Source organism: Pan troglodytes, chromosome 6 (genome assembly GCF_028858775.2).
Source record: "Pan troglodytes isolate AG18354 chromosome 6, NHGRI_mPanTro3-v2.0_pri, whole genome shotgun sequence".
Lineage (NCBI taxonomy): Eukaryota > Metazoa > Chordata > Mammalia > Primates > Hominidae > Pan > Pan troglodytes.
This window is the reverse complement of record NC_072404.2, coordinates 139,462,056-139,534,144: the sequence shown is the minus strand read 5'-3', so window position 1 is coordinate 139,534,144 and position 72,089 is coordinate 139,462,056.

Sequence of the window (72,089 nt, the reverse complement as noted above, 5' to 3'; positions counted from 1 at the left end):
TTGCATAGGAAGGATTGTGAATAATTGTGGCCACGGAGAGGACTTTTTACTGGCCCCTCCCTCTATCCATGCCCTTTGTCATGGAACTTTGAAGTTCTTCCCACTGATGGTAGAGTGTATTCCTTTCCCCTTTTGACCTTGAACTAACCCATCTTACTTGCTTTATCCCATGAGATATCAACACACTGAACAGAGATGATTGTTATAACTCACTGAGTTTGGGGGTGATTTGTTATGCAGTACTATAGCAACAATAACTTTCCAGTACACAGACTAAACAAGAAAAATCTTATGATCATTTCAGTGAATGAAGAAATGGTATTTTATTTAATTCAATATTTATTCATGATAAAAGCTCTAAGCAATTAACAGTATAAGGGTTTTTTCTTATTCTGATAAAGGAGGAAAAACCTACGGCAATTATCATACTTAATTGTGAAATATTGAAGGCTTTCTTTCTAACATAAGAAATGAGATGGCCGGGCATAGTGGCTCATGCCTATAATCCCAGCACTTTGGGAGGCTGAGGCAGGTGGATCACCTGAGATCAGGAGTTCACGACCAGCATGGCCAATATGGCAAAACCCTGTCTCCACTAAAAATACAAAAATTATCTAGGCATGGTTGCAGGTGCCTGTAATCCCAGTTACTCAGGAGGCTGAGGCAGGAGAATTGCTTGAACCTGGGAAGCAGAGGTTGTAGTGAGCCAAGACTGCACCACTGCACTCCAGCCTGGATGACAAGAGCGAGACTCCGTCTCAAAAAAAAAAAAAAAAAAAAAAAAAGAATGAAAGAAAAGAAATGAGACAAAGATATCTTTCTACCACACTCCTTATTCAAATTGTACAGGAGGCCCTAGTAATGCGGCAGAAAAAAAGAAAAGAAAGAATGAAGATAGGGGAGAAAAAAACTGTCATCATTCACACACACACACACACACACACACACACACACAAATTATGTATGTAAAAAATATGGAAGAATGGAAGAAGGGCTGGATGCAGTGACTCATGCCTGTAATCCCATCAGTATGGGATGCTGAGGTGAAAGGACCAATTGAGGCCAGGAGTTCAAGACCAACCTGGATAACATACCAAGACACTGTCGTGAACAGAGAAAAGAAGAAATAACGAAAGAGAAAGAAAAGAAAGAAAAAGAAGGAAGGAAGGAAGGAAGGAAGGAAGGAAGGAAGGATGGAAGGGAAAGAAAGAAAGAGGAAAGAAGAAAGAAAGAGAGAGAGAGAAAGAAAAAAAGAAAGAGAAAGAAAAAGAAAGAAAGAAAGAAGGGAAAAAAGTTAGCTGAGCATGGTGGCATATGTTTGTAGTTTCAGCTACTTGGGATGCTAAGGTGGAAGGACCAACTCAGGAGTTCAAAGTTAAAGTGAGCTATGATTGCAGAGGAAGACCCTGTCTCAAAAAGAAGAAAAATCAAAAAAAGTTAATTTAAGTAAATTATTAGAATTACACTGTTGGAGGCAGAGAAGATGGCGTAATAGAAAGTTCCATGGATCAGCCCCCCACAAAGACACCAAGTTAACAACTATCTACACAGAAAAACAACACCTTCATAAGAACCAAAAATCAGATGAGCACTCATAGTACCTGGTTTTAATTTTATATCACTAAAAAGACACTGAAGAGATAGAAAAAACAGTCCTGAATCAGGGACGCCACGATGTGTGGACAGCATATCCTGGTGCTAAGGGAGGAGAACACAGCAACTGTAAGGCATTGAACTCAGCTGAGTTTGGTCAGGAGAACAAGACTTCCTCTTGAGGAGAGGAGAGGGAACAGTGGGATGGCTTTGTCATGCATCTTGGAAGCCACAGCAGGATAGGGAAATTGTCCGAGTCATGAGGCCCCTGTTCTAGACCCCTGCCTCCCAGATGACATTTCTAGACACACCCTGGACCAGAAGGAAACCTACTGCCTCGAAGGAAAGGACCCAGTTTTGCCAACATTCATCACCTGCTAACTAAAAAGCCCTTGGGCCCTGAATAACCAGGAGTGACAGCCAGGTGCTATATCAAGGGCCTTGGTAAATCACTGAGACTTGCTGGCTTCAGGTGAGATTCAGCACATTACCAGCTATGGTGGCTACAGGGCAAAACTTCTGCCTGAGAAAAGCAGAGGGAAAAGTAAAAAGGACTTTGCCTTGCATCTTAGGTACCAATGCCACCACAGGCAGATAGAGCACCAAGCAGGCTCTTGGAGTCCCTGATTCCAGTACCTGATACTTGAACAGCATTTCTGGACCTTTTCTGGGCCACAGAGGAGCCCGCTGCCCTGAAGGGTGAGTCCCAAACCAGGCAGCATTCACCACAAGCTGACTTAAGAGACCCTGGGCCTTAAGGAAACATTGATGGTAGTCTGGCAGCACTCCTCATGGCCAGGGGTGATGGTGGCTACAGGGTGAGGCTCCTCTGCCTTTGGAAAAGGGAAGAGAAGGACTGCGCCTTGTGGTTTGAGTGCTAGCTCAGTTGCAATACAATAGAACATCAGGTAGACTTCTAAGATTTTTGACTCTAGTTCCTGACTCCCAGACAGCACTTCTGGACCACCTGGGGCCTGGGGAGTCTTACCACCCTGAAGGGGAAAACACGGGTCTGGCAGGCTTTGCCACCTGCTGATTGTAGAGCCCCAGAGCCTTCAGTGAACATACGCAGTAGCCAGGGAGTGGTTACAGCAAGCCTTGGGCAAGATCCAATGCTGGGCTGGCTTCAGGTTTCACCCAGCACAGTTATAGTGCTGGTGGCCACAGGGGTGCTTGTGTCACTCAACCCCTAGCTTTAGGTGACTCAAAACAGAGAGAGAGACTGTATGTTCTGGAGAAAGTAAGGGAAGAGAACAAGAGTCTCTGCCTGGTAATCCAGAAAATTTCCCAGATCTTGTCCAAGACCATCAAGGCAGTACCTCTATGAGTCCGCAAGAATTACATTATTGGTCTTGGGGTTTCCCCTAAAGAAGAAACAGCTTAGACCACAACACACAAGTCCTTTCATATATCTGAAAAGCCTTCCCAAGAAGGATGGCTGCAGATAAGCCCAGACACTGAAGACTAAAATAAACATCTAACTCTTCAATGTCCAGACACTGAAGATCATCTGCTAGCATCTACACTACCTGGAAAACATGACCTCACCAAATGAACTAAGAAAGACACCAAGGACTAATCCTGGAGAAGTAGAGACATGTGACATTTCAGACAGATAATTCAAAATAGCTGTGTTGAAGAAACTCAAAGAAATTCAAGTAACACAGAGAAGGAATTCAGAATTTTATCAGATAAATTTAACAAAGAGACTGAAATAATTAAAAAGAATCAAACAGAAATTCTGGAGCTGAATAATGCAATTGGTATACTGAAGAATGCATCAGAGTCCTTTAATAGAAGTTAATGAATCAAGCAGAAGAATAATTAGTGTGCATGAGGACGGGCTATTTGAAAACACTATCAGAGGAAACAAAAGAAAAAAAAACTAAAAAAAATGAAGAATGCCTACAGGATCTAGAAAATAGCCTCAAGGGGGCAAATCTAAGAGTTATTGGCCTTCAGAAGGAGATAGAGAAAGAGATAGGGATGGAAAGTTTATTTAAAGGGTAATAAAAGAGAACTTCCCAAAACTAAAGAAAGATATCAATATCCAAGCACATGAAGGTTATAGACCACCAAGCAGATTTAACCCAAAGAAGACTGTCTCAAGACACTTAATAATCAAACTCCCAGAGGTCAAGGATAAGCAAAGGATCCTAAAAGCAGCAAGACAAAAGAAACAAATAACATACAATAGAGCTCCAATGTATCTGGAAGCAGACTTTTCAGTGGAAACCTTACAGGACAGGAGAGAGTGGCATGACATATTTAAGATACTGAAGGAAAAAAATAAAATAAAATAGTATATCTGGCAAAAATATCCTTCAAACATGAAAGGGAAATAAAGACTTTCCCAGATAAAAGCTGAGGGATTTCATCAATACCAAACCCATCCTACAAGAAATACTGAAGGAAGTAATTCAATCAGAAATAAAATGACATTAATGAGCAAAAAATAATCACCTGAAGGTACAAAACTTACTGGTAACAGTAAGTACACAGAAAAACATGGAATATTATAATACTGCAACTGTGGTGTATAAACTACTCTTATCCTAAGTAGAAAGACTACATGATGAACAAATTAAAAATAATAACTATAGTTTTTCAAGACATAGTACAATAAGATATAAATAGAAAACAAAAAATTAAAAAGCAGAAGGAGGAAGTTAGGGTGAGTTTTTGTTATTTTTTTATTGTTTGTTTATGAAAACAGTGTTGTTATCAGGTTAAAATGATGGGCTGTAAGATAGTATTTGCAAGCCTCATGGTAACTTCAAAACAAAAAAAACACACTGAATACACAAAAATTTTTTTTAAAAAAAAGAAACTAAATTAAATCACCAGAAAAAAATCACCTTCACTAGAGGAAGAGATGAAAGAAAGGAAGAAGGAAGAAAAGATTATAAAGCAACCAGAAAACAAATAATAAAATGCAGGAGTAAATTCTTACCTATGAATTATAACATTGAATGTAAATGGACTAAACTCCCCAATCAAAAGACTTAGACTGGCTGAATGGGTGAAAAAAATGAGAACCCTTGATCTGTTGCCTACAAGAAATGCACTTCACCTATAAAGACACACATAGACTGAAAATAAAGAGATGGAAAAAGACATTCCATACAAATGTAAACCAAAAAAAAGCAAAATCACAGTACTTATATCAGACAAAATAGATTTTAAGACAAAAACTATAAAAAGAGACAAAGTAGGTCACTATATAATGATAAAGGGGCAAATTCAGCTAGAGGAAATAACAATTTTAAATATACATGCCACCAACACTGGAGCACCCAGATGTATAAAGCAAATATTATTAGGGCTAAAGAGAGAGATAAGTCCCAATACAATAATAGCTGGAGACATCAACACCCCACTTTCAGCATTAGGCAGATCTCCTAGACAGAAAATCAACAAAGAAACATTAGACCTATTCTGCACTATAGACCAAATGGATCTAATAGATATTTACAGAACATTTCACCCAAGAGCTGCAGAATACACATTCTTTTCCTCAGCACAGGATCATTCTCAAGGATAGAATATATCTTAGGTCACAAAACACGTCTTAATATATTTTAAAAAATAAAGTTACATCAAGCATCTTCTTTGACCGCAATGGAAAAAAACTAGAAGTTAATAACAAGAGGAATTTTGGAAACTATACAAATATATGGAAATAAACAATATGCTCCTGAATGACCAGTGGCCAATGAAGAAATTAAGGATGAAATTGAAAAATTTATTGAAACAACTAACAATGGAAACACAACGTACCAAACCTAGGGGATACAATAAAAGCAGGGCTAAGAGAGACGTTTATAGCTCTAAATGTCTATATTAAAAAAGAGAAAAAACTTCAAATAAGCAGTCTAACAATGCATCTTAAAGAACTGGAAAAGCAAGAGCAAACTAAACCCAAAATTAGTAGAAGAAAAGAAATAATAAAAATCAGAGCAGAAATAAATAAAATTTAAAAATACATGAAACAAAAAGTTGTCTTTATGAAAAGTTAAACAAAATTGACAAACCTTTAGTCACACTTAGAAAAAGAGAAGATCCAAATAAATAAAATCAAAAATGAAATAGAAGACATTACAACTGATACTGCAGAAATTCAAAGGATTATTAGTGGCCATTATGAGCAACTATATGTCAATAAATTGGAAAATCTAAAATAAATGGACAAATTCTTAAATACATATAACTTACCAAGATTGAACCATGAAAAATTCAAAATCTGAACAGACCAATATCAAGTAACAAGATCAAAGCCCTATTCCACCGAACATTTAAACAACTAATACTAATTCTACTCAAAGTATTCTAAAAAATATAGGAGAAGGAAATACTTCCAAACTCATTCTAAGAGGTCAGTATTACCCTGATACCAAAACCAGACAAAGAAACATCAAAAAAAGAAAACTGCAGGCCAAAATCTCTGATGAATGTTAATGCAAAAATCATCAACAAAATACTAGCAAACCAAATTCAAGAATACGTTAGAAAGATCATTCATCATGACCAAGTGGGATTTATCCCTGGGATGTAAAGATGGTTCAACATATGCAAATCAATCAATGTGATACATCATATCAACAGAATGAAGGATAAAAACCATATGAGCATTTCAATTGATATTGAAAATGCATTTGATAAAGTTTAACATCCCTCTATGATAAAATCCCTTAAAAACCTGGGTATAGAAGGAACATACCTCAACATAATAAAAGCTGTATACAACAGACCCACAGCTAGTATCACACCAAATAGGGAAAAACTGAAAGACTTTCCTCTAAGATCTAGAATATGACAAGGATACCCACTGTCACCACTGTTATTCAACATAGTACTAGATGACCTAGCTAGAGTAATCAGACAAGAGAAAGATATAAAGAGCATCCAAATTAGAAAGGAAGAAGTCAAATAAATTATTCTTGTTTGCAGATGATATGATCTTATATTTGGAAAAACCTAAAGACTCCACAAGAAAACTATTAGAACAGATAAACAAATTAATTAAAGTTGCAGGATACAAAATCAACATACAAAAATCAGTAGCATTTCTATATGCCAATAATAAACAATGTGAGAAAACAATAAAAAGTAACCCAATCTGTAATAGCCACACATAAAATTAAATACCTAAGAATTAAATTAAGCAAAGAAGTGAATGATTTCTTATAATGAAAACTTTAAAACACTTATGAAAGAAATTGAAGAGGACATCAAAAAATGGAAAAATACTCCATGTTCATGGATTGGAATAATCAATATTGTTAAAATGTCCATACTACCAAAAATAATCTACAGATTCAATGCAATCTCTATCAAAATACTGATGACATTCTTCACAGAATTATAAAAAACAATCCTAAAATTCATATGGAACCACAAACTACCCAGAATACCCACAGCAAACCTCAGCAAAAACAAAACAAAACAAAACAAAAAAAACTGGAAGAATCACATTATCTGACATTAAATTTTGCTGCAGAGCTATGGTAATCAAAACAGCATGGTACTGCCATGAAAACAGACACATTGACCAATGGAACAGAATAGAGATCCCAGAAACAAATCTACACACCTACAGTGAACTCATTTTTGACAAAGTTGCCAAGAACATATAATGGAGAAAACACAGTCTCTTCGGTAGATGGTGCTGAGAAAACTGTATATCCACATGCAGAAAAATGAAACTAGACCCCTATCTCTCATCATTTACAAGAATCAAGTCAAAATGGATTAAAGACTTAAATCTAAGACCTCCAGCTATGACACTCAAACAACTCTGTAGGAAAAAATTTAAAAATCCAATCAAAAGATGGGCAAAAGATTTGGATAAACATTTCTCAAAAGAACACATACAAATGGCAAACAGGTATATGAAAATATGCTCAACATCACTCATCATTGGAGAAATGCAAATCAAAATTACAATGAGATATTATCTCACCCCATTTAAAATAGCTTTTATTCAAAAGACAGGCAATAACAAGTGCTAGCGAGGATGTGGAGAAAAGGGAACCCTTCCTCATACACTGTTGGTAGGAGTGTAAATTAGTACAACCACTATGGAGAACAGTTTGTAGGCTCTTCAAAAAGTAAAAATTGAGCTACCATATGATCCAGCAATCCCACTGCTGGGTATATACTGAAAAGAGAGGAAATCAGTATATCAAAGAGATATCTACACTTCTATGTTTGTTGCAGCACTGTTTAAAATAGCTAAGATTCAGAAGTAACCTAAGTGTCCCTCAACAGATGAATGGATAAAGAACATGTGGTACATATACACAATGGAGTACTATTCAGCCACACCCAACAAAAAAGAATACGACCGAGTCATTTGCAACAACATAGACATGGAAATCATTATGTTAAGTCAAATAAGCCAGATACAGAAAGACAGACATCTCATGTTCTCCTTTATTGGTGGGATCTAAAAATCAAAATGATTGAACTCATGGACTAGAGAGTAAAAAGATAGTTACCAGAGGCTAGGAAGGGTGGCAGAGTGCTGGTGGAAAGGTGGAGATGGTTAATAGGTACAAAAAAATAGAAATAATTAATAAGACATAAATTTGTATTTGATAGCACAACAGGGTGACTCTAGTCAATAACTTAACTGTACATTCTGAAATAACTTACAGTATAATTGGATTGTTTGCAACTCAATGGATAAATGCGTGATGGTATGGATACCCCATTCTTTATGATGTTCTTATTTGACATTTCATGCCTGTATCAAAACATCTCATGTAATAAATAAATATATACACATACTATATGCCCACAAAAATTAAAAATTAAAAAATTACTAGAGTTAAAATCAATTTTTTTCTCTGTAGCAGCCACAAACAAAATACATTATTTGTGCAATTAAAAGATACCAAATAAAACTCAATTTCAGGATTTATTTATTCAACAAATATAGCATGTTGTAAGATACTTATCAGTAACAATGATGCTCATTTTAAAAAATGTCCTCATACAAGCACTAAGATACTTCTTGGGTTGTGATTTCTTTAACCACTAAAACTTAGGCAATGCCTGCTTAATGGTGAGGTTTTTGTTATGTTTTGTTAAATTTTGGATTTAGATTTTTTAATTGCCAGGCCAGGCTTCTTCCAAATATAACAGATCTCTCAAGCTTGAGGCATCTGATAGAAAATTATGAAGATGTTGACACTATTTCCTTACCCCTACTCACCATAAATAGTTTTGAATTGGTCATTATTAATGATTGATAGCATTCAAAAATCAACATGATGTTCAGCCTTATCATAAAGAAGGTCTTATAGAATAGAACGTGTATTTGTTCTCTTTCTTCTATAAAGTTTTTGTATCAAGATTTTGCTTCTAAAAAGAAAAAGCCTTTTTATGTCTTCCAGTTGTTGCTGGGTCAATGTAAGTCTTTATAAGCCTTCTACACACTGTAAAGAGAGGGATAGAAAGTGCTGGAGCATAGATGCTAAGACAGAAGGAGAAAGAGGGAATGAACATTTCTAGTTTACTGTTCACCTGCTTCTCAGGACTAATAACAAATGAAACTATGCTTTTACTTTCTTTGTCTTGAATAAGTGACTGGAATATAAGAGGTCCGCAAAGATATTAAATACGTCTTTTACTTAGGTACTACCTTATATGGCATTTAATATAATGCTTACTAAATATTTAGATTTCTACCTACCTAATACAATTGGTACATCAGTCCTTCATAATTTTCATTATTTTTATCTCTGGTTGTTTTCTGCTTTAGACCCAGTCTTTAAATTCTTATTTCTAATAGGTTGTTATAAGAAAAAAGTGAATACCCACCTGTAATATTAGCGCTTCTTTAACTATTGTCTTTTAAGAAAACTTCTTTCAAAGATAGGAGAATATTGTTCCTACATGATCTTACATTACAAAGAAAAAAAAATTGGTCTTTAAGAGTGTTCTGGCATGAGCTGGCCCAAAACATTATCAGTTCGATGCTTTTAGTGTTTTGTCCACAGATATCTTTCACATATGAGTAGGTGGCTAAGGAAGGGAGAGTTGAACAGACTCTCTTGTGAGCAAGAGCAATGTACATTTGTGGTTGCAGCATCCCAGGATTTGTTGAAATGATAAGTCAGATCAATAATGGGGTTTTACATTTATGAAGATTTGGAGGCAAAAACAGTACTTGTGTGTAGCTTTAGTTTTAGTTCGTATTTTTTATTTCCATTTCAAAAGAGACTGACCATCCTTAAAAAGCAATAGAGATGAAAGTGTCACATTGATGATTAGCAGCACTACATTCAAACTTCTAGTGTGTATAGGTGTAAACAATTGCAGTCTTTGTTAATTAAACACAAATGAGAATATGGGAAACAAATGGCTTGCTGAAAGTCACATAGATGAAATTATCTGATTTTAATAGCATTTGGACAACCAAAGAGCTCTCCTCCCTATACCCTACCCTCAGAAAATAAATCCACATCTTTTAAAAATCAAGAAAAAAAATTACAGGGCATTGAAAGGAGCAGCAGAGACTGTATGCTTCCAATTATCTGTCTCATTATGAAGGACTTTTTCCTCATATTATTTTGCACCATCTTTGAGTGAACTGACCTGAAAAACAGTATCACCTTTCTCTGGGAAAGTATGACTCTGAATCCCAAGTTGGAGAAAAAGAAATGTGTACAAGCCATCATTATTTAAGCACACCTTCAGTTTCAGACCTGACTAAAAACGTGAATAGCAGGAAAATACAAGAGTCTATTGTTTGTGCCCATCTGAAATCAGGAAGTGATGAATCCCACTGGAGAGAGCTTGTTTCTACTTGGTTCCAAATCCAGTTTTCAGATGAAAGCGCCTTGAAGAGGTAGGGTGAAGCTTTGCTTTGTGAAGCAAATGGTCGGCTTACCTCCAATGCTTCAACCAGCAAGCCTTGTTCTTTCTGTTCTGTTCTGAACCAGATTCAATAGCAAAAGAATGTTTGTTGTTTGAGGACTGGATGCTATGAAGGAGCTTTGGAAAACAAATAGTCTCAGGGGCATGCTCTTGCATACCAATGTCTCCGGAACTCATCTGGCTTTCACAGATAAGGTTGTATATATCCTAAAATAGTTGAATATGTTTCTCTTTTGCTATAGCACTTGCATTTTAAGAAAGCAGGATAACTAAACATTTTAAGAACCTAATTATGATTTTAAAAAAATAAAGTTGAAAATGTAACTCTGCGTTTAAAAAAAACGAGTAAATTTTCTTTTTTCTCTATTTTGAAAACAGCCTAAAAACAAAACAGATTGAGTTACATGGGGAGGAGAGTGGAAAGTGTGAAAGAGACACAAAATCCAGAGAATTAGGTTGTACCTAAATGAAAGAAATATTAAACTATGCAATGAAAAAAATAGAACATTTTCACATTATTTTTCCTTACGTCCCTCTCGCATGTCAAAATGAGTACTGATATGTCAGGGTTTCCTGCGAGTATGAGTAATTTATCAGGACAAGAAGGACCACTGGGGAAATGAGGACCCAGAGTTTTCTAAAGCCTATTATCATACAAAATAACCTCACAATTATATATTTGTGTTTTTCCCATTCTGAACTCTAACTTTGACAGAAACTCTCTCCTTGACCAAGACAAGTTCATTTAACTTTTTTTTTTCACCAGTCCTCATCCCTGTTCCCCTTCCTTCACCTGCTGAGCTCAGCTTCAGCAAAGAATCCTGATAAAATAGTTTGTCGATTATCTCCCCTACCATTGATATTTCAGGCAAGCTCTTTCCTCTACCTTGATGCCTAATTAAGTTCCTCTCCTCGTCCACCCTTTATACTTAACCAAGCTCCTATTAGTAATTTTCCATTCACTCTCTCACTCTACCCATTGGGTATAAATCCTTGCATGTCCGTATTGTATTCAGAGCTGAGTTCAATCTTTGTCCCCTATTGCAATAGTCTTAAGTTTTGATGCAATAGTCTTAAAGTCTTCTCTGCCATTTTTAACAAATGTCCAGTGTGGGTTTGTTGTTGCTGTTGTTTGTTTGTTTGTTTTTTCACAGCATCTGACACAGGATAGTATGTTGGGAATCTGGAATAATTTCACTGGGTTCAGACCCAACTATAGCATTTGCATCAGATAAGCTATTTAACCTCACCAAGTTTTAATTTTCTTATCCATAAAATGGGAATAATGATAAAGTCTGCATCATACCATTGTTGACAGGAATAAATGAGAGAATCCTTGTAAAGTTCCCATCTAACCCAGAGTTGGCTCTTGCTTCTTCAGAATGAAACTGGAACAGAGCGCATTAACCTTCTCTTTTAATGTCCACATAACTGTTTGACAAGCCAAACTATCTTCAGAAGATACTGGACATTATTAACCTTTCCCTTATATTACATTACATTAGATTATTAACCTTACAAGTGCTTTTTTTCCTGAGAAAAGAAGTATAGATTACCAACAGCCAGAGGACCAAACACATCAGCTGCTGATGCCATTGTTCTACCATGTGACATTGAATTGAAAGTCACCAAAATATCAAACGCCACTCCAGTAGTAACAAGCTCTCAATCTTGCTTTCCAGAAATTCCTTTGAATTCTTAACAGTACAAAGTCTTACGTTTATTTTTTTAATTATATTTTTGCAGTATCCTTTCCTGCTATTTTCCCTAGCTTCCAACTTTAGGCCTTCTGCATTTTAGGAGGTTTTACTCTGCTACCTCTCTTTTGACTGTGATTTGTTTTAAGTAAGGACAAAGATAGAGATAAAGATAAAATTACATCTCTTGTGCTCAGTTGCTTTTTTTTTTGTTATAGAGAATATAAGTTCCTATGCAAATTCTAGGGGAGATCTCCTTAAAAATATTTACAACTGCTTAAATATGACAAGGTAATATATGATGCATCTCTATATGGGAATGTTTTGATGCATTATGTATCCCCTATTTTCTACTAATTCATTTTTCTTTTTCACTTCATTGACTTCATTATTTTTCCTTATAAGTTTCTGGCACATATTGGACTGCTTATTATAGCAGATTTTTTCAAATATTAGGCCTAAGCTCAGAAACATTTATCATTTAGAACCTGCCTAGTGAAAAATAAAACAGAGCATTAATTGAAATTTCACCAGTTTAGAAATGTATGGCAATTCTGACCTCGTATTTGTGTGTGGGGAGGACGGGTGGGGGGGTTCCAAGTAAAAAAGATTGAAATAATTAATTTTTCTCTACATCTTCAGGGACTTGCTCATGAAACAGGAGAAGTTAGGCTAAAATAATTTGCTTGCCTACAAGACCCAAGAATTTCTCATCTTCAGTTATTGGATCCTGACTTCTAGAATACTAAAATGTTTTTGTGCTTGTGTTATTATTCAGTATTACAAATACAAATATTTAGTTTGCTCATCTCAAATTTCTTTTTGTAGGCAATTATAATTTAGTAAGCAATGCATACCAAGCTTGAAGATTTAAAATATTTTGCAGCTGAAGCTTTGCATGAAGTACACACTCCCTTTCCCTTCCTTTTCTTAAAATCTTAAGGTACAATTTTTGAACTGTTTTTCAGTTTGGCTTCATAGTCTAGGCAGATATTTCACAGTGTTATATGGGAACTTCAACCTTTTCCCATATTGTTTTGTGAGTCTATTCATTTTCAGGGTACTAACTTACCTGATGAATAGCAGAATCATAGGCTAGTCAAGCCATGAAGGACACTAGAGAGCATTTCATGCAGTTCCATAGTTTTTAAAATGGAGAAAACAAAGACAAAAGGTACAAGTCACACAGTTTGTTAATACTGAGTCCAAGTTACAAGATTTCCATCATTTTTGTGCCATCTCTTTATTTCTTAGATCTCTGCTCACAACCCAGAGACAGAACAAAATTGAAAGTAGGTGGAAATATAGGAGAAAAAGTTCTACCTCACTTGCTCATTCCCCAACCATCACAATTTTCTCCTCTTACTCATTCACATTTGAATCTCTAAAAAGCTTAAGTCTATTTTTCTTTGAGTTGTGGGAAACTAAAAACCTGAGTAAAAAAATCAGTATATCACATCAAATTCTGCGACTATTTTTTCATAAATTCAGATAAAAGCATAGTGACAATAATGCTTAATAAGTGAACCTGAGTGCATTCTTTTCACTCTTCATTTCTTTGCTTGTATAACTGCTCTTTCACACTTTATGCTGTTATTTGGTGCATTAAAGAGTTAATATCTTTTATTGTTCCCTTGATCACAGCTCTATTATAAAAGAAAAATAATTGCAAACTGAGTCAATTAGTGCTACATCACTACTCTCTGTAATGCTCAAATTCTCAAAGATACTATAATAGTCACACTATTCCCTATTCTCTGACTTAGCCTAACAAACTATAAGAATATGGAAATTAGGAGATTTCACAGGAGAAATACTAGTAGAGACTGGACAATTTGTAAAGAAACTGCTTAGTGAAGTGTTAGAGAACAGATATCTGAGTCTGATGCACATATTATTTGTATTTATTTATTTAGTCCTTCCGGCAAAAAGACATACTGTGCACCCAATATACACCAGTCATCGTGCAAAAGCACTGTAAATGCAAGCCTGAATAAAGTATGACTGCTATCAAGATGTAAAAAGCAATTCTCTAATGTTCATTGTCAGTAGGAGGCAAATTCCAGAGTTAATGTCGCAGCATAAAACCACTTCTAAAAAGAAGGCACACTTTCTAAAGAGTAGTGAAACGATCAAATATGACTTCAGTATCCCTATTCTAGGTCTTTCTTTATTATCAACCTTCTTAAGTGGCTCTCAGTTCAACTCCACTCTTGTGGAATTCACAAAGAAAACTAGCTGTAACCAGATAACTCACACAAAGGTATTAGTCTTGATAAGTTAAATTTTACCAGAATATTTCCAACTTCTAAACATTTCAACTAAAGGGAAGCTTGGAGATGGATGCTTAACTCAAATGATCAGTTGCTGTTGGGAAACCTTCAGTAAGGGGGATTTTCAGAGTCTAGAGTTCTCAACAACTTCATCTGTATATAAATTGCTTTGCCTGCAAATGTTTAAAAAAGGATAATTCCAGTTTGCCAACTGCATTAACCATGTTTTCTATTAAATAGTTTCTGTATCTTATGTGTTGACATCTGGGGCCTTGAGACCAAGGCTTGCAAATTCCTAGAGATAGCAAAGAAGTATCCCTGGAGTATGCCTTTGATACGTGAACTAATCTCAAGCCCAAACCCCTGTCATGAGTACCAACCCTCACCCTAATTGCCCAAGGTTGAGGCCTCAGACAACCATGCTATACTCCAAAGCCTACTAAAATTATTTAAACAAGGCAATGCTAACTTGGATTCCTTAGCCTATCTCTCCTATTCTTTCCTGTGAACCTTACTAAAGCCTTTTTTGCCGTTTCCCTCACTGTGCCTATGACCAGCCTTGGTGTTCTCTCCTGTGGGTCTGCTTGGTGCAGTCTACCTCTCTCCTCTTGGGAACTGTGAGTAATAAACTATTAGGTTGGTGCAAAGGTAACTGCAGTTTTCACCGTTGGCAGTACTGCAATTACCTTTGCACCATCCTAACATCTTTTCTTTTTTTTTTTTTTTTTTGAGATGGAGTCTTGTTCTGTCACCCAGGCTGGAGTGCAGTGGCAAGATCTCAGCTCACTGCAACCTCCACCTCCCAGGTTCAAGCGATTCTCCTGCCTCAGCCTCCTGAGTAGCTGGGATTACAGGTACGTGCCCACCACACCCAGCAAATTTTTGTATTTTTAGTCGTGACACCATTTCGCCATGTTGGCTAGGCTGGTCTCAAACTCCTGACCTCAAGTGATCTGCCCACCTTAGCCTCCCAAAATGCTGGGATTATAGGTGTGAACCACCACGCCCAGCCCCTAATATCTTTTCAGTGGCAAATATCTCCTGTTGGTCTCATTGTATCTGAATAAAACCAAAATCCTGGGTGCATTGAAGTTGACACTTCAATCTGCATCAAGCCTTGGAGTCAGATTTAATTGCGAAGCTGAACAAACAGCAAGTCTACATTGTAGTAATTCACAGCATCTCCTGAGAGTCTTGTGTGCATCAAATATTAAGGATACAAGTAAACAAGTGGGGACAGCTCTTGTGATGGATTTTACAGTTCTTCTAGGGATAAAGAACACACATACACACTCATAAATAACCTTTACAGGCCAATTCTAACATGTGTACCATGAATTTAATAAATATAGAAAGCACACATTTCCAAATCTTACTAATGAATGAAAAAAAGAAGGTTAATTGAGGTGTTATCGGTACATTTCATTGTTTGGACCAAATTAATTAGTTGTTTCACTGGTAATAATTTACAATTGTTAAATTTACTGAGCATGGAAAAAATAGTACCTTAATCAAGCTATGTGTTTCTTGGTCAAGTCAAAGCCTGGTTATTTCCTAACTATATATGACATAATGTGTCATATTTAATGAGTTTTTCTTTATGCCATGTCATAATAGGTTACTTACAAATTAATCATACCCTTAACAAATAACTTCAAGTTATGCTTCTCTTCAACAGAGTAGACAAGGAAGGGAAGAGACACTGGAAATCTTCCAGAACAAGCAAGTTGGCTATAAGAATAAAAGGGTGGGATTCAGACTGGAAAAATATAAACATGCAGGAGGGATTGAGGACTAGGCAGAAGGAGGAAATATTCAGTATTTTCTTTCACTGAGAAATCTTCTGGGCCAGCCTCTTCAGAATTGAGTAAAAACAGAACCTCAATTTGTTTCCAAACATGGGACTGAAGTCCTCATAATTTGAATGGAAAAGATTTATCACATTCCTGAAGATGAACATACAATAATGTCACTATATAAATTTCCCCAAAACTTATGTATTCATTTAATATAATTTTAATAAAAACGTTAGTAGCATATTCTTTTGGATAAATTGAACCAAAAAAATTATAAAATTTGTTTAACAGATTAAATATATAAGAATAGTGTAGATAATTCTGAAGGTAAGTAATAAGGGGGTGCTGTCCTATTGAACAAAAATAATTAAAAGTGTGCAATTTTGTTGTCAAAATAGTCAGATAAATAAATCAGAACACAAAATCGTGGAACAAATATGAAAGAATATACAATTTTTATATTTGGTTAATGTGGCCATGCAAATTTGGAGATGAATTATTTAAAGATAGTTTTGGAACAAGTTGCTAATGATTGCAAAAGAAAAATGAAGTTAGGCATCTAATTTATACCACATAAGAAAATAAACTATATAGATTAAAATTTTAATGAAAAAAGCCAGACAATAAAAGCATTAGAAATCATGCTTAATTGAAATAGAGAGAAAAAATAAAGCAAGTGTAATAAAATGTTAACATTCAAGGAGGCTGGGAATTCTTCATATTATTTTGTAACTTTTTGTAAGTCAAAATTGTTCCAACATAGAAAGTTTAAAATGTATTAGGAGAAAATATACATAGATCTTGACAACCTTAAATTGAAGAAGGCCTATCCTTACAAAAGAGAAGATAATTTAAAAATTTTACTATACAAATTTTAACATTTGAGTCAAAAATATGCATAAACATACTAATATTTTTAATAAAATGATAAATGACAAAAGGTGGAAACACTGGCAACATAAATGACATAAAAAAGGTCAATGTTATTATTTCATGAAGAGTTCTCACAATCAAAAGAAAAAATTCTGTATTCCAATAGAAAGTATGTGGAGCATATATAGTAAATAGATTTGCAAAAGAAAATATTAAAGACCCAATAAATGTGTGTTAAAATAAAATTTACTCAGGAATAAAGAAGCCAAAAGAAAAAGATGCCTAAAGGATTTCCAAAATTTAAAATGTTTTTACATAAATGACAATGTTATATATTGGCCTGAAAATGCAGAAAAATGACTACCCTCATAAACTGATAATGAGAGTACAGAGTATGTACCAAAAAACTCTTAAGATGGTTTATCCAGTAACAAAAATGAGTTCAAAAGCATTCTAAGTGAAAAATGAACAAAAATATTTTAGGTGATGTATATTATTACAATAATTATTATTTGCACTTTACAGATGAGGAAATAACTCACAGAGAGTTACTTGAGTAACATGCTCAAGGTCACACAGGAGGACACTGACCCCAGGAATCAGTGGTTTTTACTACCACACCCATTCTGGCACCAGTGATTTTAATTCTAAGCATTTAAAAATCTTAAAACTATTTTTATGAAATATACATAAATAAATACAATAATATCTAATCGTGATAAGAGTTACAAAGAAAAAATAGGCTAATGAGATCAAGAGTAATACAAGATTTATAAATCCTTGTTTAATCTTATGAAAAAAGTACTCTCAGTAACTTGATTTGAGAAGTCAAAAGAACTGGATATGGAGATATTAAGTAATTTATCCACGGTTATAGAGAGTCAGGATTAGAATAACACAGTAAACAGTAAAAATGTTTACTAAATAATTTAGAAAAAATAACTATAAAGTAAAATGTATAATATAACCTCTGAAGAAAAAATTGTGAAAATATACTTGCATGTGTATTTATACACATATATTCATTTTTATGTACTAATCATATATGTATATGTGTGTATCATAGTACCAAAGCAGCACTAGTAACATTCACAAAGGACCTACATATAAATGAATAATCATTATATTTTACATCTTATTTAATGTAATTTCTTAACAGTGTATAGTACTCTTTTTTTTCTTTTTTCTTTTTTTTTCTTTCTTTTTTTTTGAGATGGAGTTTCACTCTTGTTGCCCAGGCTGGAGTGCAATGGCACAATCTCGGCTCACTGCAACCTCTACCTCTCAGGTTCAAGTGATTCTCCTGCCTCAGCCTCCCAAGTAGCTGAGATTACAGGTGCCCACGACCACATCTGGCTAATTTTTGTATTTTTAGTAGAGATGGGGTTTCCCCATGTTGACCAGGCTGGTCTTGAACTCCTGACATCAGGTGATCCACCCACCTCAGCCTCCCAAGGTGCTGAGATTACAGATGTGAACCACCATGCCCAGACAGCACTCTTGATTATTACTTCTTTTTGTCCCCTTAGGAAAAAATTATTTAATTAGAGGTGCTGTGGTCTGAATGTTTGTGTGCCCCCAAATTCAGATGTTAAAACCTAATCATCAGTGTGATGGTCTTAGGTGGTGGCAGCTTTAGAAGGGGATTAGGTCATGAGGGCAGAGCACTTGTGATTGGGATAAGTGCCCTTAGTTCTTGTGAACGTCATAAAATGTATTTACACAAACCTAGATGAGATAACCTACTGTGTACCTAGGTTATAGGGTATAGCCTATTGCTCCAAGGCTACAAACCTGTACAGCACATTATTATGCTGAATAAAAGACCTCAGAGAGCTTTCTCACTACTGTGGCCATGGGAAGACACAGTGAGAATATGGCTGTTTATGAATCAAAAAGGAGGGCCTCACGAGACACCAAATTAGCTGGCATCTTGATGCTGGACTTTCTAGCTTCCAGAGCTGTGAGAAATATCTATGGTATTTTGTTATAGTACCCTAAAAAGGCTAAAAAAATGGATCTAGATTTTTTAATCTGTTATGTTTTTATTGAATGTTTATAATTTTTTCTCAAATATTTAAAATAAGGAGAAATATAAAAAATAAAGAAACTCACATTTAGAAATAAAACATTTTCTATATATTTGATGTGTCCTGGGCACTCCTCCCTAATATAATACAAATTCTCCTCAACCATGACCAACAGAGAGAACCACTATCCTGAATTTGGTATTTAATATACTATTTCTTCACGTTTCTTTTTTTTTTTTTTTTTGAGACAGAGTCTCACTCTGTCGCCCAGGCTGGAGTGCAGTGGCACAATCTTGACTCACTGCAAGCTCCACCTCCCAGGTTCACACCATTCTCCTGCCTCAGCCTCCCAAGTAGCTGGGACTACAGTCACCCACCACCACGGCCAGCTAAGTTTTGTATTTTTTTAGTAGAGACAGGGTTTCACCGTGTTAGCCAGGATGGTCTCGATCTCCTGACCTCATGATCTGCCCACCTCAGCTTCCCAAAGTGCTGGGATTACAGGAGTGAGCCACTGCACCCGGCCCACATTTGTTTTTTTCAACTGACTTTTTTCTCATCTTTATTGAGGTGTAATTGGCAATATAAATATTATACAATTACAGTGTACAATGTGATGTTTTGGTACATGTATACATTATAAAATGATTCTCACAATTCACTAGCATCCATCCCCTCACAGTTAACATTTTTTTTATAACGAGAACTTTAAGATCTACTGTCTTAGCAAATTTCAAGTATACAAATGCAGTATGATTAACTATAGTCACATTGCTGTATATTATTAGATTTCCAGAACTCATTCATCTTGCAAAACTGAACTGTATACCCTTTAACCAACATACTTCCATTTCCCCCCAGCCCCTGCTTTCCACTGTTCTACTCTCTGCTTCAAAGAATTTGTCTTTTCAAAAAATTCCACATATAAGTAAGATAATGCAATACAGTCATGCATCACTTAACAACAGAGATACAGTCTGAAAAACATATCATCATGAAATTTTGTTCTTGTGACCATCATAGAATGTACTTACACAAACCTAGATGGGATAACCTACTCCATACCTAGGCTATAAGGTATAGATGTGCTCCTAGGCTTCAAACATGTACAGCAGGTTATTGTACTAAATACTGTAGGTAATTGTAACACAATGGTAAGTATTTGTGCATCTAAAATAAAACTTAGCTTTTGTAGCTTTTTTACATTATAAACTTTTTTTTTTAGCTTTTAGATTTTTTTGGAATAACAACTAGCTTAAAACACAAACACATTACTATACAGCTTAAATGTTAAGCAGCTTAATAAAACAACTGTATTAAAATATTTTTTCTTCACATCCTTATTCTATAAGGTTTTCTTCTGTTTTTAAATTGAAATTTCTTTGTTTTTACTTTCTAAACTTTTTTATTAAAAACTAAGAAAAATATATACCATAACCTAGGCCTACACAGGGTCAGGATCATCAGTATCACTGATGATACTCCACATCTTGTTTCACTGGAATGTCTTCAGGGACAATAACAACCACAGAGTTGTCACCTCCTATGATTACAATGCCTTCTCCTGGAATACCTGCTGGAAAACCTGCTGAGGTTTAAGAGTTAACTTTTTTTAATAAGTAAAAGTACAGTCTAAAATAACAATATAAAGTATAGTACAGTCATTATAGAAATCCATAACATAGTAGTTTATTATCATTATCAAGTATTAGGTACTGTACATAACTGTTCATGCTATACTTTTATATGACTGGCAATGCAGTGGGTTTGTTTACAACAGCATTACCATAAATATGAGTAATGCATTGTGTTATGAAATTACAATGACTATAATGTCTCTAGGCAATAGGAATTTTTCAGCTCCACTGTAATCTTTTGGGAGCTGTATTAGTTCATTTTTATACTGCTATAAAGAACTGTCTGAGACTGCATAATTTTAAAGGAAAGAGGCTTAATTGACTCAAAGTTCCAAAGTTTCCAAAGTTGGAAATTATGCCTAGGGTGGCCTCAGGAAACTAACAATCATGGCAGAAGGAGAAGGGGAAGCAAGGCACCTTCTTCACAAGGCAGCAGGAGGGAGAAATGCTAAGTGAAGGGAGAAAGAGCCCTTTATAAAACCATCAGATGTCATGAGAACTCACTCACTATCATGGGAACAGCATGGGGGAAACCGCCACAAAGCCTACAATATCATCGTGCCCATGGCCCCTCATAGATCTTATGTCCCTTTCACATTTCAAAACCAATCATGCCTTCCCAACAGTCCCCCAAAGTTTTAATTCATTCCAGCATTAACCCAAAAGTCCAAGTCCAAAGTCTCATCTGAGACAAGGCAAGTTCCTTCCATCTATGAGCCTGTAAAACCAAAAGCAAGTTTGTTACTTTTTCGTTACAGTGGGGGTACAGGCAGTGGGTAAATACACCCATTCCATATGGGGGAAACTGGCCAAAATGAAGGGCTTGAGTCAAGTCTGAAATCCAGTGGAGCAGTCAAATCTTAAAGTTCTTAAATGATCTCCTTTAACTCCATGTCTCACATCCAGGTAATGCTGATGCAAGAGGTTGGCTCCCACGGCCTTGCACAGCTCCACCCCTGTGGCTTTGCAGAGTACAGCCCCCATCCCAGCTGCTTTCATAGGCAGGCAATGAGTGTCTGTGGTTTTTCCAGGCATATGGTGCAAGCCGTCTGTTGATCTACCATTCTGGGGTCTGGAGGAGAGTGGCCCTCTTCTCACAGCTCCACTAGGCAGTGCCATTGGAGCCACTGTGTGGGGGCTCCAGCTCCCCATTTCCCTTCTGCACTGCCCTAGCAGAGGTTCTCCATGAGGGGGTCCACCCCTGAACAAACTTCTGCCTGGACATCCAGACATTTCCATACATCTTCTGAAATCTAGGTGGAGGTTCCCAAACCTCAATTCTTTACTTCTCTGCACTCACAGGTTGAACACCACATGGAAGCTGTCAAGGCTTGGGGCTTACACCCTCTGAAGCAAAGACCTAAGCTATACGTTGGGCCCTTTTTGCCATGGCTGGGACACAAGAACACCAAGTTCTGAGACTTCACAAAGCAGCAAGTCTCAGGGCCCAGCCCATGAAACCACTTTTTCCTTCTAGGCCTCTGGGTCTGCGATAGAAGGGTCTTCCCTGAAGACCTCTGAAGTGCCCTGGAGACATTTTCCCTATTGTCTTGGCTTAACATTTGGTTCCTTGTTACTTATGCAAATTTCTGAAGCTGGCTTGAATTTCTCCTCAGAAAATGGGTTTTTCTATTGCATCATCAGGCTGCAAATTTTCTGAACTTTTATTCTCTGCTTCCCTTTTAAACATAGTTCCAATTCCAAACCATCCCTTTGCAAATGTCTAAAACTGAATGTTTTTAAGAGCACCCACATCATCTCTTGAACCCTTTGCTGCTTAGAAGTTTCTTCTACCAGATACCCTAAATTATCTCTCTCATGTTCCAGGTTCCACAGATCTCTAGGGCAGGGGCAAAATTCCACCAGTTACTTTGTTAAAGCATAGCAAGAATCACCTTTATTCCATTTCCCAATGAGTCCCTCATCTTCATCTGAGACCACCTCAGCCTGGACTTCGTTGTCCATATCATATCAGCATTTTTGTCAAAGCCATTCAACAAGTCTCTAGGCAGTTCCATACTTTCCCACATCTTCCTGTCTTCTGAGCCCTCCAAGCTGTTCCAACATTTGCCTTTTACCAAGTTCCAAAGTCACTTCAACATTTTCAGGTATCTTCATAGCAGCATCCCATTCTCTGCAGTACCAATTTACTTTATTAGCTCATTTTCATTCTGCTATAAAGAACTGCCTGAGACTGGATAATTTAAAAAAGAAAGAGGTTTAGTTGACTCACAGTTCAGCATGGCTGGGGAGGCCTCAGGCAACTTACAATCATTGTAGAAGGTGAAGGGAAAGCAAGGCACCTTCTTCTCAAGTTGACAGGAAGAAGAAGGGCTGAGTGAAGGGGGAAAGAGCTCTTTATAAAACCATCAGATCTCATGAGAACTCACTCACTATCATAAGAACAGCATGGGGAAACCATCTCCATGATTCAATTACCTCCACCTAGTCTCTCCCTTGACACATAGGGATTATGGGGATTATGAGGATTACAACTCAAGCTGAGATTTGGGTAGGAACACAAAGCCTAATCATATCAGGATCACTGCCCTATATGCAGTCCATTATTGACTGAAACATTGTCATGTGGCACATGATTGTACCAAATATTATTTTTCCATAACCCTTTCAGGGACACTTAGGTTGATTCCATATCTTGGCTATCATGAATAATGTTGCAATGAACATGGGAGTGGAATATCTCTTCAGCATGTTGCTTTCAATTCCATTCAATATTTACCCAAGAGTGGGGTTGCTGGATTATATGGTAGTTATATTTAATTTTTTTTAAGAAACCTCCATAATATTTTCTATACTGGCTGTACTAATTTAAATTCCCACCAACAATGTATAAGGGTTCATTTTTTTCCACATTCCTGCCAACACTTTTATTTTTTGTCATTTTGATAATAGCCATTCCAGCAGTGTGAAGTCCTATCTCATTGTAGTTTTGATTTGCATTTCCCTTATGATTGATATTAAACATATTTTATATGCATGTTGGCCAGCTGTGTCTTCTTTTGAGAAATGTCTATTCGAATGCAGTGCCATTTTTTAATGAAGTCATTTGTTTTCTTGTTATTGTTTGCATTCCATGTATATTTTGGATATGAACCCCTTATTGGATATATGATTTGAAAATATTTTCTCCTATCCTGTAAGTTGTCTCTTTCCTCTGCTGATTGCTTCTTTTGCTATGCAGCAACTTCTTAATTTGATGCAATACCCTTTGTCTGTTTTTGTTTTTGTTGCCTATAATTTAGGGGTCTTATCCAAAAAATCATTGCCCAGGTCAATTTCAAAAGACATTTTCCTTATTTTTTTCCTAATAATTTTACAAGTTCCTGTCTTATGAAGTCTTTAATAGATTTTGAGCTAATTTTTATACATGGAGTGAGATAAGGATCCAGTTTCATTCTTCTGCATGTGGATATCCAGTTTTCCCAACACCATTTACTGAGAGACCATCCTTTAACTGCTGTGTGTTCTTGACGCTTTTGTCAAAGGTCAATTGACCATAAATGCATAGTCTGTACCTGTCTTTATACTTTTATTTTGCACGTATGAATCACTAGGAAGCATGGTATTGTCCACATATTTTCAAATCTTACATAAATGGTGTTATAGTTTACATAGTCTCTTCTATTGTTTTGTTGTTGTTCAACACTGTTCATGTGTGATTTATCAACATTAATATGTCATTGTGTTTCATTTATTCTCAGTGTATCCCTACAAAATTCATGTATTCATTCTTCTCTTGGCAGATATTTGTTACTTTTTAAAATATTAAAAATAGTGCTGGTAGAGCAAGTAGTTATGCAGACATGAGCAGGGCAGGAGAGGTGCCTCCCTGAGAAATGTAAGGTGACCATCAGGTGATGGTCAGGTGGTTGTTAAACTGTCACTCTAAAATAATTATTGGGGCAGGCACTGCGGCTCACATCTGTAATCCCAGCACTTTAGGAGGCCGAGGCGGGTGGATCACTTGAGGTCAGGAGTTCAAGACCAACCTGGCCAACATTGTAAAACCCCATCTCTATTAAAAATACAAAAAAAAATTAGCTGGGCATGGTGATGGGCACCTGTTGTCAGCTACTTGGGAGGTTGAGGCATGAGAATTGCTTGAACCCAGGAGGCAGAGGTTGCAGTGAGCCAAGATTGTGCCACTGCATTCCAGTCTGGGTGACAGAGCAAGACTCCATCTCAAATTAATTAATTAATTAATTAATAATTGGTGGCAGCTAGCACCAAGGCAAAGTAGTCTTTCAATAGATAGAAAATACCTGAAGCTGGTGATTAGCTATTTCCTGATAAGATCTCAGGAGTTGGGCAGGTGGGTTCAAGCATGCACACTAAAAGGCAAAATGGTGGCGTTTAACTGGTCTATAACCTTCCTCTAGGAACACTTGACCGGTAAAGGGAAAACTTCAGTGAGCAGATGCACAACTTCAGTAAACACACTGCACATGTGGCCCCTCCCAAGTTCTGGCAGGCCACTGTGCATGCAGACAGCCCATTCCAAGGGAAGAATCGGGGAAGAAGAAACAAAAACCCTGGAATCATGCCAATGTATAAAACTGCAAGTCAAGAGTCCCTTGGCTCTCTCAAGTTGCCCACCTGGGCCTCTTCCAAGTGTACTTCTGTTTGTTCATGCTCTAAAACATTTTAATAAACTTTCACTTCTACCCCAAAACTTGCCTCAGTCTCTCACTCTGCCTTCTGCCCCTTGGCCAAATTCTTTCCTCTGAAGAGACAAAAATCAAGCTTACTGCATTCTCACCAGCATCCATTATTGTGTCTCTTTTTGATAAAAGCCATTATAATGGGGGTGAGATAATATCTCATTGCAGTTTTGATTTGCATTTCTCTGATGCCTAGTGATATTGAGAATTTTTCATATACTTATCAATCAATTGCATGTCTTCTTTTGAGGAATACCTATTCAGATTTTTTGCCCAGTTTTTAATCAGATTATTTGTTTTGTTGTTGAGTTGTTTGAGCTTTTCCTATACTATTGATATTAATCCCTTGTCAGATGGATAATTTGTAAATATTTTCTCCCATTATGTGGATTGTCTCTTCACTTTTTTCACTGTTTCTTTTGCTGTGCTGAAGCTTTTTAACCTGATGTGATCCCATTTGTCCATTTTTGCTTTGGTGGTCTGTTCTTTTGTGGTCTTATTCAAGAATTTTTTGCCCAGATCAATGTGAGCATTTCCCCAGTGTTTTTTTTCTAGTAGATTTTAGATTTAAGTCTTTAATTCATTTTTTTATTTTTGTTAATTGTGAGAGATAGGGGTCCAGTTTCATTCTTCTGCATATGAATATCCAGTTTTTCCACCATCATTTATTGAAGAGACCGTTCTTTCCCCAGTGTATGCTCTTGGCACCTTTGTCAAAAATGAGTTCACTGTAAATATGTGGTTTTTTTCTGGGTTGTCTTGTTCTCTTGGTCTGTGTGTGTCTGTTTTTAATGCCAGTACCATGCTGGTTTGGTTACTATAGCTTTGTAATATAATTTAAAGTCAGGTAATGTGATTTCTCAAGCTGGGTTCTTTTTGCTCAGGATTACTTTGGCTATTCTGGGTCTTTTGTGGTTACATAAAAATTTTAGAATTACTTTTCCTATTTCTTAAAAAATGCCATTTTCATAGGGAATGCATTGAATCTGTAGATTGTTTGGGGATTACAGACATTTTAACAATATTAATTATTTTAATCTGTGAACATGGAATTTCTTTCCATTTTTGGGTGTCCTCTTCAATTCCTTTTATTAATGTTTTATAGTTTTCATTATAGAGAGTTTTCACTTCTTTTGTTAAATTTATTCCTAGGTATTTTATTTTATTTCTAGTAAATGGGATTATTTTCTTGGTTTCTCTTCAACTTCACTGAATTTATCATTTCTAATAGTGGGTTTTTTTTTTGGAGTCTTTAGGTTTTTCTAAAGATAATATCATATTATCTACAAACAAGGATAATTCCACTTTCACCACTTTTATTCAGCATAGTACTAGAAGTCCTAGCCAGAGCAATCAGACAAAAGAAGAAAATTAAGGGGATGCAAATTGTACAGGAACCGATACATTATTTAACCAGTTTTCACTGTACATAACTACAGCTTACCCCATAGTGAAGCTCTTGAGAAAGAATAGAAAACACATACATCAGAATTTTCCCAGTCAAGGGAAGATAGACATAAGGTATGTTTAATCTCATGGTTGTCAAATTATTGGGTAACAGGAGCCTGTGGATAGATATTAATTCCTAAACACTTCTGGCTCACGGTGGATTTGGATAAAGTGGGTTTTGGAAGCATAAGGGCAACTCTCTAACAAAGATGCATGTGGTGGTTGTCAGAAGTCAGGTGTACAGCTGGGAGGCACAGAAATGGTAAGAAAATCCAAGAGGCTATGTGGACAGACTACTGACTGCATCTGTTGTTACAGGATTGCTTGTTTAAGAGCATGATTGTAATAAAACCTGATATAGATAAGCACATGTATAATTTTATTAAATTTTACCAAATTATTTCTTAAAGTGTTTATGCTAATTTCACTAATAGTAAGAATGTTAATTACAGCATGTAACCATATGCATTATTTCACATCCTCATCCTTTTTTGTGGTAAGAACACTTAAAATTTACTCTTTGCAATTTTCAAGAATATAATACATTGTTCTTAACTATAGTCAACATGTTGTACAATAGATCTCAACGTATTTTTTCTAACTAAAATTTTGTATCATTTGACAAACATCTCCCCACCGTCCCCACCCCATACCCCATCCTCTGGTAACCACCATTCTATTCTCTGTTTCTATGAGCTTAACTTTTTTGGATTTCATATATGAGATCACATATTTTTGTGTCTGTTTTTGCCCCTTTTCTCTATTAAATCATTTATTCCTTTGTTATTTGAGTTGCAGAAGTTCTTTATATATTCTAAGTTCAATACTTTATTGATATTTGTATTACAAATATCTTTTCTACTCTATTGCTTGTCTTTTCTCATTTTTCATGGTGACTTTTGACTACTGAATTTCAAATTTTTTAAGTAATTGTGTTTATCAATCTTTTTACTAACAATCTGTGTTTCTGGTGTTTTGTTTAAAATGCTTGCTTTATTCTATCAACATTTCTGTCCTCTTCCTGAAGAAACAAAGACATAGGTACTCTTGGACACAATTAACCTCCTTCTATCTGACGTGCTTTCATTGTCCAGTATTGTAGCTCTATCTGAAACTCCTCAAAATGGACACTGTCTCAGTCAATATTTGCTTTTATTTACCCACATGTACACTGAGTTTATAATTCTATAATTACACTCTAACTAATGTGATGAATTAATTAATAAAGAACATTTATTTAGTCTCCCACTATACTATTGATCACTCTGCCTCTGGACAGAAACTCTCCAGAGGTCCCTTGATTTTCCTGTTCATTCTGAGAAAACGCAAAACTCCCATCAACTATTTAAAAATGTTCAGTTCCATATGATCGCCACCTTGATTAAACATTAAGCCTTTTCCTTTCTTTCCACAGCTGGAGTCTGTAGAAAACTGTAGTCAGGAAGGCAGTATGGAACATTTCTTCTTTCTTCTTCCTCCTTTTCTTTTCCCTTTTCCTCTCTCTTCTTAAATTTTTGAAACCTGAGTGTTTAGGTAAAGAGAGGGAGAAGAAAGGGGGTAGGAAGTTCTTAACTGACTAGTACTTGGTACTGTCTTCTCACTCTCTGTGTCTGGCAAGGATTTAAAATTTACTCTCTCCTGGATGCTTTCATGGTTCATTAGAGACTCTCCTATGTTGTTGATGAAAACAGCTTTAACAATCCCCTCAGCTTGTCTTAATTTTAGACAGGTTTGTTTCTGACCTCCTTTTCCCTAGAAAATTTACTTTAGGAAACTTACCATTGTAAATTTTTTCTCTGTATCTTTAAGATGTAAATCTTCTCCCCGAAAGGTAATAATTAAAGAAAAAAAAATTAGCACTCCTATCCCCCAGTCTCTGTGAGAGGTGGTAGGAGCTTAACTTCAATAAGCACTGATTGACAAACATAAATGACCTAATCCCATGACCAACTTCCTCCTATGTCCTCCAGTGCTTTCTCACTACACTCCAGTGCTTAAAAGTCTCCTTTTTTTTTTTTAGCAGACTTTTTCTCTATTGCAATAGTTTTGACCCCTTTTTCAATAGTCTTAAATAAAATCGTCTTGCCATTTTTGAAAAGCATCAGTGCTATTTTTCTTTTACACTATGAATATCTCAACTGTAGTTTCTGGTATCAGAATGAATGAGTTTTTAATCTGGTTCATATCTTATGGCTCCTTCATCAGCCCTTAGGTGTCTCAGGGATATGGATTTGCTGATCTAGAGACAACATTAAATGGGATAAAGATTCCCTAGAGCAGTTCATCGGTTCTGAAATGAAGGTCATGGTACAACCCTCCTAAAGCACAAAGGCAGGGTTAAGATCCTGAAGATAGGCTTGGGCTGACATTGTATTATGACAGCAATGACACTTTTTACCTCAAAAAATCCAGCTGGGAGAATTTTAAACTTGGAATTTTGAGCCTTATACCTCCTGCCTTGCAATTCCTTAGTTTTTAGAGAGCCTCTGGCTTTATAAGAGCTGATAAAGCAGTACTGAGTACATCCCTTTAAATTGGTTGTACAATCTAAGGCTGTTCTAGTTAAAGAGGTCCACAATACTAATAAAGATCTATTTTTTTCCAGTTTAATATTTCTGCTGTAGAAAATCCCATTTAGGTGGTCCTATAATGCACTTGTCAGAATATTCTTCCCCTCATTGTGGCTTAGGTAGACCAATTTGGATTGCAGGGAGCTAGTTTGACACTGCATGTATGCAATCTAAAGAAATTCTGAAATAGCTAATGAAATGAATCCCAGCCAGAGTCCTTTATGGGGAACAAAAGAGCAAAGACAGATTACGTGGAAGTGTCTCATTCAAAGGGCAGGAGAGAGTGAGGTCATAAATTAAAAACACAATTTCAACTCTAAAATTCAAACATGGAAAAGCTTAAAGCAGTTAATGATTGAGGTACAAAGGAGGAGAGAAATTATCAGCAGATATTCCCCTTTAAGATGACTGCAGGTATGTAGAAGACTGATTTAATTGAAATAAATAAAGCCACTATTTGTTAAATTTCTAATGTTCACCTGTAACGTTTCTAAAATTAAAGAAAAAAGCAGAAGATACAGAAGCTATTAGGTGCCAGTTACAGTGCACTGCAAATAAATCCATGCTACAGAAAAGAAGTCAAGACAGCTTATTAATTCCAGTGAGAGGCAGAGCTATTCAAACAACATTATACCTGATAATCCAAAAAAAAAGTCCCAGATAACTGCATATTATGGCATCCAAATATCATACAAAATGAAAAACATTTTTTTGTTTGATAGATTTTTCAAAGGTGTTATCTCAGCAAATATATCTACTTTGGTGTTTAAGTAGCTTGCAGTAACCGAGTTATTGCATGAATTTGGCAATGTACTGTTAAAATCGGCAACTTTAACCACACGTCTAGGGTTGAAAACAATGTCTGTCTGAGCTAAATTGGCTCATTTTAACTGCAATTTCTTTTTGAATTGAGACAATTTGAAGAACTATGTTCAATAGAAAACAGCCTTTGAAACAGCCTAAATAGAGTTGTTTGGACTGCCATTAAAATGTTTTATAAAATATTTTTTTCTGTCCAAAAGAAAACCCCTACTTGGAAACGTTTATTTATAGACACAGAATATGTTGAATTTTCCCGGGCATTTTTGAAAAACAAAAACTTTTTTTTTTCCAAAACTTACCAAATTCCTCAGGTTCTTTATGATTGTATTCTTTATCCTCAACTTGTTAACTAACTGAAAACATATTTCAAAAATTTACTTTTACTTTTGCAGTGCTTGAAACAAAAAACTTCTACATTACATTATTTACAGTTACGAGAATATGATAAAATGAAACTCATAAATTTTAGCACAATGTAATAATTTCAAAAATCAATATATTTAATATTAAAGATTTCTTAATGTCATACAGATACCTTTAATTGATGTTATATTAATTATTTTTATCTTCTCACTTTTCAATTTTTAATAATTTTATATTTACAACTATGTTGTAAAAATACAACAACATATTATATACACACTTTGCCCAGTTTCCCAGGTGTTAGCATCTTATGTAACATCATACAGTTATCAAAATCAAGAAACTATGATAAATATAATACTATTATACAATCTACAGACATTATTTAAATTTTCTTCATGTAGAAGTCATTTAAATTTTCCTGATTTTCTACTGTAAAGCAAGATGCATTTTGAAGTCATGTGTTTTTAGCTTCCTTTAACTAGAACACGTTGGTTCCTTAGTCTTTCTCTTTCATGATCTTGAAACTTTTGAAAAGTACTGATCTCATTTTTTTTTTAATGTCACTCAATTTGAATTTTTCTGATGTTTTCTTTGATTTGCTTTGCTTTTTTTGGAGACAGGGTCTCACTCTCCGGCTGGAGTGCAGTAGTGCAATTGTAACTCACTGTAATCCCGAACTCCTGGGCTCAAGAGATCCTCCCTCCTCAGCCTCCATAATAGCTGGAACCACAGCACACACCACCATACCCAGCCCCTGATGTTTTCTGAGTAATGAATTTGGGTTATACATTTTTGGCAGGAATATCCCAAAAGTGATGCTTCCTTCTCAGTGCATCACTTAAAAGGTACATGGTGTTGGCTTCTCCCATTGCTAATGACGATAACTCTGATTACTTGGTTAAAATGGTGTCTGCTAGGTTTCTTCTAATTGAGAAGTCTATTGTGGACCATTAAACCATATAAATATCCTGTTTCTCACATGCCTTTGCCTGCTAATTTTGACTTCCACTTATGCTTCTTGTTTGGATCAATTATTACTGTGGTGTTACTAATAGTAATTTTTCCATTTTCATTATATTTATTAGTTGGGATTTTACCATAAGATACAGTTTTCTGTCTTCCTTACTGTTTTGAGAGCCCCCAGCTAAACTGAGGTTCCAGTACCAGCTTGGCCAGCAACTTTTCCCCAAAAGGAAATGAAAGGAAACGGGATGTGAGTGTTTACTGCGTGCCTTTCACCAGACACTTACTTCTTTTACCTGGCGAATGGCCTAACACCTACTTGTCTGACCCACAACCAGGGGGTCCCTCATATGGGAAACTTATTTATACTGGCAGATGCTCTGTGGCTCTTTTCTGACCAGTGTTCAGTTTATGTCTCCCAGTCATCACTCTGGCACTGGGAACCTGATTTTGTGTTTTTCCAGCTTCTGTAGAAAACCCAGCCTGCAGTAGCTCCTGATTCTTGAGATAAAAGGCACAAATTCAATACACTATCACAATAGAAAATAAGTTCAAAGATTTTTACTTACAGATTCTGAGCAAGGAGGGTAGAGTGAGTTGGGTGGGCACTTTTCCATCCCCAGGTCACACGAGGCAGGCATGAAGAGCCAGGAGGAGAGAGAAGAGGGCATAGCAACTAGCAGTATATAAAAATGAATAATCTGTAGGTCACTTTAGGTTTGTGGGTAAATGCCTGAAGAGTCTGTTTAAAGAAGCAGTGGGAATGCAGGAGCCCGGTCTGCTAGGCAGGAGAAATGCCACTAAGTTCTTATCTCTAGCCACCAGTTTGAGCCATTTGGATGTGGTGTAAAATTGGAAACCATGGCAAGAGCAACTGAGCTCTGCTTCAGTTATGAGAGAGTTAAACTATATTCAAAATGGATGCCAAGGCAACACAAAATTAAAAGAATTCACTATACTTATGTATTTATGTTGGCAGGGACTCAGGCAATTTTATTATTCAGTGAATTATAATCCATTACTATAATAATTTCTGTAGCTCAAATTGTACCAGATTTAGCCATCTGGTGTATCAATGAGTTTCTGTTATTTTTGAGCACCTTACTTTTTTTGAGCAAAATAGAGTTAATATGGCAGACCAGAGGCTGCTATCTACAAGAAGTCCTGTTTACATGGTTGGACCTTGTCTAGCATCTGGAAACTCGGATTTCTGGAGCATTCTCAGTATTTCCTGATAAAAAGGGATCACTGAACCTAAATTTTTTGTGCAAAAATATGTATTTTATGTCAAGCACTTGCTTTCCTTCTAGTGCCTGGAACTTTGCTACAATAGATGCATAGGAGTCCAACATGACCAAACCTCAAAACAAGCCAGGGCACCGACTCTCTAATGAGCTTCCTTGGTAGACAATGTTTCCCATGTGCTATCACAATTTGGTGCTGAAGGAAGTAAACTCGTCCTGAGTAATTATACTGGGAAAACTCTTGGAAATTTGCACACTTGTTCCTCTGAACTTCACCCCATGTCCTTTTCCCTTTGCTGATTTTGTTCTGTATATTTTGGCTGCAATAACGTGAGTGTGACTATATGCTGATTCTGTGGGCCTTCAAGCAAATCACCAAAGCTGGGGGTGACCTTGAGACCCCAGGCACAATGCCCCATGCCCAGAATCAACTACTTTTCCAAAGAGCCCTGGTTACTTTCATTAGAAAATGGTATTCCAAAACCAATACCTGGGCACTAAGTATGCTCACTAGTACTGAGGTGTCATTGCTTCAGGGATCTCTCAGGGACAAAGCTGGGAAATAAAGATATAGCCTTGATTTCATACTGATACCTCCAATTCCAATCCAACACCACAAAGTTTATTCTGCCCTAAACACTTTACGTATTGTATTAGTTAGAGTTCTCCAGAGAGAAAGAACCAATAAGAGATAGATGATAGATAGATGATGATGATGATAGATAGATAGATAGATAATAGATAGATAGATAGATAGATAATAGATACATAGATAGATAATAGATAGATAGATAGATAGATAGATAGATAGATGATAGATAGATGATAGATAAGTGAGAGGGGACTTATTAAGGGAATCAGCTCACATGATTACGGAGGCTGAGAAGTCCTACAGTAGGCTCTCTGCAAGCTGGAGACCCAGGGAAAATGGCAGCTTGGGTCAGTTCAAGTCCAGAAGCCTCAGAACCAGGGAAGTCAATGGCATAACTCCCGTTTCTATGCTGCAGGTTTTAGAACCTGGAGAACCTGCTGTTTCAAGTCCTGGAGCCCAAAGGCCAGAGAACCTGAAGTCTGATATCTAAAAACAGAAGAAGAGTGTCCCAGCTGCAAAAGAGAGGAAGCAAATTCACCTTTCCTCCACCTCCCCAATCAATTGGATGGTGCTTGCCCACACCGAGGGTGGATTTTCCCCACTCAGTTCACCCACTCACAGGCCAACCTCCTACAGAAATACTCTCACAGAAACACCCAGAAATAATGCTTTACCAGCTATTTAGGTATCCCTTAATCCATTCAAGTTGACACCTAAAATTAACTATCATGCTCATTTAGAACTCCTTCCTTTAACAGTGAGATACCTGGCTCTCATTATCCACAATACATTTATTTGTTCGATGGTAAACAATTTATAGTGAAAAACAAACACTATAAATAAGGTATGATATCTATAATTCTTTTTGTCTTTAGGCTTAGAGTATATCTTTGGAAAACTATTTTCCAAGTTACTTAAATTAGTTATTTTCTTTTTATTCCTTCATTGTTCTCATTCATTTGTAAGGCAGGTTCATTTGTTTCTGTTTGTATTTCCTTTTGTCCCCCACCCCGATATCTGTTAATTTTAATTTTTTCTTGAGTCTGTGAAACATGAACAGGGTTCTAAAAGTCAGTTTACATATGAAAATGTATGTAAGCATGTGTAAAAATATGAAGAAGCATATGTAAACATGGTTAAATAAAAATATAGTCAGCCTGGTATCCATGGAGTCCACATTGGATGATTCAACCAACCAAGGATAGAAAATATTAGAGAAAAAAAAAAAAGGATGGTGTGTCTGCACTGAATATATACAGAATTTTTTTCTTGTCTTATTTCCTAAACAGTGTAACAACTATTTACACAGTGTTTACATTGCATAAGATATTATAAGTAATGTTGAGATCATTTAAAGTATACAGGAGGATGTGTGTACAAGCAAATGCTGTGTAATTTTATATAAGGGACTTGAGCAGCCTCAGATTTTGGTATCTGAGGGTGGATCCTTGAACTAATCCTCAGTGGTTACCAAGGGACTACTGTATGTATAAATATACAGAAATGTATATTCAAAGAAATATCACTTCCGTCCATCCCTACTGTCCATTCTTTCCACCCATATTCACTCCCACCATAGGTAACCAATCTCAATTTCTGGTTTGCCCTACCTATGTTTTTTGCTTTTGCAAAAATGGGAAGATATATGTATGTTTTCTCATTTCTCCTTATTTCTAACATAAAGGGTACCATATGTTAAATTAAACTAAATTTGGGCTCAGGCTGCCTCTGTACCTTGAGTCCCTAGGTAAAAAATTGCAACCTAGCTTAGAATGTAAACAAACTGAGCATAACTTAAAGAATATTTTATAACAAACAGCTAGGTGTCAGTCCATCACAGCAGCTAACATTCTGCCAATCACATGCTGCCAACTGGTCAGACCATGTTCAAACAAGGTAAACGTAGAGCTGTCATCAATCAAGCTATTTCTATACCTCACTTCAATTTTCTGTCTATAAATACTGTCTGCCCATGTTGCTGAGTGGAGATCTCTGAACCTCTTCTGTTTCTGGTTCTAAGAGCTGCCTAATTCACAGATCTGTATTATTCTGTTCTCATACTGCTATAAAAAAAATACCTGAGACTGGGTAATTTACAAAGGAAAGAGATTTAATTGACTCATTGTTCCGCATGTCTGGGGAGACCGCAGGAAACTTGTAATCATGACAGAAGGGGGAGCAGGCCCATCTTACATGGCAGCAGGTGAGAGAGAGTGTAAGAGCAGGGAAAACTGCTTTATAAAACCATTAGATCTTGTAAGAACTCACCCACTATCATGAGAACAGCATGGGGAAACCGCCCCCATAATCTAATTACTTCCCACCAGGTCTCTCCCTAAACACCTGGGGATTACAATTCAAGATGAGATTCGGCTGCGCACACAAAGCCTAACCATATCATACTCTTTGCTCAAATAATTTGTGTTAAATTTAACTTGTCAAAAGTTTTTCTTTTAACATATACTATAGATTATTCCTTCACACTTTGCTTTTTACACTTAAATGTATCCTGGAATTTATCCAATATCACTCCACAGAGGTCTTCTTCCAGCTGCAAGGTGCACCCTCATTCAACCATCCTCCTATGTTGGGTAATTGCAGGCAATACTGCAATTAATAACCTTATGCATATGTATTTTATTAATGTTAGAAATATATATTTAGAGTAATTCCCAGAAATGGACTTCTTCAGTCAAAAAGTTAAGTATGCATGCAATTTTGTTAGATGTTGCCAAATTTCCCTCCTGGAGGCTGTGCCATTTTGCAATCCCAACAGCAATGTATGTGTCCTGGTTCCCAAAAGCCTGACCAATTAATTGTGCTGTCATATTTTTAAGATTTATTTTTACCAAACTAACAGTGAGAAATCATACCTCAATGTAATTTTAATTTGTATTCTTCAAATGATAAGTGATATTAAACAGATTTTCTTAAGTTTAAGGACCATTGTTCTGTCTTTTTTGTAGAGTGTCTATACATGTAATTTTTCCAATTTTTCTATTGGACATATAATCCTTTACCCTAAATTTTTAAGAGTTTTTAACATATTAGAGATATTCATCTTTTACATATGGTTTACATGCAAATATTTTCTCCAGGATCATCAACTGTCTTTTTAATTTGTTCATGATATTCTTTGCATACAAATAATTTTAATTTAATGTAGTCAAAGGTATCAATTTATTGCATCTGGATTTTGGATATAGTTTAAAAGCCTTTCCTACACCTTAAAAAGTGACATGTACACGTTTTCCTCTATTACTTGTATAGTTTCATTTTTTTAACCCTTACATATTTGATCCATTTGGAGTTTATTCTTGTGTATAATTTAAGCTATATATCTAATTTTATATTTTTCCAAATGGTTATTCAGTTGTCTCAATAGAATTTACCATAGTCTATCTTTCCTCCAGTGACTTGAGATGTCACTTTTATTAAATTTCTATATATGTTGTGTCTATTTTTAGATACTTTTTCCTGTCCTGTTCCTCTTATCTGTTTGTCTATTCATGAGCCAGTACCACACTGATTTAATTATAGTTGCTTCGTGGCATGTTTTAAATGTCTGGTAGGGCTGATCCTCCCTCATAGTCTTACTTTTTTAATGTTTTCCTGGCCGATCTTGAAATTCTTGTTTGTTTGTTTTCTGTTTTGAGACGGAGTCTTGCTCTGTCACCCAGTGGCACAATCTCATCTCACTGCAAGCTCCACCTCCCAGGTTCATGCAATTCTTCTGCCTCAGCCTCCCGAGTAGCTGGGACTACAGGTTCCTGCCACCACCCTGGCTAAATTTTTTTGTATTTTTAGTAGAGATGGGGTTTCACCGTGTTAGCCAGGAAGGTCTCAATCTCCTGACCTCGTGATCTGCCCACCACAGCCTCCCAAAGTGCTGGAATTACAGGTGTGAGCCACCACGCCCAGCCATCTTGAAATTTTTTATATGAACTTTACAATTTTTCTAGCTCAACTAAAAATCGTTTGCTGGTATTTTTATTGAATTGTATTACAATTATACATTAACTTAGGGAAATGACTACTTTATGATATTGAGTCATCCTATCCAAGAACAGGAAATTTTCTGTGTTCAAATCTACTTCTGTGTCTTTTAAGAAAAATTCAGTCATACATACAAAACCATTTATATGTAGATTAACCAATCAAAGACACAAACTAAACTTAAACATATGTCCAATCCATACCCCTTCCAGATATATTCTAAGACCCAGGGTATAACAGAAATCCATGAATGGGCTTCAAGACCATAATGGACACCATAAATTACATATAAAGTTTTATGTGTGTGTGTGTAGTTTAAACTGAATTTTTATTTTGTACTGTTTTCTCTGAGAGATCATTATAGTTTTTTTTCCACATTCTTATCCAAATACAAACTTTCTGGAATGTGTGATTACCCAACAATAGCAATCCTATGTTAACAAAGAAACAATACACATATGACTCTGTGTGTGTCTGTGTGCCTCCAAGTCTGATGAATCAAGCAGCAAATAATTCTTCTCCACCCAGAATTGAGCCAAGCAAAATGATAGAAGGGGATATAAAAATGATCCTTTTACTAAAAAAAAACTACCTACTGTTTGGGACAAAAAACTAAAACCCTAAAATCAAATCAGGAACCAGAAATGTCACCTACAAGCTAATTCAACACAGAAATCAATAAAGAAGAGATCATTCCAACTTAGATTCTTTTCTATTTCCCCTAAGTGTTGGCTGGTCTGAGAAATAAAGGGAAAGAGTACAAAAGAGAGAAATTTTAAAGCTGGGCATCCGGGGGAGACATCACATGTCGGCAGGTTCTGTGATGCCCTCTAAGCTACAAAACCAGCAAGTTTTTATTAGTGATTTTCAAAGGGGAAGGAGTGTATGAGTGTGGGTCACAGAGATCACACGCTTCACAAGGTAATAAAAGATTACAATGCAAATGGAGGCAGGGTGAGATCACAGGACCGGGGCAAAATCAAAACTGCTGAGGAAGTTTCGGGTACACATTGTCATTGATAACATCCTATCAGGAGGCAGGGTTTGAGAGCACACAACTGGTCTGAGTGAAATTTATTAGGCGGGAATTTCCTTGTCCTAATAGGCCTGGGAGCGCTACAGGAGACCGGAGCTTATTTCATCCCTTGTCTACAACCATAAAAGACAGACATTCCCAGAGCGGCCATTTTAGAAACCTACCCATGGGAATGCATTCTCTTTCTCAGGGCTGCTCCTTGCTGAGAAAAGGAATTCAGAGCTATTTCTCCTATTTGCTTTTGAAAGAAGAGAAATATGGCTCTGTTCTGCCTGGCTCTCAGGCAGCCAGACCTAATGGTTATCTCCCTTGTTCCCTGAACATCGCTGTTATCCTGTTCTTTCTTCAAGGTGCCCAGATTTCATATTGTTTAAACACACATGCTTTACAAACAATTTGTGCAGTTAACGCAATCATCACAGGGTCCTGAGGCCACATACATCCTCAGCTTACGAAGATGATGGGATTAAGAGAGTAAAGACAGGCATAGGAAATCACAAGAGTATTGATTGGGGAAGTGATAAATGTCCATGAAATCTTCACAACTTATGTTCAGAGATTGCAGTAAAGACAGGTGTAAGAAATTATAAAAGTATTAATTTGGGGAACTAATAAATGTCTATGAAATCTTCACAATTTATGTTCTTCTGCCATGGCTTCAGCCGGTCATTCTGTTCAGGGTCCCTGACTTCCTGCAACACTGTTTGGGGCAAAAAAATAAAACTCTAAAATCAAATAAAGAACCAAAACTGTCACCTACAATCTAATTCAACACAGAAATCAATAAAGAAGAGATCAGCTCTGTCAGAATACCCTGTCTGCATAGAGATGCCTTAATGTAGCCTTCTCCATTTGGAAAGAGGAGAAGAGATTCTAGATAAGGTGACTGAATTATAAAAACATAATTACATTATTTCATAGTCATAACATTTCCCATATTCAGGATTTTTATTTCTTTATGGTGGTGATGAAGTTGAAGGTATGAAATGAAAGGTGAGTAATAATATTTCACTTTTTTAATAGAGCAATTGTCTTCATTTGATTACATTTTCCAAAGGCATGACAACTTGTGTTTGGCAGTATCTCTACCATGTGACCCTCTGTTGTTCTGTGTTTTTCTTCCCAGACTTGTACTCTACATCTTCTACTGTCTTTCTTCATTCACTTTCTCATTGGTCCCTTTGCATCTTTGTCCTCTCCAGGCTTATGCTTATGCTTTCCACTAGAATTAAGAACACTGTTTATCCCCATTAAAGGTTTTAGCTTGAATAGTCCTTCTGATGATCTAGATCAGTGGTTCTTCATCTTGTTTGTGCACTAAAATTGCCGGAGCACTTTTTTAACAAATAGTGATGCCCAGGCCCGACCTCCAGAGATTCTGTTTAGTTGGTCTGATTGGGGGTCTAGCCATTGCTATAACTTATAATTCTCCCAAGTGAGCCTTAGATGCAGCTGGGATTAATAACTGACTCAGAGTTCCCACTCATTAACAAACTAGTTCTGGGCAAGAACCTGTAAGATCACTCATCCTAGACCAGGAGAGCACTCTCAGCCTGTATCTTTCACCAGCTGAATTTACAGTTACTTTTTCCTTTTACTTTGTAGTTCTGTTTGGTAATCAAGGAATTTTAGAGATGATTTAGCTCAGTTTTGTCATTCTGAAGAAAAACAATCTAAAGCTCACAGAGAGAGAAAAAAATCTTACCAAAATGACACATCTTGGAAGTGAAGTACCAAGAAAGACTACACTATGTAATTGCTTTTAAAATATGGTTTTTATGTTTCAAGATAATCCTTGATACATGTTCAGTAGCTAGCTATCTCTTGTCACATTGGCATTTTACCTTCTGCTTTCCAGCTTGTATGTTTCCCACTCTATTACAATAAGATTATTAATTTTTGTTTGTTGGATTATAGTATTAAAATTGTGAGGAAATATTCCCCCTCTTATACCATAGCACAAATTCTTCCATATCACAAATTTTGACACTCCTAGCAACTTCAGCCCCAAACTTTACCTCCATCTGAAAAATAAGAACACAAAGTCATTAAGTAAAGTCTTATCAGCCGAAAGGATCACCCGACAAATGATAAAACCTGAAATATATTGCTTTAAATTAATTACCTATATATGGAAACTCACCTGTATGAAATTTTTCTTAATTTAAAAAAAAACCAAAAGCAAAAGTACACTGTGAGCGCCATCTCCTGGAGAGATCATGACAATTTGAGACATGTCCTCCCTCACTACCGCACACAATATTTAGCTTTTGTCCTTTATTTTATGTATTTGTTCATTTATTTACAATTTGCCCATAATATATTTGAGGTAGCTTCCAAAATAAACAAATAATAGAAAACACTAAATTTAAAACCATGAGAATCAGAGGAATATACACTGGAAAGGAAGGTATGGGACAAGCAGCAGAAATTAAATACTGATAATCGGGGTTTCCACAGAGCAGCAAAGAAGGGGCTATACATTTAGTGAAGGGTTTTGGGAGGGTTGAATAATTAGTTTATTTTCTTACATGTTAACTTTGAGTTGTCTATAAGACATATGTGAGGAACTGTCAAGTATGTAGCTGAATATACAGCCCTAAAACTCAGGAAAGATCTGATGGAGAGATACAGATTTGAAGCTGATCAGCATGTGGTCACTGAGGTGCTGGGCCCCATGGGCATTTCCCAGAAGGAGGAGAAGGACATGAAGCCCAGTGCAGAACCCTGAGGGATGTTAATATTTAAGGAATGTTCAGTGTTTTTGTTGACAGCTATTGTGAAACCTTGCTGCTTGTCTTCTTAGTTTAAAATAATTTAAACAAAAGACATACAGCAGAGGAGGTGCAGCATAGAGAACTTTATTGCAAAGGAGAAAGAAGACTCTGAAAGCAAGGTGTAGAATAGACAGTAAACTCTTCAAGACGATTCAGAGCTGGCTGCTCATAAGGGTGAGACAGTGTTGACTGTTTACCAGGGAAACTCCCTTTATGGGAGTCTTACATGATTATTTCTAAGGGGGCGGGAAGAGGTGTTACTGGTAAGCATGTTCTGGGTGCACATGTGTAGTAGTTGTACATGCTTGTTCATACATTGTATGTCTCCTTAGCTTCTTAAATCTCCACTTCGGTGTGTTTGTACTGTTACAATGAGCAGAGTCAGTCTGAGGCCCAGTAAAATCAAAGTGCGCATGCTCTCTACAGAAAAATTCTCGATTAGATATAGCTTCACTTGAAAGAGCTTGACTACAATACAAATACTGGGGCTTATTGTGTTCCCTGTGCCATCACCATGGTTGCAGTGTCCCAAGCACATGGTTACTTTCCTGACTACCTTTGCTGCCTCATTTCTCCACTAAGAAATTTAGGGCCCATAGCAGGGAGGAGCCAAGATGGCCGAGTAGGAACAGCTCCGGTCTACAGCTCCCAGCGTGAGCAACACAGAAGACGGGTGATTTCTGCATTTCCATCTGAGGTACCAGGTTCATCTCACTAGGGAGTGCCAGACAGTGGGCACAGGACAGTGGGTGCAGCACACCGCGCACCAGCCAAAGCAGGGCAAGGCATTGCCTCACTTGGGAAGTGCAAGGGATCAGGGAGTTCCCTTTCCTGGTCAAGGAAATGGGTGACAGACAGCATCTGAAAAATCGGGCCACTCCCACCTGAATACTGCGCTTTTCCAACAGGCTTAGGAAACAGCGCACCAGGTGATTATATCCCACACCTGGCTCGGAGGGTCCTATGCCCACAGAGTCTAGCTGATTGCTAGCACAGCAGTCTGAGATCAAACTGCAAGGCGGCAGCAAGGCTGGGGGAGGGGCACCTGCCATTGCCCAGGCTCGCTTAGGTAAACAAAGCAGCCTGGAAGCTGGAACTGGGTGGAGCCCACCACAGCTCAAGGAGGCCTGCCTGCCTCTGTAGGCTCCAACTCTGGGGGCAGGGCACAGACAAACAAAAAGACAGCAGTAACCTCTGCAGACTCAAATGTCCCTGTCTGACAGCTTTGAGGGGAGCAGTGGTTTTCCCAGCACGCAGCTGGAGATCTGAGAATGGGCAGACTGCCTCCTCAAGTGGGTCCCTGACCTCTGACCCCTGAGCAGCCGAACTGGGAGGCATCCCCTAGTAGGGGCAGACTGACACCTCACACGGTAGGGTACTCCTCTGAGACAAAACTTCCAGAGGAAGGATCAGACAGCAGCATTTGCGGATCACGAAAATCTGCGGTTCTGCAGACACCACTGCTGATACCCAGGCAAACAGGGTCTGGAGTGGACCCCTAGCAAATTCCAACAGACCTGCAGCTGAGGGTCCTGTCTGTTAGAAGGAAAACTAACAAACAGAAAGGACATCCACATCAAAAATCCATCTGTACATCACCATCATCAAAGACCAAAAGTAGATAAAACCACAAAGATGGGGAAAAAACAGAGCAGAAAAACTGGAAACTCTAAAAAGCAGAGTGCCTCTCCTCCTCCAAAGGAAAGCAGTTCCTCACTAGCAATGGAACAAAGCTGGATGGAGAATGACTTTGATGAGTTGAGAGAAGAAGGCTTCAGACGATCAAACTACTCCAAGCTACAGGAGGAAATTCAAACCAAAGGCAAAGAAGTTGAAAACTTTGAAAAAGATTTAGACGAATGTATAACTAGAATAATCAATACAGAGAAGTGCTTAAAGGAGCTGATGGAGCTGAAAGCCAAGGCTCGAGAACTACCTGAAGAATGCAGAAGCCTCAGGAGCCAATGCGATCAACTGGAAGAAAGGGTATCAGTGATGGAAGAGGAAATGAATGAAATGAAGCGAGAAGGGAAGTTTAGAGAAAAAAGAATAAAAAGAAACGAACAAAGCCTCCAAGAATATGGGACTATGTGAAAAGACCAAATCTGCATTTGATTGGTGTACCTGAAAGTGACGGGGAGAATGGAACCAAGTTGGAAAACACTCTGCAGGATATTACCCAAGAGAACTTCCCCAATCTAGCAAGGCAGGCCAACATTCAGATTCAGGAAATACAGAGAATGCCACAAAGATACTCCTCGAGAAGAGCAACTCCAAGACACATAATTGTCAGATTCACCAAAGTTGAAATGAAGGAAAAAATGTTAAGAGCAGCCAGAGAGAAAGGTCGGGTTACCCACAAAGGGAAGCCCATCAGAGTAACAGCGGATCTCTCGGCAGAAACTCTACAAGCCAGAAGAGAGTGGGGGCCAATATTCAACATTCTTAAAGAAAAGAATTTTCAACCCAGAATTTCATATCCAGCCAAACTAAGCTTCATAAGTGAAGGAGAAATAAAATCCTTTACAGACAAGCAAATGCTGAGAGATTTTGTCACCACCAGGCCTGCCCTAAAAGAGCTCCTGAAGGAAGCACTAAACATGGAAAGGAACAACCAGTACCAGCTGCTGCAAAACCATGCCAAAATGTAAAGACCATCGAGACTAGGAAGAAACTGCATCAACTAACGAGCAAAATAACCAGCTAACATCATAATGACAGGATCAAATTCACACATAACAATATTAACTTTAAATGTAAATGGACTAAATGCTCCAATTAAAAGACACAGACTGGCAAACTGGATAAAGAGTCAAGACCCATCAGTGTGCTGTATTCAGGAAACCCATCTCACGTGCAGAGACACACATAGGCTCAAAATAAAAGCATGGAGTAAGATCTACCAAGCAAATGGAAAACAAAAAAAGGCAGGGGTTGCAATCCTAGTCTCTGATAAGACAGACTTTAAACCAACAAAGATCAAAAGAGACAAAGAAGGCCATTACATAATGGTAAAGGGATCAATTCAACAAGAAGAGCTAACTATCCTAAATATATATGCACCCAATACAGGAGCACCCAGATTCATAAAGCAAGTCCTGAGTGACCTACAAAGAGACTTAGACTCCCACACAATAATAATGGGAGACTTTAACACCCCACTGTCAACATTAGACAGATCAACGAGACAGAAAGTTAACAAGGATATCCAGGAATTGAACTCAGCTCTGCACCAAGCAGACCTAATAGACATCTACAGAACTCTCCACCCCAAATCAACAGAATATACATTTTTTTCAGCACCACACCACACCTATTCCAAAATTGACCACATACTTGGGAGTAAAGCACCCCTCAGCAAATGTAAAAGAACAGAAATTATAACGAACTGTCTCTCAGACCACAGTGCAATCAAACTAGAACTCAGGATTAAGAAAATGACTCAAAACCGCTCAACTACATGGAAACTGAACAACCTGCTCCTGAATGACTACTGGGTACATAACGAAACGAAGGCAGAAATAAAGATGTTCTTTGAAACCAATGAGAACAAACACACAACATACCAGAATCTCTGGGATACCTTCAAAGCAGTGTGTAGAGGGAAATTTATAGCACTAAATGCCCACAAGAGAAAGCAGGAAAGATCCAAAATTGACACCCTAACATCACAATTAAAAGAACTAGAAAAGCAAGAGCAAACACATTCAAAAGCTAGCAGAAGGCAAGAAATAACTAAAATCAGAGCAGAACTGAAGGAAATAGAGACAAAAAAAACCCTTCAAAAAATTAATGAATCCAGGAGCTGGTTTTTTGAAAGGATCAACAAAATTGATAGACCGCTAGCAAGACTAATAAAGAAAAAAAGAGAGAAGAATCAAATAGACGCAATAAAAAATGATAAAGGGGGTATCACCACCGATCCCACAGAAATTCAAACTACCGTCAGAGAATACTACAAACACCTCTATGCAAATAAACTAGAAAATCAAGAAGAAATGGATAAGTTCCTTGACACATACACTCTCCCAAGACTAAACAAGGAAGAAGTTGAATCTCTGAATAGACCAATAACAGGATCTGAAATTGTGGCAATAATCAATAGCTTACCAACCAAAAAGAGTCCAGGACCAGATGGATTCACAGCCGAATTCTACCAGAGGTACAAGGAGGAACTGGTACCATTCCTTCTGAAACTATTCCAATCAATAGAAAAAGAGGGAATCCTCCCTAACTCATTTTATGAGGCCAGCATCATCCTGATACCAAAGCCGGGCAGAGACACAACCAAAAAAGAGAATTTTAGACCAATATCCTTGATGAACATTGATGCAAAAATCCTCAATAAAATACTGGCAAACCAAATCCAGCAGCACATCAACAAGCTTATCCAACATGATCAAGTGGGCTTTATCCCTGGGATGCAAGGCTGGTTCAATATATGCAAATCAGTAAATGTAATCCAGCATATAAACAGAACCAAAGACAAAAACGACATGATTATCTCAATAGATGCAGAAAAGGCCTTTGACAAAATTCAACAACGCTTCATGCTAAAAACTCTCAATAAATTAAGTATTCATGGGACGTTTCTTAAAATAATAAGAGCTATCTATGACAAACCCACAGCCAATATCATACTGAATGGGCAAAAACTGGAAGCATTCCCTTTGAAAACTAGCACAAGACAGGGATGCCCTCTCTCACCACTCCTATTCAACATAGTGTTGGAAGTTCTGGCCAGGGCAATTAGGCAGGAGAAGGAAATAAAGGGCATTCAATTAGGAAAAGAGGAAGTCAAATTGTCCCTGTTTGCAGACGACATGATTATATATCTAGAAAACCCCATTGTCTCAGCCCAAAATCTCCTTAAGCTGATAAGCAACTTCAGCAAAGTCTTAGGATACAAAATCAATGTATAAAAATCACAAGCATTCTTATATACCAATAACAAACAGCCAAATCTTGTGTGAACTCCCATTCACAATTGCTTCAAAGAGAATAAAATACTTAGGAATCCAACTTACAAGGGATGTGAAGGACCTCTTCAAGGAGAACTACAAACCACTGCTCAAGGAAATAAAAGAGGATACAAACAAATGGAAGAACATTCCATGCTCATGGGTAGGAAGAATCAATATCGTGAAAATGGCCATACTGCCCAAGGTAATTTATAGATTCAATGCCATCCCCATCAAGCTACCAATGACTTTCTTCACAGAATTGGAAAAAACTACTTTAAAGTTCATATGGAACCAAAAAAGAGCCCGCATCGCCAAGTCAATCCTAAGCCAAAAGAACAAAGCTGGAGGGATCACGCTACCTGACTTCAAACTATACTACAAGGCTACAGTAACCAAAACAGCATAGTACTGGTACCAAAACAGAGATATAGATCAATGGAACAGAACAGAGCCCTCAGAAATAACGGCGCCTATCTACAACTATCTGATCTTTGACAAACCTGAGAAAAACAAGCAATGGGGAAAGGATTCCCTATTTAATAAATGATGCTGGGAAAACTGGCTAGCCATATGTAGAAAGTTGAAACTGGATCCCTTCCTTACACCTTATACAAAAATTAATTCAAGATGGATTAAAGACTTAAACATTAGACCTAAAACCATAAAAACCCTAGAAGAAAACCTAGGCATTACCATTCAGGACATAGGCATGGGCAAGGACTTCACGTCTAAAACACCAAAAGCAATGGCAACAAAAGCCAAAATTGACAAATGGGATCTAATTAAACTAAAGAGCTTCTGCACAGCAAAAGAAACTACCATCAGAGTGAACAGGCAACCTACAGAATGGGAGAAAATTTTCGCAACCTACTCATCTGACAAAGAGCTAATATGCAGAATCTACAATGAACTCAAACAAATTTACAAGGAAAAAACAAACAACCCCATCAAAAAGTGGGCAAAGGATATGAACAGACACTTCTCAAAAGAAGGCATTTATGCAGCCAAAAGACACATGAAAAAATGCTCATCATCACTGGCCATCAGAGAAATGCAAATCAAAACCGCAATGAGATACCATCTCACACCAGTTAGAATGGCAATCATTAAAAAGTCAGGAAACAACAGGTGCTGGAGAGGATGTGGAGAAATAGGAACACTTTTACACTCTTGGTGGGACTGTGAACTAGTTCAACCATTGTGGAAGTCAGTGTGGCGATTCCTCAGGGATCTAGAACTAGAAATACCATTTGACCCAGCCATCCCATTACTGGATATATACCCAAAGGACTATAAATCATGCTGCTATAAAGACACATGCACATGTATGTTTATTGCGGCACTATTCACAATAGCAAAGACTTGGAACCAACCCAAATGTCCAACAATGATAGACTGGATTAAGAAAATGTGGTACATGTACACCATGGAATACTATGCAGCCATAAAAAATGATGAGTTCATGTCCTTTGTAGGGACATGGATGAAATTGGAAATCATCATTCTTAGTAAACTATCGCAAGGACAAAAAACCAAACACCACAGGTTCTCACTCATAGATGGGAATTGAACAATGAGAACACATGGACACAGGAAGGGGAACATCACACTCTGGGGACTGTTGTGGGGTGGGGGGAGTGGGGAGGGATAGCATTAGGAGATATACATAATGCTAAATGATGAGTTAATGGGTGCAACACACCAGCATGGCACATGTATACATATGTAACTAACCTGCACATTGTGCACATGTACCCTAAAACTTAAAGTATAATAATAATAATAATAATAAACAAAAAAGAAACAGAAATTTAGGGCCCATAATCATACAGGATGTTGAGGAGCTAGGTTTTTATTCATTTTTTTTTTTTAGTTGTTTCCTACTAAGTGAGGCATTGTCCCTGCCAAGCCTGGGCCCTAGAGTTTTTTTTCTGTCTTGTCTAATGGGGTGTAAGCCATGTTGTCTGTGGGACTGGTGGGCAAGATGTGAGATGTTCTAGTAGTAGTCAAAGGTTGGAAGCTTTGGAAAATCATCATGTGGACTTGGAATTGTGAGTGAGAGAGTAATAAAGTAGTTAGCATTTCAAACAAAGTTGGACCAAAAATTAAAGCTAAAAGTATGGTAATAATTGACACTACTAAAGGGAGCAGGGCAGACAACAGCTATTGTTTTTAAGTCTATGGAAGTTTTTAAAGATTTAATTTTGTCTGCTTGGATAATGATATTTTTAATATGTCTTTGGACCAAACTGGACTGATTAATGTAAAAACAGTATTTTATTTTTTAGACACAAACATATTTTTTCTTGTCTGGCTGTGAGAAGATGTAAGGCTCTTTAGGACTACAGTAGCCAGAGAGTCTGGTTGTTGAAATCTAATGAAGCCCTTTGTAATTTGTCAGAGGACCACTGTGGTTTTTTGAGACAGTTTATGTTGAATTTTAAGGCTCCACCTCTCGTGGCTGACTTTGTTCATTTTAATAAAGCGCTAAATAGCACTAAATCTATTTAGTGCCTTATAAATAGCACTAAATCTAAGGGAATAAGGATAGCACTAAATCTAAGGGAATAAGGATAGCACTAAATCTAAGGGAATAAGGGGTTTTATTCGGAGGTGGATCTTGTGATGTTGGTATATGGGGAAAGGGAGAGATGCATTAGCCTGTGTGAAAATTAAATAAGGTAAAATTTAAGTGATGGAGCATTGTCTCTTTCATTGTGGAGGAAATTGTAGATATGTCAAAGATTTATAAACTCCCCCCAATTTTTTGTGATGGTGAAATTTGTGCTCTAAAAGTATTTCTTATTAAAGTGGTAAAAGTAATAGAAGTTTGGCATCACTGGGTATATTAGAGGATGGTAGAGTCGGGTGGTTTTAATATATTTTTTAATAAGGTTTCCCTTTTCAGGTTTTAGCATAAGGTGTATAGATGACCCAGTGTCAAAGCTTTAGTTATATTGACTCTCTTGGAGTCTTTCTATGAAAGTAGTGGAACTGGCATGATTGTTGTAAAGGCAGAAGGGGAAGTGTTCTGGGTAAAAGGGAAGGTAAGAAAGTATTTTTTTCTTTGGCAGAATGGAGTTATTATTAACAGTTAAAAGTAGAAGTTTGAACTGGCCATAGCCAGGTCCAAGGAAATCTCTTTGCATTGTTTGTTTGGCCAGATGTTTTTACTTTATGGGCAATGGGTTTGTTCCAGGAGGAATATAGAAATGTTGGCTCAGTCTTCTTGAGGGACAGATCTGGCATATTTTTAACTTCCAGTTGTCATGTAAAGTCAGCAAGGTTGGGTTAATTTTAATAAGCTAGTAGTATAGTTTATTATTTCTTTAGCAGATAAAGCCATTTTACTAAGAGTGCCTAGTGTATAATGAGTAAATAAGAGAAAAATAAAACATTACTTAGCTTTTAAGGCGATCTCACTGTGAGTTGTGTCTTCGAGTAGAAGCTTATGCTGAGGTAATATTAATTGTTTGATATTTTGGATTTTGGCTGTTTTTTGGACAGAAGCTTTAGATCCATGAGTGCTTCAGGGAATAATTTGAAGACTGTGTTGTGGGTTTCTGTGATGACTTAAAAGGGAGAATTATTAATTTTTGATAAATGTACCCAAAGCTCCATGTTCCCACGTTTCACTACAGTAGAAGTTGGTCAGCTGTGAGGTGGAGTGAAAATCCTAGTTCGGGGTTTGCTATTAACATCGAAGACAGTGTCGTGTTTGGCAGACAGAGGCCCAGGGCAGAAAGTGAGGACTGACATGCCAGCCCCTGTGTTTAAAAGGAAATTGATATCTTCACCTGCCCCATCTAGCATCACCCCAGGCTCCATTGCTGTGATTGAGACTGATTGCTGCATGAGAGCCATCGTTTGCTTTGGGCTTCTTCAGTCTTTGGCCAGGCACAATAAGCAATTAAGAGTCCCATCCTTGCTTTGGAGTTGGGGACACTCTTTCTTTCAGTGTTCTTTTTTGTCCCATTGTTGATAGACTCCAGAGGGTTTACAAGCCTGAAGGCCCTTGTTACTTATTTGGCTCCAGTGTCCAGGATTTTTATATAATAAATATGGCAATAGCCCCTTGGGTTTTGCCCAGGATGATCTGAAGGTGGGAGGTTTTTTATAGCAGGGGCCCACAATTGGGCCCGTCTTTTGTCTCTCTTCTTTTCCCTTTGATTTCTCTGTGCCTTTTTCACTCTGTCTTGGTTACTGAAGACCTCAAAAGCTATATTTCGTAGTTAATTTATTAGGGTCTTGGGACACATAGCTAGTTTTTGTGACTTTTTCCTAATATCTGGGGCAAACTAACTAATGAAGTAAGTCTCTAAGAGGATTTGGTCTATTTGTTACCTTTCTGAGAGAGAAGTTTGTTTTTTATTTTAGGTGGGTTACAGGATATCCAGCTACAAGTTGTTTCAGCAGGACTAGGCTCTTAAGGGATTTTTTGATGAACAAGCTGATATGAAAGGAGTACATAGACTGTGTGTTAAGTGAGGAAGGACTCCTAGAAGGAGTAGAAGTTCGAGAGGTTTGAGGAGTAACCCTGGACTACATTTTAAGGAAGGAATATTGTCAGTGGGAGGCACTTTTTTTTAAAACACAGAGTCACTAATTATGTTACATGTTCCCAAACTCTTTTGAATAACATGGGCATAAAATATTTGATATTGGTCTTTAAGAGACTTGTCTTAGTACAGATCTGTTTGGTTAGCGGGAGGAATAATGTCAGGTTTTCCTGGGCCCTTGGGAAATTTCTGATCATCTTTCTTTTTATGAAAAGATCTGATTGTAAAACAGTATTGTCTGGGGCCATGTTGTGTAAATGGGCCTAATCCATGGAGCATTTATTTATCTTTTTTCTCACTTTAGTCATTGCTAATCTTTCATCTGTCCTTAATGTTTTAGTTTTTGCCTTAAAATAACAGCTTGGAGGTGTAAGTGGCCATACGCTTTAGGCTTTTTAGGTTCCATAAAGGGAATCTGGCAGAAAATGTGTTTTAACCAGCAATTAAAGTATTTTTTCCCATGTAAAGACAAAAGTCCCTCCACCCCAGCTGAAGGTAGAGGGGCCCTGACACACACAGCAGAAAGGATCTTTAGGACAATTGTCATCCATCTTATGGGTCAGAAATAAAAAGAAAGCAGATGAAAGTCTATGAATACAGATGAACCAAAAAGCAAGATAAGTTTTCACGGAAGGACAGAACTCAAGTGGGGTGAATTGCAAAGAAGTGCAAACATAACAGGATGGTTGTTACTAGCAGGGTGAAATGAAGATCTTCGGACATTGCGCAGTCTGGGCCTGTTCATTTGTGTTGATACAACAAAACACCTGAGACTGGGTAATTTTAAAAGAATAGGAATTTATTTCTCACAGTTCTGGAGGCTGAAAGTCCAAGATGAAGGGATCTTTGGGTTTGGTGTCTGGTGAAGGCCCTGTCTCTGCTTCCAAGATGATACCTTGTTGCTGCATCTTCTGGAGGAGACAAATGCTGTGTCCTCACATGGTGTAAGGCAGAAGGGCAAAAAAATTTAACATAAGAAAAAAGAGCATAAACTAGTACCCTCCAGCCCTTTAATAAAGCACTAATCCAACCATGAAGTCCTCCTGACTTATTCACTTTCCAAACAGCCTCACCTCTTAATACCACCACAATGTGGATATAGTTTCAACACATGAATTTGGGGGACATTGAGGCCAATGCAGTCAGTAAAAGGTAGCAATATAATGAATGTTTCCTTTAAAGTCAAACCACCTGGTTTAAATCTCACCTCCTTTACTTACTAGGGTAGCATTTAAGTTACTCTAAAAGATTATTTTAAAACTTATTTTGCATATAACCTCATTATGTTAAATAGACTGTTGAAATTTTTGTTATGTTTTGTTTTTAAATCTCTCAAGCTCTAATCCATGATTCCTAAACACGTTGGAAGTGTCTTATCCAGACACATAAAGTTCTATAATCTGATCCAGGAGGAGTCTAGATTAAAAGCGGTTCAAAATAATTGTGCCTTCTCATTATCATTTTGTTTCTAAAGATGAATGCCAGCTGAGCTAACTGGCTCCCTATTCCTCTCCACTTGCCTTCCAGGCTGCAAAATCCTGGGTCATGAAAGAAGCAGAAACTTAAGCAATTCAGATGCCTCAACACTTTCCAACAGTCCTTCTTGGTCACCTTTTTTTTAGCTGTAATACAATTTCCTAATCTTGAGGAGAAACATACAAAGAATTACCATGATTTTCTGGCTGCATCTTGTTTTCTTAGAATTACTTACACTGTTTTCCTTTCTTGCTTTTTTTTAAAAAATCTTTTTTGGTTATAAATGTTACTTATTTCAGCAAAAACCTCATTTCAGTTTTTTTCCCATTGTAAATCAGATGAACTTTTTCACTGAAACTGTTACATTGTCTCATTGAATTTCAGGTCACTTGCAATTTCTTTTTTTCTTAATTCTACAGAGAGGAAAAAGGCTGAACTCCTAAGAACTCTGACCTACTCTCACTCACATTCCCTTGATAGAGCTCAATTTCAGTGGAAAACCTCAAATATTATTTACGTTCAGAAGTGTGGCCAGAGGAAATATCTTCTATGGGGTCTGAACATTTGGCTAAATGGCTCTGGAACTCTTTATGACCAATGTCTTTTGTATTTTCTCTCTTAATTCTCTGTAAAATTTCTAACCAGATTTAGATGATAAGCTATAAGTTTCGCTAATTTATTGGAATTTTTGATGCCTTAAATATTTTTGTCTATTAGAATATATGTCATTTCTTTCCATCGGTGCCAACAGCATAGCCAGCTGCTGGTATTTCTTCCTGTCTAGGAAACTATAGCATTTTTTCTCTAGCATCTTCCATATGCTCATTTTGTGTAGATTTCTGTATCTATTTCAAATCTCTTTTGATTCAATTACCTACTTAATAATACATCTCATCACTAAGGTGATGTGTGCTCTCGAAATTTTTTATTCCATTTAGGGGTAATTTTTAATGTGGAATCATATTACATGAGCAGCCAGGGGATTGTACAGTCATGCACTGCACAATGATGTTTCTGTCAATGATGGATTGCATGTACAATGGTGGTTTCATAAGATGATAATGAAATTGAAAAATTCCTATCATCTCATAACATCATAGCCATTGCAACCCATTACTCACATGTTTGTGGTAATGCTAGTATAAACAAATACTGCGCTGCCAGTCATATAAATGTATAGCACATATAATTATGTACAGTACATAATAGTTGATACTGATGATAAATGACTGAGTTATGGGTTTCTGTATTTTCTATACTATACTTTTTATTGTAATTTTAGAATGTACTCCTTCTACTTAAAAAAAAAAAAGTTAACTGTAAAGTAACCTCAGGCAGGTCCTTCAGGAGGTATTACAGAAGGCATTGTTATCATAGGGGATGACAGCTCCATGGATGTTACTGCCCCTGAAGATTTTCCAGTGGGACAAGATGTGGAGGTGGAAGACAGTGATATTGATGATTCTGATGTGATGACTAAGACACAGAGACAATACATTAGCCTAGGCTAATGTATTGTCTCTGCGTCTTAGTTTTAAACAAAACTAGTTTACAAAGTAAAAAATAAAAATAAAAAAATTAAAAATAGAGAAAGCTTACAGAATAAGTAATAAAGAAAATGTAAAGAAAAATGTGTTTTTGTTTTAAACTAAATATTATTACAAAAGAGCAAAAAAGTTTTAAAAATTAAAAATCTTATGAAGTAAAAATTTATAGTAAGCTAAGCTTATTATTGAAAACATATTTTTTATAAATTTAGTGTAGCCTAAGTATACAGTTTGTAAACTCTAGAGTAGTGTACAGTAATATCCTATGCCTTCACATTCATTCACCACTCACTCACTGACTCACCCAGAGCAACTTCCACTCCTGCAATCTCAGTTTATGGTAAGTCCCCTATAGAGGTGTACCATTATTTTATCACTTATGCCATATTTTTACTGTCCCTTTTCTATATTTAGATATGTTTAGAGACATAAGTACCTACCATTGTGTTACAGTTGCCTATGGTACTCAGTACAGTAACATGCTGCACAGATTTTTAGTCTAAGCATAATAGGCTACACCATATAGCTTAGGTATGTAGTAGGCTACACCATCTGGGTCTAAGTGCACTCTATGATGTTCACACTATGACTAAATCACCGAAGGACATGTTTCTCAGAATATATCCCTGTCAGTAAGTAACACATGACTGCATATGAATTCTTAATGTTGGTAAAAACCAAACTAACAGAAAGTACAACCAATTTAATAACCGTAAGAAAGAAAAAACATATTAAAGATATTATGTTGAGATATCCTGTATAATATTGTGCCACTTGTTTTCTATCAATACTTTTAGTGAAAACAGGAGTTATATTTTTTTGAGTATAAAGTAATACACAGTAAAAATGAGTTAACAGGCTTTTTAAAAACATATTGGCTAGACATTTTTAAATTATTGAACATGTCAGTTTTAAAGATTTTTAGTGTGTTTCTGAAAATAATTATAAATGATGTGTAATGCTGTCAAATCATTTCTCATCAATGAAAAAATAGAGAAGCAAATAGGCATAGAAGTACTAGTTAACTTGAAAACACAAAGTCAGAAGTTGAAAGTAAATTTGATAATTTTCAGAAGACAACAATGTATATTTTTCTCAGCTCTACCTAGGGACTTGAGAAATGTTCCCATTACACACAGGGAAGATAGTACAAGAATTAGCTAATCTTAGAATCATAATGTTACTGGTACAACAGATGGTTTAAATGGTATGACTCCATTATTTCATAACTGAGGAAATGAGGGCTTATCTGAAATCATAGATTATTCAAAACCACAAATTGATTAATGCAGAGCCCAGATCAAACCATAATTCCTGCCTCCCAGATAAGTTTCCTTCCTGCTATGCTAGTATACCACCAACTGCCAATTTCTAGCAGCTGGGACTTCTCTGTTGCAGGGGTCCATGCCCTTCGTATAACTGTGACTAAGTAAAATCAGTCTCGTTCATTTCTGCTACCTTTCAGTTACCCCTCCCAGGTCCTTACCACCTAAACCCTTCTCTGCTATGATCCTCCTTCTTAGGATCACTCCTTCCCCACTGAAGCTCCCTTTTACCTGATCCTCTATTCGTCTAAAGTGGTAGCTCACAAATCTGATCCATTTATCAAGCTAATGTGCTCAGGAAGGAACCTAAATCAATTGTCCCATCTGTATGTGGTTCTACTGTGGCTTTCCTAGAGTAATACCCAACCTGTTATCATTTTAACTCCATGGCTAGCAAACAGCATATGGGATTATTTCGGAAAAAAAAACAAAAAACAAACAAACAAAAAAAAAAACGTTTACGAGGTCCTTTTATTTTTTCATTTAGTCTGAAAATACCTGAATTCACTTTAATGGTCAATAGGTATACTCTTATAACTTAAATCCTGTTGCCTACTTTACTTAATAGAAAATATTTTCTGAAAAAGTATCATCGATTTTAACAAACATATTAATATATAGGCATATTTGAGAAGACTAATGCAGCTTTCTAACCTTTGATCCTAAAATTAGATCACTAATCATGTGTATTAGTCCATTTTCATGCTGCTGATAACAAGACATACTTGAGACTGAGAAGAAAGAGAGGTTTAATTGGACTTACAGTTCCACATCTCTGGGGAGGCCTCAGAATCATGGTGAGAGGTGAAAGGCACTTCTTACATGATGGCACCAAGATTAAAAGCATGAGAAAGAAGCAAAAGCGGAAACCCCTGATAAACCCATCAGATCTCGTGAGACTTATTCACTATCACGAGAACAGCAGGGGAAGGACTGGACCCCATGATTCAATTACTGCCCCACCCCCCATCTTCTCCCTCCCACAACACATGGGAATTCTGGGAGAAACAATTCACGTGGAGATTTGGGTGGGGACATAGCCAAACCATATCATCATGTCTTGAACTCAGGCAGCACTAAAGATACAAATACTTATCATTGATACAACCCACTGAGAATTTCAGAATTAGGACATTCAAACCATGTATATGTGGAAGGCAGTCCTGCAGCAGCTGAGTGGCAGAATTTGTTGTATGGGAGAACAGGTAGAGTCTTCCTGAAGCCCTGAGATTACACAGACTTCATATATGCACTAAGTCTGCCTTACTGAGTATTTCATATTCTATAAACATGAACAGAGACAAAATAAGGCTTTAAATAAACAGTTGTGAAGCCCTAATCATACACAGTCCTTTGAAGGCTTTAGCTTCAACACATAATGAAACTAACTAACAAGACATACGAGCTCCTTTATCTTGTTCATGTTCTCAGTAATGTTTTATTGGGCATAAGTTAGGATAAAATGTATCCAAACAGAAAAGAAAAAAAAAAGAATAGAGTGGCAAAGTCATCCAATAATGGAGAAACAAAGAAAGGACAGAATGTCAACAGGCATTGTAAAGTTTCCTTTGGCACGTGTACAAAAAGTCATTGTTCCAGCCAGGCAACCATATGCCTATAATGTGTCAGAGTCATTCTCTGGGCAGGAATCCAGGGCTCCAGCCTTCAACTCTCTAATGTGGATTAATAATTCATTGTGTTATCTGAAAGGCTGCATAATATAACTAGTCAGCTGACCCATGAACAACAATTCCTCCCAAGTCACATACACAGTTTTCAATGTTACCACGCAAAACAAGTCTCCACTTTAATCTGCCCATTGTAACATCGATTTACTCAATGAGAATTGGGTAGAAAGATGCATCTACCAAAGGCAATTCAGCTATAGGTGCTGTGAGAGAGAAAGTCAAGAAAGAAAAGAAATGAAGGAGTTTGGAAGGTCAATATGTGCTTGATTCCTGCCATGTGCCAAGAAACATGCTGAGAACATACAATCCTCAGGACAATTCTGTGAGGCAGGTAATAGGAGTATTCCCATTGCAGAGATGAGGACATTAAGAATTTAGGGCTGGGCACAGTGGCTCATGTCTGTAATCGCAGCACTTTGGGAGGACAAGGCGGACAGATCACTTGAGGTCAGGAGTTTGAGACCAGCCTGGCCAACATGGCAAAACCCCGTCTCTACTAAAAATACAAAAAAAAGAAAAAATTAGCCAGATGTGGTGGTGCATGCCTCCAATTCCAGCTACTCAGGGGGCTGAGGCACGAGAATTGCTTGAACCCAGGAGGCAGAGGTTGCATTGAGCCGAGATTGCACCACTGCAGTCCAGCCTAAGTGACAGAGTGAGATTCTGTCTCAAAAATTTAAAAAAAAAAAAATTTAGAAAAGCTAAGTACATTACCCACATTCATTAATCTAGTTGGAAGGACTCGAAATTCTTCAGAAAAATGATCAGCTAAAATGGTCAAAGAAACATACCTGGAAAAAAAGAAAAAATAGCTCCAAGACTCCAAGATAACATATGAGCAGACATATATATTGTACAAATTGAATATACAAGCCCTGAGAAAATTTAAAATGATAATATCCAAATAGTGTTAATAAAAACTAGTAAGAACACTTTATGGAGATGAAGCTTGACATTGCTCCAAAGCTTCTCAACATTTTAAATAATGTGTGGCTCTATATTTAAACACTGACCTAATTACTGAGGCTGAGAAATACCAGATGAGTGTGGAACTTTAAAGTACTTGAGTTTTAACAGGAAGAGCTCCAGGCTGGCCAGCATAAAAGGTTATAGATAGCATCTCTACTTTGCGAGCAGGGAGGAAGGAAGCAGAGAAGACAGCTTCTTCCTCTTCTAGTGGAAATCTATCTGGATGGCTGACGGATCACATCTGTAACAAGAGGCATCTTTTACGTCTTTACCAAGCAAATAATTAAAATCCACATGTCCAATGCAGATGTGTATCAGCATCACCAAATTAAAAAGTTCATCAATACTCAGAGGGATTTTACTTCTGCCAAGACTTTCTTGGCTCTTTAGTATCTATTCTCCTTAGTTAAATGAACAATTTTAAAATTCTAGAATTACTGACACTTTTTTTTAAGAACTGGCTACCATGAAGTTCATGAATGAGGCTCTTGAGACATGCAAAACACAAGTCATTTTTATTTTAACCTCTTATTGAAAACCTTGCACTTTCGGTATCATGAATTTTGATTTATTTATCTTGGTAGAGAAATGGCCTGGTGAACAGTGCATAATTTTTTGCCAAAATGACATTTGATTTCTTTCCATTGACTATGGAAACACTGCTGAGCGTGATTGAGGGAAAAAAAAGTGATTTGATTCTCTGGTCTCCAGTTTTCACATCTGTCATTTGAGGAGGCTAGAATCAATGATGTAGGTTTTTTTCCCAGATGTAACATTTCCAGATATTCTATAGATCAAGAAAGGTAAGAACTAAAAAGTATCCTTTGGATTTAGCAATTAAGCAGCCAGTGGTACCTTTGCAGAAAACAATTTCTATGAAGGAATTTGGGACAAGGGGTTAGAGTTAGGTGAGTAAGGGAGGACCAAGTTGAGATGAAAAGCCTTAAAGGATGCGTGGGGAGTGAGCAAGTGGAGAATTGGACACTTACCTTTAAAATAGCTTGGTCTTGAGGGGAAGGGGAAAGTGAGGATGGGTGGAAGGAAATATCCACTTTGTGGGATAGAGGAGATGGGTTGCTTGCCTGCACTTAAAGACAGGAGAAACTTAGGCACATTTACATGTTGATGGAACCTTCTAGAGCAGTGGTCCCCAACCTTTTTGGTACCAGGGACTGGTTTTGTGGAAGACAATTTTTTCATGGACACGGGATGTGTGGGACAGGGTAGTTTGGGTATGAAACTGTTCTGCCTCAGATCATCAGCCATTAGTTGAATTCTCCTAAGGAGCACGTACCCTAGATCCCTTGCGTGCACAGTTCACATTAGGGTTCATGCTCCTTTGAGAATCTAATGCCTGCTGATCTGACAGGAGGCAGAGCTCAGGTGGGAATGCTCAGTAATGCTCACTCACCTGCCGCTCACCTCCTGCTGTGCAGCCTGGTTCCTAACAGGCCACTGACCGCTACTGGTTTGTGGCCTGGGGGCTGGGGACCATTGTTCTATAGAAAAATAAGTAGAAAGTATAAAAAAGTAAAGTCTTTGAAGAGACAGAAGTGGATGAGTTTCAAGGCATAAGTGCAAGGATTCACCTTGGAGAGAAGGAAATGTTCAAACAGTTCAGAAAAATGGTTAACTCCCCTGAGTAGGAAGAGTAAAGAAAGGTTGAAATAGTACACCACATGAAAATAAAACTTAATAGAACTTCAAAAATCTCGTCCCTGGCCAGGCGCGGTGGCTCACACCTGTAATCCTAGCGCTTTGGGAGGCTGACATGGGAGGATCACCTGAGGTCAGGAGTTCAAGACCTGCCTGGCCAACATGGTGAAACCCCGTCTCTACTAAAAATACAAAAATTAGCTAGGCATGATGGTGCATGGCTGTAATCCCAGCTACTCAGGAGACTGAGGCAGGACAATTGCTTGAACCCGGGAGGCGGAAGTTATGGTGAGCCAAGATCCGAGATCGCGCCATTGCACTCCAGCCTGGGTGACACAGCGAGACTCCATCTCAAAAAAAAAAAAAAAAAACTCATCCCTTTTTCATTACAAGGTTGACTCAGCACATTCAGGCAAAAAGCAACAGGATCTGAATATCTATGTCACATCTGAATGAATGCATACAGTTAGGTGGAATTAAAGTATGTTTCAATCTGCATTTAATGCCAGATATCTTTGTTTAATCTTTCTCTTAGAGTAATGCCCTCATGAATAACAAGGTCAGACACAGATCCTAAAATTGGTTAACTCTCTTTCTTCTATATTATAATCTCCTCCTTTTTAGATTTGATTTCATTTAAAGAAATTACAGAGTATTCTTCGGGGAAAGAACACTGGATAAATAAGTCAAATACGAGGGTACTTTAAGCTGCCATTTATGGTCTGTGAGGCTTTACAAATCAGTATAACAGCCTAGGCCTCAATTTTCTCATCTATAAGATGAGGGGGTGAACTTAGAGAATCGTATAAAGGCCTTTCAGATCTAAGAATTCTCTGACTCTAAATTTAAAAACATTTTCCAAAGAGTGAATAATCTGGTTTACACCAGGAAAATAAATAAATGAGATATTTTTCTTCGATTTTCACCTTGAAATTAGTGCTTACATTTTTTTTAAAAGTTGAGGTTTCTTTTTTGAATAGCATTAATATTTCACTTAAAGTTTTTTCTATTAATGTTTAATTTTCTGTCTCAGGTGCTCCTCAAATACCATTAGCATCACTTTGTTCCTTTATATACTTAATATATCAAGCCTACTGTGTTTTCTTCTACTAAAATGGCAGAGCTTAATCCATGACATTAAAGGCCAGAAATATGATTCTTGTCAGTGAAAGTAAAATATTTTGTTGTTGTTGTTGTTGTGCTTGTTCCATTCCTACAAGTACACTCAAAAGCAGTCCAAATCTTCAGAGAACCAAAAGTACTGATGAATTTAGAAGGATCTAAATTAGTCACATTCAAAAGTACTCATTTCTAAAATGGCTCAAGATATAGACAATCAGAATTTGGTAAATTATGCTTTATATTATTTTTAATTCAAATGGGAATTCATTTATTTTTCATCTACATGGGAAATAATATATACCTGTATTATTTTCTTAGATAAGATTTTTCAGTACGAAAAAAAAACCCAGAAATTAACTCAAATTAGCCCAAGTGAAAAATAGGGTGTGGTTAAAAGGCTACAATAGAATCCCATAGGGCCAGGTGCAGTGGCTCACGCCTGTAATCCCAGCACTTTGGGAAGCCGAGGCGGGCGGATCACCAGGTCAGGAGATGGAGACGATCCTGGCTAACAGGGTGAAACCCCGTCTCTACTAAAAATACAAAAAATTAGCCGGATGTGGTGGCGGGCGCCTGTAATCCCAGCTACTCGGGAGGCTGAGGCAGGAGAATCCCATGAACCCGGGAGGCGGAGCTTGCAGTGAGCCGAGATCGCGCCACTGCACTCCCGCTGGGCGACAGAGCAAGACTCCGTCTTGAAAATAAATAAATAAATAAATTAATTAATTAATTAAATTAAAAAATGGAATCTCATAGAAATGAAATAACAGGGTTGTCAACCAGAAAACAAAGTAAAAGCAGCTCACAGAAGTAGACCTGCTCCAATATCTCTGGCGCACGGCGCAACACTACAATAGGAAAAAACATACCATATGACAAAATATTTAAAAATGATAAATCTCAAGATACCAAATTGTTAAATAAAATATATTCCGTCCTCCTAATTGACAAACTGAAAACAACATTTTAAAAATGTAAACCTACGGTTTTTTATGTTTGAAAGTTGGCAAAATATCACAGATAAATTATTATTGTACATATCTGGGTATTTGGCTGATAGGCTATTCATGTTTGGATGACTAATGAAATAGACATATGTAAGCATAAATATTTATTTCACAAAATTTATTCCTGTTTTCATTTTAGCAAAATTACTGATATGTAATTATAGTAAAAATGTTCATTTAGTCTGTGTTTTATCAACATGAATGCTAAGTTAACCAACATCTCTTAAGTTGCTGTAGTTATTAAATAATATGTTTGTATATTTCAGTTTGGAGAAACTTTATTCTTATGAGGCAGTGGCCATAGGACGTGTCAATAACTCAAAAATGAAGCAAGATCCTTTGAGCTGGAGCTGCAAGAAAAAAAATGACGCAGGCCGGGCAGGGTGGCTTATGCCTGTAATCCCAGCATTTTGGGAGGCCAAGGCAGGCGGATCACTTTCAGGAGTTCGAGACCAGCCTGGTCAACATGGTGAAACACCATCTCTACTGAAAATACAAAAATTAGCTGGGTGTGGTGGCATGTGCCTATAATCCCAGCTACTTGGGAGGTTGAGGCACAAGAATCACTTGAACCCAGGAGGTGGAAGTTGGAGTTAGCCAAGATCATGCCACTGTACTCCAGCCTGGGCAACAGAGCAAGACTCCACATCAAAAAAAAAAAAAAAAAAGAAGCAGCAGCAGCAAGAATTCTATATGTATAATTTATAATTTAATGGAATTGCATACGGAAACTATCATCCTACAGAAAATATTGTAAAGCATATTGATTTTATAAATATCTATCCTTAAAATTTATGTTTCTATATTCACCTTCTCTGAAAACAATATCTAGGACCTCTCTGTTACATAAAGAATCTGTAGCATCGTGTTACAACTCACATTTTACATATTTATAAATAATATGAATTGTTTAATATTGCAAAATGATCCTTTTCCACCATGCACAATGGTTGCAAATACTATGCCAATTTGTGAATACCTCTGAAATCACAAATTGGAGTATTAAAGAGAAACAAGAAAGTATACATTCTGCACTATTGAAAAATCACATTTTATCGTGCAAGATTGATTGCACTAAATCAAAAGAAAACATTTCACTAGTAAGTTAGTCTTTTACCTAAACCAAAAGCTTGTACTTAAGTTAGTCTTTTACCTAAACCAAAAGCTTGTACTTAACCAAATTCACCCTGCACTCAAGCAATGCCCATCTCTGACATCAAAAAGTCACAACTTCAGCTGGACCCTGCTGCCTTTATTTCATGAACACAGGGCAAAAGACATGAAGAAGCATTTCCCTTACGACTGAATCATGTTAGCCACAAGAGTGGATGTTCAGAGTTCAGGGTCTTGCTGTGCCAGCATGGAGTACTGGCTTCCAAATGACAAAGGTACCCCTGTGTTCTTTATCTTTAGTAATTGATTTTCACATGTGAGTTTGTGATATGTGTGTGTTTGTGATTTTCCTGTGTGATTTGTGATATATACATATATATACATACAGATACATATACGTGTGTGTGTGTCTGCACGCACTTTAAAGGACTTAGGGGAGAACTTGCTTGACTTGCCTAGGTCTAAAAGTGATCCTGCACATAAGAATTGGGATGTCTGGAAGAATACTGCTCTATTTCCCAATAAGCCACACCATCTTATTGTTGCTTCTCTGTATATTTGCTCTATTTTCTTGCTTCTTCCTATAAATTGGCTTTCCTATTTCTGGTTTCTAAGATGCCCAAAAAAAATTTCAGTTAGCTTGTTGCTTTGCCATACAATGGCTCTGACCCTACGCTACTAAATCATTCAGTTTAAGCTTCCATCCTCATTGTAAAAGGCTTGATCCCCCAGGCTTCTTACTCCAAATTCCCAGAAAAATAAAATAAAATCCGATTGGCCCGGGTTGTCTCAGATGTTTACCTCTGGGGGTCTTACCTCAGCTAGAACCAAGAAAAGCAAAATATCTAGTATAATGGCAAATTTATACATTAATATTTTTTAAAGTTGAAGTTGATGACCTGTTGGCCATTGGAATCTTCTTAGTACCCAGGAAAAATACTATTCAAAAACTACATATTTCATTTTGTGTCTTATTCTTTGAGAAGAAAATGTTTTAATATCAAGCAAATAATAAGATGGTGAACTTTTTAATAATCAATTTAACTACTGAAAATACCAGATGTCAAGGTGGTGATTTTGCTGTTCTGATTTTTATATTTCAAGTGGAGTATATTAAATAAAGAAGTGAATGAATGAGGAGTTCCTCCTATGTTCTATCAAATGTGTTAGACCACATAACACAAAGAGTGAAGCCTATGACTTCTAACAAGAATCGTGTGTCTCTAGATATGTCATTTAGTCTCATCTTTTTCCCAGAAAAAGACAAGCTGCTTTTCTTTCCTTAATATTTATTATCTCTGCCTAGACTACTCTTCCCAATAATTATTATCTCACTGTAGAGCCCATTTATTCTCAAACTCCTGGTCTGTGGTCAACCATGAATTTCCAAAGGCTGTATTAGTTCATTTTCATACTGCTATAAAGAACTACCTAAGACTGGGCAGTTTATAAAGAAAAGATTTTTAATTGACTCACAGCACCACATGGCTAGGGAGGCTTCAGGAAACTTACAATCATGGCAGAAGGTGAAGAGGAAGCAAGGCATGTCTTACATGGTGGCAAGAGAGAGAGAGCAAGTGAAGTGGGAAGTGCCACTTTTGAAACACCAGATTTTGTGAGAACTCACTATCACAAGAACAGCATTGGGGCAACTGCCCCCATGATCCAATACCCTCCCACCAGGTCCCTCCTCGACATGTGAGGATTACAAGTCAAGATGAGATTTGGGTGGGGACACAGAGTCAAGCCATATCAGAGGCCTTCCCTGACGTCTTAGTGGCTACCTTGGGTACTTATTCTCTCGTCTTTTAGTTATTTCCTTTAAAATAGGTATCGAAATCTGTAATTACCTTATTTATCCAGTTATTTAGTTTGTCTTCTCCTCTCTAATGAAAACTCTACATCCCAATATCCACCTATTATCTCAATATCCACATATGATTTTGGTATATAATATGTCCTAATTATTATTTGTTCAGTGTATGAATTAATTATGAAATAAGAAGGCTAGCACTTTGGGAGACCAAAGGAGGCAAATTGTTTGAGGCCAGGAGTTTGAGACCAGCCTGGGAAACATAATGAAAGACCTTGTCTCTACAAAAAATTTAAAAAAGAAAATTAGACAGGCTTGTTGGCAACACCTGTAGTCCCAGCTACTCAGGAAACTAAGATGAGACGATCCCTTGAGCCTAGGAGGTAGAGGTTATAGTGAGCCAGGATTGCACCACCGCACTCCATCAAACCTGGACAACACAGCAAGACCCCGTCTAAAAAACAAAGACTGTATGACTCTAGTAGATCACAATACTAAACCAAAGTTGCAAGATATTAACAATGGCAGACAATCAAAATTGTGAAACTGTAATTTATATTTGCAGTGTAATTGTGGGAACAAAAGTGATACCAAGTGAATTGTGATATTTCATTGAAATAGATCATAGAATAAGAAGTTAAGATCTAATGTTGCATAATCAAGAAGTTATATTTCACAAGAAGTTCATTAAGTGTAGACCAATATCATGCAACTTACATTATGTAATATGTTTGAATTGTCTATGGATTCTGCTTACAAACTTATCATACAATAAATATTAATTCCTGAGTAGGATGGTACAGGGTCAATGCAACGCCACAATACGAAAATTAAAACCACTGATCTTTAAACTAGTTTTGTTTTTTTTTAATGTAAGTAATTTTATTGATAAGGCTAAGTCAACTGACTGTTTCTGAACTATAGGAAAATTGCCTAGATGTAACAATTAGCAGGTCAAAGGGACTGAAGAGCTTTATAGCTCAAATTTTATGTTGCCCTACTGAAAGAGGTGATCTAATTTGCATTTATTCCAAGGAGAGAATTGTGAATAATTAGCAATTGGTTGACTAAAACTAAAAGGTGGTTTCCTGATTGATATTTTCATCACTTCTTATTATACTAATTTCCTTAATAGCCATCTTTGAAATTACAAGCAATGCTTGTAATACTCCATTAAACGAGTTCTAAAAGGCTGTTTAAATGCCACTTTTAAAATTGTCAGTCATTGGTTTGTGGGATTGTCATATCTGCCATTGTATCTCCAAACCTTGCAGTGTCTAGCACATTTTAGGCAATTAATGTTTGCTGAATCGAACAGAAAGTGACTATGAAAATAAACAGATATAAAACAATATTTTTTCTGCAATACTATGAAGAACTTCAGTCTAAGCCTGAATAATTTTTCCAAATCAGTAAAACAAAATCCTCCAGTCAGTGGTTCAATATCATGTAAACGAAACAACTAGTTGAATTCTTTTTACTTTTCAACCAGTTCTTTGGACACAGTCTCCAACACAAATCAGTTATTTCATTTGATTGCTTTATTAAAATTTCATAAATATTATAAAAGGACAAAAAAGCAAATGCTTTTTGTCTGAATAACTAGCTAATGGAATATTCAGTAAAAAATAGATTACACTTTGAAGATATCATGGGCATTATGAAAAAGTTTAAAAACCCACACTTCATGAGGTTTGGGAGAACAGAGGGCAATTTGCCAGTACCTATGAAAATCACTAATATATTTTCTCTTTGACCTAGAAATTCCTCATCTTGGAATATAGAGATACTTGCACATTTGTGAAATGGAGTATGTGTAAAAACTTTATTTAGTATAAATTAACAACACAATATGAGAAACAACCTAAATATCTATCAAAAAAGCAACTCGTTAAATATATTACTGTTCATCTGTATAATGGAATATCTTACAGCCATTAAAGAAAAATAAGCAATGTGCAGAAAAGGTGTAATTAAGATGTAAAATATGTGTTTCCATTTACAAAAAGAGAGAAGAAAAAGGATAACTATGTGTGAGTGCTTATTTATACATGCATAAAAGTATCTCTGGCAATACACAGAGGAAACTGTATCTTGCCTTTCTGCCTGGAGAAAACTGAGTGGGATAGATGTGGGAGGAAGATTTTCTCTATATTCTCTTTTCTAGTTTTGAATTTTGAGCCATGTGACTATATTGCCTAAACAAAATAAATAAATGCATTTTTGAAACACAGAAAAATGAAATTTTTGTGAGCAATATCTGCCTCCTATCGTCTAAATTGCACTAATTTCCCCATAACCATTCCCTCATTTGATTCACTGACTTGCCATCACCATTGCCAACTTCTTAAAAATAAAACCCTAGGAATAAAAGATGGCAGGAGGAGAGAATATAAAATAGACATAGAGACAAGAAGAAAGAAAAGGAAAAAGAAAAGAAGGTGCAGAAAGAGTAAGAGAAAGGACAGGAGTAGGAGGAAGCAAAGGGAGAAGGAGAAGGGGAAGAAAACAAGAAGGGGTGGAAGGGAAAAGAGAGGAAGAAACAATATAGCACAGATAGCTTTGTACAAAGACAGAGAAATTCATTCTGATGTTTCTAGGCAGGATTTTGACCATAGTACTTTCAATATTCATCTCACTTTTCTTATTAATGCCTCAACGGCTCACACCTTTCACCTGAAAGTGTTATGTTGTTTCTCTTTCAAAGTCTCACAATGTATCCATGACATAGATATCCATGACTTAAGGACTTATCCTGAAGTCTGAAAAACAGTTGGCCAGAAAATAAACTCAAAAACATGTGCCATCCTGTCTGACTCTGTCCACCCTCTGCACATTCACCCATAAAACCATGCTTGATTTACGGGTTCAGATTAGCCAAGTAAGTAAAACAACAATTATTTGTTTGATTTAATTTGTCAGCTGATTGGTTGGTTGGTTTCTGGGCATTTTTTGTTTTTTGTTTTTTAAGTTGTCTGACATTGATCTTTTTTAAAATTATTAATAATAAATATACATGTTTGGGGGGCATGTGTGCTAATTTAATACATTCTTACAACATGTAAATATCAGATTAGTGTAATGGGGATATTCATCACCTTAAGTATTTTGTCTTTATGTTAGAAACATTTGAATTAGTTTCTTCTAGCTATTATGAAATAGACAAGAGATTATTGTAAACTATAGTCACCCTACTTATCTACCAAAATGAGGAGAGGTTGATTCGTGGGTACAAGTATACAGTGTAATAGAATAAATAAGATATAGTGTTTGGTTAGTTTGAATTTCAGAAATATAGTAACTTGGTAGTTCTGGGTATTAAACTGGGCACCAGTTCTGGTTCTGACACTAACATCTGTTGAGCATTACTAAGCACTAGCTATCCTGCCAGGCCCTAGTGATACACAAATGAATAAAGCAGCTTAACTTCTAAAAAGACAGAGAAACTGGAATGTAACTAACAGTAACATAATGTGATAAACATCACTGGCAGCACCATATGCTATAAAGAGCTGAGAGGGAGAGCAAAGTTCTTCTCAGCTGGAGGAGGACAGCCTAGGGTAGAGAGGCCGCGCTTTATAAAGAAAGTGACACTTGCTCTGCGTTAAAGGATAAGCAGATTTCTTTTTCGAGGCAGGAGAGGAGTAAAGGACATCTCAGGCAGAGTTTTGTAACTGTAAGTCACTTGACTTATGCCATGGTAGGACAAGATGTATGAAATCCCACAATACTAGCTGTAACTATATTCTTTTCTTCCCACTCAAGAAATTGTATTGAAATGCAAGTGAATAAGAAGGAGGTTATTATTAGCAATAATGTCCTCTGCCCTACCCCTCCAAAAAGTATATTATCTACGAAACAATATTCACAGTCTGAAAGACATGAATCTTGGCTTTGGTATTTGAAAACACTTCAACCAACGAATCTCTATGATTTCTCTACCCCTATGATATTAAGATTCAGATAAGAGAAGAATGTTTTATTTTATATTATTATAACCTCTTTCCCATAGCCATGCTCCCCCACTTCCAAACACTTATGTGTCCTGCAGATGCAACACAAATGCTGGCAAGAACCTCACTCAGGCAAGAGAGGGAGTTCACAAGTAGGTGTACTTTGTGACCTAAAACATAAATGGTGCTGAGAGCTTTGTTAGGTCAATGAATTACCAAAATCTCTACCATCAGAGACTGAAGTCTGGTGCTTGTGTTACACACGGGTCCCCAGGGACTGACACCAGAAAGAAAGAAAGATGTTCAGTTTCAGTTATAAGTGTTATTCATTAGCCATAATCACCTGGCCACGTAGGTCTGTTGTTAAAAATCTCAACAGCAGTAAAAAGAAGGAATGGTCCTAGTTTTAACTTCAACAGAGGAAGACGAATCTTTTGCCATTGACTCCTTCCAACCTGACGCAGCTTGCTTACATCTCCAAAAGAAATGGAGGGAGAGAATGTAAACAATTCCTTAAAGCCTATTTCCACGCTAGCAAAATGACTCAGAGGTTATACCAACAACTCAATGACTCATTCATAATTTGGGTGGAAAAAGGAGTTTGCAAACCACAATGTGTTCACCATGAAGTACAGAATCCTGGCAGAATTATCCCCAGACTGAAGTTATTTCTGTGTTGTCTTGCATTCCTTCATGGTCCCAAGGATGAATGTTTTTATAAACTCAATTTTAATTATATATACTGATTAGTGGTGGAGTGGGGATGATGGTAGAGTGATGTGTTATTTCTTACAAAGCAGTTTCCTTGTTGTTTCTCTGGAGAATGTATTGCTTCTTAAATGAAACTTAGATTAATAATCAGACTCCTTAATGCCTTTTAACAGCTATCCAGCAGGTCCTCCATGTACCTACAGCTGTTCTCCAGTTCAACCTCATCAACTTCCCAAGGAAATGTGCTTGGACTTGATGTTGAAACAGCACTTCTGGAATGCCATAATACAGAATGACATGACATATCACATCAAATAAGCGGCAGCTGAAAACAGTCCTATAAAAATGGGGCTAAGGGAGCCAGAATTATCCTGTTTTCTCACACCCTCACCAGACTTACAGCCTCAACTATTCACAAGTGTTCAAGTCCAGAAAGGCCTGTTCTGAGAGCAAATTATATCAAGGTAGGTATTTATATAGTCTTTACCATATAATATGCATAATTTAGTATTATGTTTCCCATAACCTGTATTATAAAAACATTTTGTGTAGCCTTATGGAAGCATGAGGTGTTCCATGTCAGTGAATTTTGCCAAAAAATAAAGCCTACCACTTAAAATACCAACAACTTTTTAAAAACATATACACAATTTTTAATGGACTTCTTTCTAAAAGAAATTACATCTCCCACTTATTAAGCAGTAGTTAGTGGATATTATCTAAATTTTCTTGCTGATTCAGAGTCTTCATTAAGAATAAATGTCATTAAGAACATATATAGATTAGATCTGTCCATCACTTATCTGCTCTTTTTGCCTACCTTCTAGTTTTTTGTTCCAAATTTGTTATTCATAAACGAATAGTTTTTTATACTTGTGTATCCAAAGACACATACACACACATTAAATCAAAAGTCAGTAAGCTTATCATTGTGGAATCAGTAATTGTTAAGGGCATGGATTTGGTGCAGAGATTTTATAACAATTGTTTAGGGTACTTAGGAGCCTTTCCCATATAATCCCAAATCTGGGCTGTGTTCCAAAGGGTTTAGGTTACTGGCAAGGTGTTAGTATAATTTTATGCTAAATATAAAAGCCTCTGCTCTTCAAACTTTTTGGCACATCTACAAAATGAAATAAAACCAAAAGTAAATGGTGCTCCTTTCTGATTCTGGGAAGACTTCCTTCCCTACATAACAATAAAGGATGCCTTAAATTAAAATATCACTTTAGGTACTGAAGGTTAAACTATAATTCTTCTGCTTCCAGAGTGGATAAAAAATACATTACATTATAACAGATTGAAAATATTTGGTCTCCTATTCAACAAGATTTAAATCTAGGAATTATTAACAAAACCTAATTTATTCTATCTGTAGGTTCAAAGGCAAAAGATAATTTCTAGATTATCATCTCCAAGGACAGTTCTGATTTAAGCTGATTTTTAAATAGTATTTGAATAATCTGATTTTGAATATATTTGAATAATCTGATATTGAATATATTTGAATAACCTGATTTTTAGGTAAATATAGTAAGCATAAACTTCAGTAATCATTTCCAGGTTTTCTAATATTATACCAGAATCAGAAATATTACTTGTTTATTTATACTAAAACATGTTCCTAATTTATTTACCCTATTTATAGCACAATAAATAATAATATTTAATAAACATCTAAATGTTCATCTGAAACAAATATTTAAAAAGCTTAACTAGTCATCTTCATCATAATTTCATCTTGTTCTCATGAAGCAACGTTGGCTCTGAAATACACACAGTCCAGTGCCAAATAATTGAATAGTCTACCTCTCAGAATTCTGAACACCATCATATTATTTTGTTTCATATTTTTATAGATGATTAGGTTAGATCTAAAAAGATGCTCTTGGAGATAGACTAAACCTTGTCTTACTGTATAGAGTAGCCATATATTCCCATTTGTCGAGGACAATCACTGTTTATATCAGTTATTATAGTGTAATTTTAATAGTGCCTCCACTTCTCTCAAAATGTCCAGATTTAATTGATAAATTATATGGTCACTGTATTAGGTTAATTCAGAGACAGCACAAGAAATTGGAATGGTTTTGCTTTTTCAACCTAAACTCAAGCAACTTTGATGTTTATGAGGAGAGAGTAGAGGGGTCAGAAAAAAGTGGAAAAGGGCAGAAAGGTGGGTACAGAATGTTTGGCGTCTGCTCACAAAAAGCAAAAGCAAGTGCATATTAACGTTAGAAAGACTACTTTATCACCCAGCTTGACTCTTACCCACTTAGAAGCGGTGAACTGTGGCCTATTTTTCAAGAATCAAAATTGGGACACATATTTGTGAGAATTTGGGGAATAAATTCTTGAAGTTATACTCCACATTCATTTTTGTCAGCACCATTTTCCTTATAATATGTCTTTTTCTAATTGAAGGAAATGTGAACATTGAAAGGGAGATTATTACCTAGTTTCAGCTAAGGCTACTTACAGCTTTGAAAATAACCCCTGTACCTTTTGCTGACAATTTTTAATAACAATGACCAAAATACTACTTCTGCTGCTGCCGCTGCTGTGGTAACGATGATAATAATGATAGAAAAGTGAACAGACAACGCCTTCTAGTGATTCAATATGGTGGATAGCCAAATTCACGTTTGAGAAAAATACTAAAAAGAACATCCAGAGACTTGTGATTTAACTATGCCATCCATTAGTTGGATGAACTTGAACAAACTCAAAGTTAGTTAGAAACAATCTGTAAAACACTATTTGTAAAATAGGAAGATTGATTTCTGGGAGTGGATCCAGCTCAATCTAGAAATTTCTTGAAGCTTATTTCAAAAAATATATGCCAGCAAAAAATACACACATTCTGAGACCCTTGGCAAGATTAGCAGTCAGACTCCTTCACAT